Raw genomic sequence first — 69206 nt, 5'->3', positions numbered from 1 at the left:
TTGCCAAGATTTAAAGACCAGCTCAGGACAACAGCAGACGCTGTGGCACGCGCGTCGGTGCTAAACGCGCCACACAGACAAACCGGTAGAGCAGAGAGACACACTTAGGGCTGAACACAGCGGTTCAGCACAAATATCGGGATAAGCTGTGGGCACACCAGTTCTCCCGGGGACATCTAAGGCTCAGGCTCTGGCCAGTCAGTGCTTAGCAGTGGATCCGACCGCAGAGAGTCCGGGCTTTCGGTCCCGACCTCACTGCCTGCACACAGCAACCTTTGTCACGGGCTACAGTTCTCAAGATGTCTTTAGTTTGTGTGAGAGAAAAATAATTCATATTGGCTTTAACAAAGCAGGGATATATTCTGATTGACATACACCGGAAGTCTAGGTGTAGGTGGCCTACAGGCATGGCCTGATCCAGGGACTCCCAGCATCCATGTCTTTAGGACTCTATCTCTCTATCTCTTTGCTTTTGCTTTGCCCTTACTTTTTTTTTTTTTTTTAAGATTTATTTTACTGACTTGAAAGGCAGAGTTACAGAGAGAGAGGAAGAGAGATACAGATCTTCAATCTGCTAGTTCACTCCCCAAATGGCCACAATGGCCAGGGCAGGGCCAAGCCAAAGCCAGAAACTATAAACATCTTCTGGGTCTCCCACGTTGGTGCAGGGGCCCAAGAACTTGGGCCATCTTCCACTGCTTTCCCAGGAGCATTAGCAGGGAGCTGGTTCAGAAGTGGAGCAGCTGGGATTAGAACCAGCATCCATATGGGATACTGGAGTCACAGGCAACAGTTTTACCCTCTACAGGATAACATCAGCCCCTTTGCTCTTAAGCAGGTTCTTTCCTAGTGATGGACCATGGCTGTTTCAGACTTTACAGTCTCAGGATTAAGATTAAATGAGGGGCCGGCGCTGCGGCTCAATAGGCTAATCCTCCGCCTTGCGGCGCCGGCACACCGGGTTCTAGTCCTGGTCAGGGCACTGGATTCTGTCCCAGTTGCCCCTCTTCCAGGCCAGCTCTCTGCTGTGGCCAGGGAGTGCAGTGGAGGATGGCCCAAATGCTTGGGCCCTGCACCCCATGGGAGACCAGGAGAAGTACCTGGCTCCTGGCTTTGAATCCGATGCGCTGGCCGCAGCACGCCAGCTGCAGCTGCCATTGGAGGGTGAACCAATGGCAAAAGGAAGACCTTTCTCTCTGTCTCTCTCTCACTGTCCACTCTGCCTGTCAAAAAATAAAAATAAAAAAATGATTAAATGAGGGGCTGGTTCTGTGACATGGTAGGTGAAGCCACCACCTGCGGTGCCAGCATCCCATGTGGGCGCTGCTTCAAGTCCTGGCTGCTCCACTTCCGATCCAGCTCTCTGTTCTAGCCTGGGATAGCAGTAGAGAATGGCCCAAATCTTTGGGCCCCTGCACCCATGTGGGAGACCCTGAGCAAGCTCCTGGCTCCTGGCTTCAGATCAGCTCAGCTCCACCTGTTGCGGCCGTCCAGGGAGTGAACTAGCGGATGCAAGATCTCTCTATCTCTCTCTATCTGCCTCTGCCTGTCTGTAACTCTGCCTTTCAAATAAATAAATATTTTTTTAAAAAATTAAATGAAAGAAAGTCTTTCTTCCTAAATTATTCTGGAAAGAGCACTAAGAGTTGTTCTGATTAACTTGGCTTGCGCATCACTTTTTTTTTTTAATTTCTTTATTTGAAAGTCAGAGTTACACAGAGAGGCAGAAAGAGAGAGAGAGAGAGAGAGAGAGAGAGAGAGATCGGTCTTCCATCCGCTGGTTCACTCCCCAATTGGCTGCAATGGCCAGAGCTGCGGCGATCCGAAGCCAGGAGCCAGGTGCTTCTTCCTGGTCTCCCATGCGGGTGCAGGGGCCCAAGGACTTGGGCCATCCTTCACTGCTTTCCCAGGCCATAGCAGAGAGCTGGATCGGGCTCTCTGCTATGGGCAGAGATGGGCAGAGATCGGGCTGGATGGGCTCAAACTGGCGCCCATATGGGATGCCAGCGCTTCAGGCCATAGCGTTGACCCACTACGCTACAGTGCCAGCCCCATAATTTACTTTTTTTTTATTTGAGACACAAAGCTATAGAGAGAGACAGAGAAAGAGTCAGAGAGAGAGAGAGAGAGAGAGAGAGAGAGAGAGAGAGAGAGATTTCCTGATTTCTATCTACTGATTCACTCTCCAAATGCCCACAACTGCCAGGGCTGGGCCAGGCCAAAGCCAGCAGCCCACAACTCCATCCAGGTCTTCCATGGGGGTGTCAGGGACTCAGTTACTTGAGCCATCATCCACAGCTTTCCCCAAGTCCAGATGGATCAGAAGCAGAGCTGGATCAGAATCGGAGGAGCTGGCACTTGCACTGACACTCCCGTGTGGGTTGTGGGCACCCCAGGCAGCAGCCTAACCTGCTGCACCTGACCCCACAATACCGACTCCTGAGCACCACTCTCAAACCGGCCAGGATCTGATATGAAGCCCTGGATCTGCCCGGTACACGTGTTCCACACACTCACCCATACGTATTGTCCAAGATCACAGATGTCCAAAGCCGTCAGCTTCCACGGCTGCTGAGAGCCCATCCCTTATGGATGACACCTTGTACTGGAAGGAGAAAATGTCCTCCCAATAAAACCCTTTTAAAAGGGCACTGATCCCATTAATAAGTCACTTCCCCAAAGGCCCACCTCCTTACGCCATCACCATGGGGTTGATTTCAACGAATGAATTTTGGAGGGACCAGGGCATTGCAATCATGGCTGTGCTATACCCTGTAGAAGACCCTGAGTGCATGGGTCTGGATTCCCCTCAAATCGCTCAGTCCCTGTGGCCTTGGCCGCTCAGAAAGGAGCTGAGGAGATGTGTTCACAAGAGTTAGAGGGTCATTTCCACCCTCCAGCCCGCCTGAAGGAGCAAGAGTACCCACCTGACCCACTTGGAAAAACAGCCTGCCACGGGGACCACCAGGGAGAACTGGTGGCTGGACCGGGGCTGGGCAGGACAGAGAGAGTGAGTGTCTTTAACCCATGTGGCCCAGAATTCAAGGTGTGGGTCATCATTAGAGAAAATCACCTGTGCTGGTTTGGGTAAACTGGCGTACACATTAGGAATGCTTTCAGCAGCAAGTAACAAAACCTAAACACCAGGAACTACTTTTCTGACTTCCCAGTAAGTGAGTGATGCTCTCTAGACTTAGCTGCTCAATGGGCCATGGGATTTCTATGACTCTTTGAAGCCTTCATGATGCCCAGACGGTTGCTGTAGCTCCAGGCACTGTGCTCACATTCTAAGCAGGAGGCAAAGGGAAAGGAGTGGTGCCCACCACAGCTGGGTCCTTTACTTTTGGATAAAGCCAAGGCTGTCCTGAACACCTCAAGCAGCCCCCTGCTCCCATCCTATTGACCACAACGAGGATTTATCAACCCCCCCCCCCGCCCCCAGCTGCAGCAGAGGCTGGGAAAGGAAACCTTGAGCTGTTCTAGAATGACCAATGGCATCAGCCTCAGGCGTTTGCAATAGGGAGCAAGGGTTTCCACAAGAAAATGTATGGTGAATATGGGAATAGTTCAAAAGGCTTAGGGAAAATGGAATTAAAAGAGAGCTCTGTTTTGGTAGAAAAAAAAAACACCTTTGAAATCCACACCTACAACAGGCCCCCAAAAAGTTCATGGAAAGTCACATCATGCTGGGATTTCAAAAAAATTCTACTTACGTTTTAATCTTGTTTCCCACAAACTTCTTGAAGGATCTGCTTATGGTGGGATACTATTTTTAAAGACATCAATTTCCCCTCTTTTCAAAAAGATGTATTTTACTTATTTGGAAAGCATATTGACAGAGAGAGGGAGCAACAGAGACAGAAAGAGATCTCCCATCTACTGGTCTCGGTGGTTGGGACTGGGCCAGGCTGAAGCCGGGAGCCAGGAACTCCATCCGGGTCTCCCACGCGGGTGCAAGGGCCCAAGGACTTGAGCCATCTTCTGCTGCTTTCCCAGGCCACAGCAGAGAACTGGATCAGAAGAGAAGCAGCTGGGATTTGAATCAGAGCCCACATGTGATGCCAGTGTCACAGGCATCCAGCTGTTCTACAATACCAGCCCCAATTCCCTGATATTTTGTTTCATTTTTTTCTTAGTATTGCTAAGCCAAAACCTGTCCTTGTCAGCACAGGAGGAGATGCAAGAGGGTAGGAAGAAGAAAGACACCGAGGACCCAAGACAGGGCTTGCTACCCGGCACTCAGGAGCATCCCCCGGGGTAAGGCGGTGGGAGGCGGAGGGAGGCATGAAAAAAGGAGAGCGGGAACAACCCAGAAGGCTGCTTCTTTTTATGATTTATTTTATTTATTTGAAATATAGATTTGGAGAGAGAGAGAGAGAGAGAGAAAATATTCCATCCTCTGGTTCACTCCCTAAATGGCCACAATAGCCAGGGCTGAGCCAGGCCAAAGTCAAGAGCACAGAACTCCATCCAGGTCTTCCCTGTGGGTAGCAGGGGGGAGACTTAAGCCATCAGCTCCTGCCTTCCCAGGTGCATTAGCAGAGAGCTAGATCAGAAGTGGAGCACCTGGGACGGGAACTCGGGCTCAGATATGGGATGCTGGTGTTGTTGCTTAACCCATCGTGCCACAATGCCAGCTCCTGACTTACGAGTGATACTGAGTAATCAGAAGAAACCATACTTTGAATTATGAATGTGGGCCTTGTCCCGGGCTAGTGACATGCAGGACAACCCTCTCTCTTGCTGCTGGGCAGTGGCAATAGCCACAGCTCCCAGCCAGCCCCAAGTTCACCAGGAGAAACCACTGACACTCAGTGCAGCGTGGGGCTGAGCCAGGATGTTGACTGGGCAAGGGGTATTCCGTGCATTTTCAAGTTGCAATGTTTTTCAACTTACGACACATTTCTCAGGACATAACCCTATCCTAAGTCAAGGAGCAGGAGCTGGTGTGGCACAGTGATGTGAGCCATCACCTTTGACACCAATGTCTCTCATATCACAGCACCACTGCAAGTCCCCGCTGCTCTGCTTCCGATCCAGCTCCCTGCTAATGCGCTTGGGAAAGCAGCGGAAGATGGTCCATGTGCTTGGGCCCCTGCACCCATGTGGGAGACCCAGAGAGAGTTCCAGGATCCTGACTTCAGCCTGGCCCAACCCCAGCTATTGGGGTCATTTGGGAAGATGGAAGATCTCCTTCTCTCTCTCTGTGAATCTCCCTCTCTCTTTGTCACTCTTTCAAATAAGTAAATTAAAAAAAAAAAAGCTGTGGAGTATCTACCTACCCTTCCTTGTAGCTGGGTGCATTTCCCTGCCTCCCTTGCAGCTAGCTGTCATCATGTGACTAAGCACTGGCCAAGATGATGTCAGGACCTGCAGGAATCTCCTTCAAAGAGAGGGATGTAGGATCAGGGTTGTGGCATAGCAGGTAGAGCCAGCATCCCATGAGAGCGCTGGTTTGAGTCCTGGATGTTCCATTTCCGATCCAACTCCCTGCTAGTGTGCCTTACCATGCACAGAAATCGGGACAAGTGCTTCACCTTTGGTTAAGACACTCTCATCACTCAACTGAGTGCCTGGGTTTCATAGCCAGCTCTGCCTCCTGACCTGAGGAAGCAGTGGTGATGGCCCCAAGGACAGGTTCCCACTACCCTGTGGGAGAACTGGACACAGTTCCCAGCTCAACCCAGTCCAGCTCTTGCAGACATTTGAAGGCTGAACCAACAAGTGGGAATTCTCTCTCTTATCTCTATCTCTCTGCCTATCCATCTATATAAATGTATAATACATTATAGAGGCTTTTGTTATTTTACAGCAGCAAAATATTGCATTTCATGCATGTCCCATAACTTATCCTTTTTTAAGCATCTTCTTTTCAAAAGATTTACTTTCATTTATTTGAAAGGCAGAGTTACAGAAAGGGAGAGACAGAGAGATCTTCCATCGACTGGCTCACTCCCCAAATGGTTACAATGGCCAGGACTGTGCCAGGCCAAAGGCAGGAGGCCAGAGCTTCTTCTGAGTCTCCCACATGGGTGCTGGGGCCCAAGCACTTGAGCCATCTTCTGCTGCCTTCCCAGATGCATTAGCAGGGAGCTGGATCAGAAGTGGAGCAGCTGGGACTCGAACCATCACCCATATGGGATGCCAGCATTGGGGGGGGTGGCTTAACTCGCTGCACCACAGCGCCGGCCCCCTCCCCTACCTGACTGACAGCCTCTTAAGCTATTTCCAGTCTTGTAGGAAGAAAGTCAACATCATACACACACACACACACACACACACACACACCTCCCTCCGTGATGGATAGTTGTACAGCATAAATTCCCAGAAGTGAGCCTGCTGAGTCAAAGGGTGAATGCATTTGCCATCCTGCTAGAGGATGCCAGGTTGTCAATCACAGGAATTGCGCCAATTTGCTCACGCCCATCAGAAACGCACCCAAGAGCCTGCTGTGTCAGCCTCCTCTCACCACAGCCTCAGAAAAAACTAGACACTGGGGAGAAATCTTTGTAACTCACAGCACATGGGGGTGAGGGGCCCCCCTGCCTAACACACCGAGTTCCAGAAAGTGATAATAAGATCAATGACCCAATAGAAGAATGGGCAAAAACATCGAAAAAGCAGTCTCGAAAGAAAAATTTGCCCCGGACCCATGAAAAGATCCCAAGTTCATTTATAACAGGAAAAAAATTCATATCAAACCTCTACCAAGAGGCTATTTTTCAAAGAGTGGCAAAAAAAGTCCAAAAGTGGGCCAATTCATCAATATGTATGCATTACATTTCAAAGTTCTCCCCCCTGCTGCAGAAATCATACATTAACTCTCCTGTCCCAGATCAGAGCCAACCTTTTTTTTTTTTTCCCTCTTCCCCACAAGCAAACTTCTAGAGAAAACTACCCATCACAGCCTCCATTTTTCACACCACCCCCAGGGCACACTGCCAAGGCAGGGCTTCTCAGCTAGAGTTGCCCTTGCTCTCCAGGGGACATTAGGTGACACCTGGGAACAATTTTGGTTGTCCCGTCCTGGGAGCAGGATGCTCCTGGTAGGTGGTGATGACAGGCCATAGATGTTGCCCAGTGCACAAGGAGCAGGAGCCATCCCCACAACACAGCGATGCAGCCAACCTGGGAAGATGTCCACAGAGCCAACCTGGGAAGCCCTATGTTCAGGTCACCTCTGATGTCCAAGTTAAATCCAGAGGCAGGCGTTCAGCATAACAGTTAGGACGCCAGATGGGAGGTCCACATCCCATCCCGACTGCCTGGCTTTGAGCCCCAGTTCTCCCAATTCCAGCTTCTAGCTAACGCACACCCTGGGAGGCAGCACGTGTTGGTGCAAGTACTTGGGTCTCTGCCCCTCTCCTAGGCTACCCACAGAGAGTTCCTGGTTCCTGGCTTCAACCTGGTCCAGCTCTGGTTATTGTAGGCATCTGGGGAGTGAACCAGCAGATGGGAAATCTTTGTGTCTCTCTGCCTTTCAGATAAATAAAATAAATAAACATTTTTAAATAACTAGATAAAGATAGGTTGCTACTGAGGCTGGCACTGTGGCGTAGCAGGTTAAACCACTGCCTTCCATGCCAGCATCCTATATGGGCACGGCTTTGAGTCCCAGCTGCTCCACTTCCGATCCAGCTCCCTGCTAGTGGCCTGGGAAAGCAGGAGAAGATGGCCCAAGTGCTTGGACCCCTGAACCCATGTGAGAGACCTGGAAGAAAATCCTGGCTCCTGGCTTGGAATGAATCAGCCCAACTCCAGCCATTTCAGCCATTTGGGAAATGAACCAGCAGATGGAAGATTCATTCTCTCTCTCTCTCTCTCTCTCCCCTCTCCCCTCTCCCCCTCCCCTCTCTCCTCTCCCCTCTCCCCGACCCTATCTTTCAAATAAATAAATAAATCTTAAAAAAATAAATAAATAAATTTCAAACGTACTCTGTGCAAGCTGAGGCTACCCTGGGCAGCCACCTTCCCGCGGGACCAGCAGCTCCGAGCCTCTAGGCGGCGCTAGACTCCACCGCATGCTTGGGGGAGTGAGAAAGACAGAGGCACTCTTCCTGCTCCAGTGACCTGAGCAATACGAGGCTAAGAGTGGCTTGGGGAGGGCTGGGGGGCTTTAGCCTTCCCACACTTCCTCAGTTGCCCCCTCCCGAAGTCACCCCAGATGAACACATCCCACGTTGAACGCCCTCTTGCCTTTCAAGGCTGTTTCGGAACAAACCCTCCTCCTCCCTTCCTCCTCCAGGAGAGCTGCTGACCCAGAGATGTCTCGAGAGAGACTCGGCACTGATCTTCCTGGCTCCGGAAGAGCTCTGCGAGCCTCTCCCAGCTCCAAGACTCGTGGTGAAGTAGGTTAAGCCTCCAACTGCCTGTGGCGCCAGTATCCCATATGGGCGCTGGTTGGAGTTCTGGCTGCTCCACTTCGATCCAGCTCTCTGCTATGGCCTGGGAAAGCAGTGGAAGATGGCACAAGTCCTTGGGTCCCTGCACCTGCGCGGGAGACCTGGAAGAAACTCCTGGCTCCTGGCTTCAAATGAATCAGCCCAGCTTCAGCCATTAGGGCCATTTGGGGAGTGAACCAGCAAATGAAAGACCTCTGTCTGTCTGTCTCTCTCTCTCTCTCTGTAACTCCGCCTCTCAGATAAATAAATAAATCTTAAAATTAAAAAAAAAAAAAACTGCAAAGCTTTGACTCCATTCCTCTTCTTTCCTCTGCTTCTCTGCTTCCGTTAGCACTGGCTGTCAGATGTTTACAAACTCCCCTTGTTTAGGCTCTGCGCTCATCACTAGAACATGAGCTGCCGCAGGTCAGGGACTTGTAGGTGTTTTGCTCCTATGTCTAGACTGTGAGTGCATGCAGTAGGCACTGTAAGTGTCATTCTCATCCACATCTCACAGAAATTAAAGTCACTGATGTTAGCGGCAGCCTTGGCCTCCCAAATCCCAGCCTTTGTCTGCCCTTAACCCTACACTCCGCTGCGGTTACGAAATGCTTATTGCAGCATTGTGTGCAACAGAGGAAGGCTGGAAAGAACCTGATTTCCCATCACTCGGAGTAGTTAAATAAATTGCAATACTAGGCGTTCTGCAATGGCCGATAAAGCAGCCCATAAATGAATTAAGCAGATCCATATGCACTCCTATGGAACCATCTCCAGATATTATTGAGTCAAAATAACAAGTGCACCGCAAGTGCTCTTGTCTGTAAAAAGTAAACAGGCTGGCCGTGCTCACAGAGGCTGGATGTGCAAAGAAGGCTTCCAGAAAGACACCCTAGCAGCTGTTGACAAGGCACAGGGGAGGTCGAGGGTCTGGCAGGAGGCGGCTTCTGTGTTCCATTTTATATTGTTGGATTTGAAATCAACTGCATGATTTGCTCTCCCCACCCCAACTTCAGCAACATAGATTAGAACTCAAAGCTGCAGGACCTCTACCAAAAATTAGCACCCTCTCCCCCACCACTCTGGACTCCAGCTCTCCTCCTCTTGAAAGCAACTAATTCTCTTTTAACCACTAATCTTGTTCTACTAGTACAGGTTCTGACTCAGCAGGTCTGCATTCCAAGATTCTGCATTTCTAATATGCTCCAAGGTGATGCTGAGGCTGCTGTTCCATAGGCCATTCTTAGAGCAACGTGATTCTAAATGATTTTCCTGTCTTTGATGTTGCTGCCTACCACAGAAAATGAAAGTTTAGTCCTTACAGCCTCGCTCCTCTCTCCCGCACACACACGTATCCTCTCCTTGTCCTTCTAACCATGGTTATGTACCCTCTCTGGTTAAAATAATTTTTAGTATTCCCATAAGACCATTGTAGATAATGTTTGCAATTCACCTACATAGTATACTACCGTTACCTGTCCTTTCTTCTACAACTTTTTGTTTTCTCTGGAGTTTGTATTGCTTTATGCTTTCTATTTTACCTTCATTAATGCATTCACAAACCTTCTTGACAAACTGAAAATCCCTTCTTAGTAGATTTTTTAAAATCCCATAATTTACATCTCATATCCTCTGTCATCGTGGTCCAAAATACACTGGTTGCTCCATATCTGTGAGTACTACAAACAGCCCATGGAAAATCAAATGGAAAGGTAAAGTTTTTTGGTGCAAAAAACTTTTGAAACCATGCATAGTTCTTTTTCACAAAATGCATTTTCCATGAACTTTCTGAAGACCCTGTCTATTTCTTCCATGTAAAAGTTTGTAAGTAGACCATGGCAGGAAACTGAAAGGGGGTTCAGAGACTCCGCTGTGAATCTGTCCTTCATGTCTGATACTTGTGTCCTATTTTCTCTTCCTTCTTTCATTCAATTCCACCTCTACCTCAGCATCCTAGTTGCATACCAAGTGCCCGCCCTGGTGCCGGAGTTCTTGAAAAAATACTGAAGTCGAGCCAAAGCCAGGAGCCAGGAGTTTTTTCCAGGTCTCCCACATGGGTGCAGGGGCCCAAGGACTTGGACCATTATCTACTACTTCCCCAGGCCATAGCAGAGAGCTGGATAGGAAGTGGAGCAGCCGGGTCTCGAACCAGCGCCCATATGGGATGCCGGCACTGCAGGCAACAGCTTCACCCACTCCTCCCCCTCCCCCTCCCTCTCTCCCTTCCTCTCCTCCCCCTCCCCCTCTCTCTCCTTCTCCCCCTCCCTCTCCGCTCCCCCTCCACTCCCCCTTCCTCTCCCTCTCTCCCTCCCTCTCCTTCCCCTCCCTTTCTCCCTCCCTCTCCTCCCCCTCTCTCTCCTCCCCCTCCCTCTCCTCCCCATCCCTCTCCCCTTCCTCTCCCCCTCCCCCTCCCTCTCTCTCTCTCAGTAAATCTTTCAAATAAAATAATAAACATTAAGAGAAAAAAGAGCGACTGTCTCAAGTACTGGCTCCACTGCTTCTGATCCAACTTCCTGCTAATGTGCAGCGTGGGAGTCAGCCGTTGATGGCTCAGGTACCTGGGCCCCTACCATTCATGTGGGAGAGCCAGATAGAGCTCTGAGCTCCTGGTTTCAGCCTGGCCCAGCCCTGGCTGCTGTAGGCATCTGGGTAATGAACGAGCAGGTGGAAGATCTCCCTCTCCCTCTCTCTCTGACTTTCAAAATAAAACAAAACTGAAAAAGATATTTTTTTTTTCCTTCTGAAAGAAAGCGGCAAGCAAGCCCATGGTGGGAAGCAGCTAAGAGATGGAATGGGCTCCTACCTGGGCAGTCACCGTGCGCCAAGCACCCTCCTAAGTATTCTGTATGCTCTGGCTCATATCATTCTCCCAAGGAGCCACACAAGGTAGGTATCAGGAGGAAACTCAGTCACTTTGTATGTGCAGCATCCGCAGGGGTAAAGGGAATAAAGACATTAGGTGGTGACGAGGATGGGGCCACAGATGGATCAATAATAACACTCTGAGGCCAGCCTTGTGTTAAGCCGACCATTCCAGTCCCAGCTGCTCTGTTTCCAATCCGGCTCCCTGCTCATGCACCTGGGAAGGCAGAAGACCATGGTGCAGGTACTTGAGCCCTTGCACCCACATGGGAGACCCAGAAGAAGCTTCCTGGCTCCTGGCTTCAGATGAGCCCAGACTCAGCTGTCAGGGCCATTTGGGGAGTGAACCAGAGGATGGAAGAGTTATCGCTCTAACTCGCTCTCTCTCCTGCTCTTGCTCTGCCTTACAAATAAATAAATCTTTCACAAGAAAAGTAAAAGTCAAAAAGAATAACACTCCATCCCGAGTGGGAGGGAAGGCTGGACACAATCTTCTGCACACCTGAGACCAATATGGAAAGCCAAGGGGTGTGGGGGAGCTGAGACCGCAAAGTGTCACTCAAGCCAGGCCTGCCCCCTGTGAAACCCGTACCCCCACCTCTCCTTGTCTAACCTGGGTGGGGAGTGAGTAGGGAGGACAGCAGGTTGGGGCCTGGGTGGACAGGAGGGTGAGGCCTGCCGGGCACAGCTGTCCGGGTCCTAGTCCAAGTCCAGGTCCACAGTGGTGCCAGGCCCTGGTCCCAGCTGACAGCCCTCTGGATGGTCAAGGATTTCCAGGCAACCCAAGGTGGGCCCCAAGTCCATCTGGAGAGGCCTGGGTGCATCGGGGAGCAGGGGAAAGCAGCCGGAGCTTCTCTCCAAGATGGAGATATCTCAGGCCTCTCCCTTTCGGGCGTTTTGTTGGGTGTTGGAAGCACCAGGAAAGAGCCAGCACAGCGTTAGGAAGCGTGTGGTGTCTGCGTGCGGATGACTAGTGAACGCTTTAACGCAGATGCCTCGGGGGACCAAGCGGCGGCTGGGCAAGAGGAGGCGGCGTCCTTACCGCTGTCTGGTGAACACCCAGGCTCTCCGTCCCTCTGTGGGGATCGTCACACCTGCATGTGCAGCTGTGACAGTCGTGGGAAGCAGAGGCCCAGGTCAAATTCAAGGCCAATCTTGAGCCGGACTTGAGCTCGGGAGGGTGACCAGGGCTGACCCCAAGGAGCCATCCCAGGCCTGAAAACCTCAGGGACAGAGGCCTCAGCTCCCGACTCCAGCCCCGAGTAGCTGCATCCTTAGATGCGGAGCAGGTGCTCAGGAAAAGAGCAGCCAGCCGCCATCCATCCTGGAGGGTGGGAGGAGGCTGAGATTGAAGGGCCCAGCCCCTCCAAGAGACTTGGGGCAGTCTGGAGGCCCCTGGTCTCTCTCTCCCTCCCAGGGCTGGAGGCCCAAGAGGTAGCCGAAAGGGATCGGGGGTGGGGGGAATCTCAGGGTCTTGTGAACTGGGCCTGAGCCTCTACTCCCCACTCCCAGCCAAAGAGCCAGGCCAAGCCACCCAAACAGGAGACAGACAAGTTCAGAGCCACTAAGAATTAAAACTTATTGATTTTCCCCATTAGCTGGAGACCTCCATCAGAGTGCATTAAAACCAAGCAAAGCGGCTGCACTATGAATAATTAACATCTGCAAATGACAACCCCATGGGGCCCGGTGGGGGGAGGGGCACCCAGAGGCCCTGGCCACCTGACCCCTCCTGACCCCACCCCACCCCAAGGAGCCATCACCTGGGGCTGCCCTCCCCTCCCACCCTCTTCCACTTGTCCCCTCCCCTCAAAGAGACAGCGGAGCTGTGGCCAAGCAGAGAGGGTGGAGCCCTGAGACAGGAGCCAGTGGGGCCAGCTCTGCTGTGTGACCACAGGGGAACTGCTGCCCTGTCTGTGCTCATTCTCTCCTCAGCCGACCTCTCGCTAACTCTGTGAGCCACAGTGACTTAGTCCAAAGTCAGACAGTAGGGGGCAGTATCTCAACACAGCAGGTGTGCCATACAGGAGCACCAGTTCAAGTCCCACCTGCTCCACTTCTGACCCAGCTCCCTGCTAATGCGCCTGGGAAAGTAGTGGAAGATGGCCCAAGTGCTTGGGCCCCTGCCAGCCACATGAGAGACCTGGGTGGAGTTCCGGGGTCCTGGCTTTGAACTTAGCCCAGCTCAAGCCATTGCAGGCATTTGGGGAATGAATCAGCAGATGAAAGATCTCTTTCTCTCTCTGTCTATCCCTCTCTTTCTCTCTGCCAGTCTGCCTTTCAAACCAATCAATCTTAAAAAAAATAAATACATAAATTAGTTAAAGTCATGGAGCAAATCGGTAGCAGAGCCATGCTCGAACCCAGGACCCCCCAGATTACCTCCCTCCAACCCAGTCTGTGGGACCTCCCTTTTTAAAATTATTAATTTACTTGAAAGGCAGAGAGAGAGAGAGAGAAACAGAGCTCTTCTATCCTTTGTTTGCTCCCCAAATGCCCACAATGGCTTGAGCTAGGCCAGGCCAAAGCTAGGAGCCAGGAACTCCATCAGGGTCTTACGTGGAGGTGGCGGGGACTCCAGTAACTGAGCTGTTACCTGCTGTATCCCAGGATGCACTTCAGCAGGAAGCTGGACTTGGGAGCAGAGCCCCAATTCAAACACAGGCATCCCAAGCAGCATCTTAACGGCTGTGCCAAAGGCCCATGTGGGGCCCCTTTATGCCAGTCAGGAAATAAAATAAATAAATACCTTTTGGGTAGACCAGTTGGATGAAAGCAGGCCCTTAGACAGACCGATTAGACAAATGGACCTCCAAGGGGGCACTAATTAGCCCACCTCACCAATAAGAAAAAGACACACTTTGGAGGAGACCCCTTAGAAAAAAGGCAGCACTTCCTGCAGCCATCGTTCAAAACCGCAAGGCTTGGGTATCGGCCCCATCCAGAGCTGGCGGCTAGGCGTCCTTGTGCAGTGTGCACAGCATAAACAACTGGACGTGGCGGCCCTGTTCCCAGTCCACATCTTTTCTCGGCCGAGGGGACCCAGATGGAGTCTCTGAGCTGGTAGAATTCAGTCCAGTATCCACGGCCCTCCACCCCCCACCCCACCGTCCACAGCCCCAGCCCTGAGCTGACCGAGGCCCCGCTGCCTCCCTGCCCATCTGCCCTCCTCCGGGATGATACCGCCTGGCCTCTGTCTTCTCCCTGCCTTGCCCCCTCCACTGCTCCCAGACCTCAGCCTTTGCCACTCTGTTCTCTGTGCTGGTACTGCGTCTTTGCTGGAGCTCCCTGGACAAATTCTACTCGCTCTTCAAGGCTCAGCCTAGAGACTTTCTCCTCTGCTTCTCACCCTTCCTCAATGGCCAGCTTGTTCTTTTTTCTTTTCTTTTTTGGTAAAGATTTATTTATTTACTTGCAAGTCAGAGTTACACAGAGAGAGAAGGAGAGGAGGAGAAGCAGAGAGAGAGAGAGGTCTTCCATCCGCTGGTTCACTCCCCAGGTGGCCGCAACAGCTGGAGTTGTGCCAATCTGAAGCCAGGAGCCAAGAGCTTCTTCCGGGTCTCCCATGCAGGTGCAAGGGCCCAAGGACCTGGGCCATCTTCCACTGCTTTCCCAGGCCACAGCAGAGAGCTACATTGGAAGTGGAGCAGCAGGGACTCGAACCGGCAGTCATATGGGATGCCAGCACTTGCAGGCGGCGGCTTTACCCACTATGCCACAGTGCCGGCCCCCAGCTCATTCTTGCATCTTGGCTTTTGCACCTGCTGGCCCCTCCTCCTCCTCCTTTTCCTCCTCCTCCTCTCCAGTGTCCCCTCCTTGGCTTTTCCCTGAACACCCATTTCTCCACCCACCTCTCACACCCCTCCCCCATTTATTGCTTTTCATAATTTGCATTCACTCTTCCTTTGTTCACTTCCAGGCATCTTGGGCCCCTGTGAATGGCTGTGCCGAACGCCAGCCAGCGCTGCTGCTGCCTGGGTTGCACCTGCCGGGGAGGAGAGCATCTTTCCCTGAGTCACTCAGTACCACAGAGACCAGCCACAGTCCCACCAGCCTCCCACAAGGACACACAAACCCACCCCGGACACTGGCATCTGCTATGTGCCCATGCCCTGCCCAGTGCCTGGCACCCATGTAGCGGGCACTCAGCAAATGCAGCAAGCAAACTCTACTCTGACGCCCCGCCCCATCCTCGCTGGAACCGCCCCCCCACCCCAGGCCCTGGGTCTGCTTTGTCTTGGGGTCCACCCAAGGCAGCTACAGAACTGGGTCCAGGGTTGACTGCTCAAGGGACGTTGTGGGAGGGGGACGGGGAGGAGCAGATTGTGACTTGGGGAGCCCTGGAGACACTCCCTAAGGCTCAGAGCCCTGCCCACCCCACCCCACCCCCGGGACTACCCTGAGCTCCCACTCCCACCCAGCTTCCTGGAGGGAAGCTTCGCGTGGAGGGACCCTGTGCTCAGCACTGCCCAGAGGCTCGTGGGCAGGAGGTGACCCCCAGGGTCTCGCTGAGGCAGCCACACTCCCTCAGGCAGGGCCCGTGGTGAGGCTCCGCCCTTCTCTTGGCTCCCGGGGGCCGGCACGCCCCGCTTCTGCCAGAGGCCTCCCCAGCTCCGGCAGGGAAGGAGTTAACCTGCAGGCTTCTCAGCGTGAGTGTGGAGCTATTAATACCCACAGCCCAGCCGGGGCTGCCGGAGCAGCCACTGAGAACGAGCGGAGGGAGCGAGCCTTCAGTCCACGCCGAGTGACCACCCGACTCCAGGGCCCAGAACTTCGCCCGGGGCCAGCGGGGGCGCCGTGCCAGCCTCACCTGGCCCCCGCCCACCTTTCAGCTTCGAGTCCCGATCCCACGTCCTGGAAGCCACCCGGGCCACCCACCCCTGCAGAGAGAAACTTTGTTGAAGGAAGCCACCTCTGTTGCACCATGCTGGCTGGGTAGGGAGGAACAGGCGGCCGGACAGACAGATGGACAGAAGGACAGGTCGTCTGCCAGCCTGTGCTCCCGGCCCCCTCTCTGAGAGACAGCGGCCTCACCTCTGCCCATCAGCCAGCCTCCTGTGAGGCCAGGAGGCGGGAAGTGCTGCGGCTGGCTCCCCACTGGGGATTGGGACAGAAGTCCCCCGGGAGACAGAGCCACAGGCTCTGCCAGCCACCGAGGCCACGGGGAACCTGAGTGAAAAGGCACAGGTGGCAGGCAGGCCGGCGCGGGGCCCCGAGGCGGCCAGGCTGCTGACCCTGGAGCAGGCTGGCTCGAGGACTCCTGCCCCGGCCAGGCAGGATGCTGCCGAGCTGGCCCCCAGCCACCCGTGCCCGGTCCTGGAGCTGCCTCCGGCCTGGCCCCTGGGCTGCGGGGCCGACGATGGGCCAGCCTTCTGCTTCGTCTGCTTCCACAGGGAGGAGGAGGAGGAGCTGCTGGAAGAGGTCCCACCACAGAGGTCAGTGGCCTGCTGGCCGGCGGGTGGGCAGGGCCGGGGCCTGGCGCGGCAGCTTCCATTCTGTCTGTCTGTCTGTCCCCAGCTGACCGCCCTCCTTGGACTCTCAGGTCCCTCACCTGTTTGTCCCCACAGCCTCCTCCCTTCTCCTCCAGCCCTGTCCTCTCCCACTGTGGTCATCTCCTCCCCCTGCTCAGAGCCCTCCATGGCTCCCCAGTTCCCAGAGGTGGTCAAGACCTGTGTACATCCACTGTCATCCCCTCCTATTCTCACTCTGCTCCCTGATGTTCACCTCCAGTGGACCTCTTTCCCAGACTCCCCCGTATGCAATGCAGGCCCAACTGCAATGCCTCCTCTTCCAGGAAGCCCTCCCAGAAGCTCCTGCTACCCACCCCCCTCCCCAGCCCCAACCTGAAAGCCACCCTTACTTGCATTGCACTAGCACCTAACAGATCTTCAGTCTGTGCTGAATGAACAAGGGAAAATGTTTTACTCGTGTGTGTGTGTGTGTGTGTGTGTGTGTAAAAGATGGAGGAAGAGAGTGAAGTGTTCTGTGGCTGTATGATTGGGCATTCGGAGTGAGTGTGTGTAACTCTGAGTGTGTAGGAGCAGGTGTGAGCTCCACGTACCCATGTAGGCAGAGGAGTGTGCACAGGGCTTGGGGAAGGTTCGGGCCCGAGGGACCTCTGTTCCTTCTGCCAGCTCTCCCACCCCCTCCTGCAGGAACACCCAGGCTGCAGCCAAGTGCATTCCCCAAGCCGTGACCACAGGCTCTGGGCATGCATGCACTCTGCAGGAGAGACAGGTCACCTCTGCCCCAGCCCGGCCCGGCCCGCCCACGCCTCCAGCACCACCTGAGTCAGCAAGGCCCTGGGTAGGGAGGAGGGCACTCTCTCTCTCTCTGCTGGACCCTGGGTGGACAGTGGCCCCTCCGAGGACCTTGGTCTTCCCATCCACAAAACAGGAGGATGCTCCTTGCCCTGGTTGTCTGTCTCACAATCAGCGCAGAGCCAGGGCCGGAGCTGGGGACTAGAGCCCTGGCCCCAGCCCTGGCAGGGTTGTCACAGCCTACTAGGAGGGGCAGAGTAGACCCATTTGGTACAGAGTGGCAGGCTGCGTGACGAGTGTGGGTGCCCAGCACCTGGGATGGGGGGACGGGAGGAAAGTTGGGCCGTCTCTGCCTGCAGGAGCTATGGGGACCCCACCAGGTCAGCCTGAGAGGGCCAGTGCTCTGCCCCTGGGGCCGGAGAGGACAGTGGGGCCGGATCGCAAAGGGGCAGGACTGATGAGCTGAGGCGGGGCACCGAAGGCCCAAGGGGAGCAGTGGGCGAGGGCTTGGAGCAGAACGGGGGTGACAGAGAAGATTCTGGAATTATGGGCGTGGGAAGTGCTCCTGGAACTCGGAAAGCAGTGAACGTGTCATAGCACAATGGCTTCCACAGGGGATGTCCACGTGCTTCTGGAAGGAGGGAAGGAAGCGAGGGAGAGAGACATGGAGAGAGAAGGCATCCGAATTGTCCCAGCTCCCGCCTCTGTTGTCCCAGCTGTGTCACCCTACCCAGGCCCCCTGCTGAACCAACTGAGCGTTTGAGAGACCCCAGAATGAGAGAGGAGCTGGCCCCTCCTCCCTTACTCCTCTGTCTCCCACCTCCAACTCCAGGGACCCCTCTGTGGGGGACCTCCCTCCACCTGCAGCCGTGGAGCGGGGTGGTCAAGTGGCCTCTATCTGCAGGAGCTGGTCTCCTCTCTAGCTGTTGGGTGCTGGCCCTTTAAGTCCTGGGGAGGGGACCCGGCCAGGCTGGGCAGAGACAGAGACCACAGGTGCCAGGTGGTGAAGCTAAAAATACTGAGTGAGGCACAGGCTGGGCTGGCTCAGGAGCGTGGGAGGGAGTGTTCTGAGGACGCAAGGCTGCAGGGGGAGGGGTGCGGGGCAGCAAGGCTGCCCAGGGTCACCTTGGGGGCCCAGAGGAGACCATGGCTCCACCCTGCATCCCCAACAACCCCTGCCTCACCCAGCCTTTCCCAGCCCCAGGAAGGCGCCAGGATCCAGCTCTGAGAATCCACCTGTTTAGCCACCCTGGGATGGGCTGATGCTTCCATGTGAACCTGGCCAAGTCGTTTCTCCTCTTCGGGTCTCCTTAAAATTAAAGAGTGGGGATCTCTCAGGCACTTTCAGAGACACGAGGGATGCAGGGGACAGGATGTTAAGGCTGCAGAGAGGCCGGCGCCGTGGCTCACTGGGCTAATCCTCCTCCTTGCGGCGCCGGCACACCGGGTTCTAGTCCCGGTCGGGGCGCCGGATTCTGTCCCGGTTGCCCCTCTTCCAGGCCAGCTCTCTGCTGTGGCCCGGGAGCGCAGTGGAGGATGGCCCAAGTACTTGGGCCCTGCACCCCATGGGAGACCAGGAGAAGCACCTGGCTCCTGCCATCGGATCGGCACGGTGCGCCGGCCGCGGCGGCCATTGGAGGGTGAACCAACGGCAAAGGAAGACCTTTCTCTCTGTCTCTCTCTCTCTCACTGTCCACTCTGCCTGTCCAAAAAAAAAAAAAAAAAAAAAAAAAGGCTGCAGAGATGAACGTGACCTGGGCACAGCCTCACACACACACACACACACACACACACACACACCCTGCCAGGAGCTCCCAGCCTAGTGAGGATGAAACAGCACCTGTGCGCACGGCCCCAGGTGCTGTGACAGAGGCGTGAACCCTCAGCTGCTGCTGCGAGAAACAGCCCCGCGGAGGCCCATCTGCACTCCCGTCCGCACAAGTGTCACGCCGGTGTCGTTCCCTGGCGCCGCCTGCACCTGCTGTTTGATGGATTAATTAAGGCAAGACAAGCAGTTGGAAAAAATCAGTCTGGGGCTCCCACCAGTGGGGCACAGCAGAGCCTATGGTCTTGCAGAATCAAGTCTGGGTGGGGGGTAGGAGAGACTCTGCTCCACACAGTGATTCAGGGACCCAGGCTCCTCCCATCCCAGGCGCAGCTGGTGGGTGAAGAAGAGAGACAGCTAGGTCACGTGGTCTCTTCTACTCCCCCCTGCCCCGCCCCGCCATGCTGGCCACAACCACTGCTTATAGGGGAGGCGGGGAAGCATCACCCCTAGTCTCAAGGCCCTCCAAGGGTTGGAAGCACACGCCTGGCACAGAGCTGGAGCCCAAAGCGCTTGTTCGTTCACTCACTCATTCATTCATTCCACAAAGTTCGCTGAGTACCGACGGGGGCGGGGCGGGGGCATCCTTAGGCCATGGGGCCCAAGGCTGGGGAGGGAGGTCGGGAAGGCACCAGTGAATGTGGTTATCAGGGTTCACACACACACACACACACACACACACACGGATAGGAAATGGACGGGGTGGGGGCGGGGCAGGAGAGCGGGGCGGGGGGGGGGGTAGGGGGACCCACTTGGTGCAAGGGAAGCAGGACTTGTGAGAGGCAAGAGCAGGCCGAGCCGTGTCACTGTCACTGGCCACCAAGAAGAGAATGGGTTTTGGCCGGTGCCGCGGCTCACTAGGCTAATTCTCCGCCTTGTGGCGCCAGCACCCCGGGTTCTAGTCCTGGTCGGGGCGCCGGATTCTGTCCCGGTTGCCCCTCTTCCAGGCCAGCTCTCTGCTGTGGCCAGGGAGTGCAGTGGAGGATGGCCCAAGTACTTGGGCCCTGCACCCCATGGGAGACCAAGAGAAGCACCTGGCTCCTGCCTTCGGATCAGCGCGGTGTGCCGGCCACAGCGTGCCAGCCGCGGTGGCCATTGGAGGGTGAACCAATGGCAAAGGAAGACCTTTCTCTCTGTCTCTCTCTCTCTCACTGTCCACTCTGCCTGTAAAAAAAAAAAAAAAAAGAATGGGTTTTGCCCTGCTGGGCTCGGGAAGCCTTTAGAAGCTCTCCAATGAGGGCTACGATGTAGTCTGATTCATGTAAGAGGCTCTTTGCCCTGGGCTTCTCCGGGGAGCATCCATGGCCATGGGGCCGGACTGGGCCTGAGACATGGCTGTGGTAACCATGGTGGCCAGGCAAGCAAGTGCCGGGGCGGGGACACTGGGGGACATGGATGCTTTCTAAGCAGGTGCAGGAGACAGAATCCACAGAGTTTGCTGATGGGCTGGAGGAAGAGGACATCGAGGATGACCCCAGGGGCTTGGAGCCAGACTCGAGGGAGGGAGGAGGGCTGGTGAGAAGCAGGCAGCAGGCTGGGGCCACTGGACGCCCGCATCCCGCACCAGAGTGCCTGGGATCCACTCCCACCCCTGATGCTGATCCCGCTTCTTGCTAACATGCCTGGGAGGCAGCTGGTGATGGCCTAGGTGCCTGAGTTCCTGCCACTCATGTAGGAGACCCGGATGGAGTTCTGGGCTCCTGGCTTCAGCATGGCCCAGCCCTGGCTGTTGCAGACATTTGAGTGATCCAGCAGATGGAAGATCGGTGTGTGTGTGTGCGTGTGTGTGTGTGTGTGTGTCCTCAGTGTGAGAAGCCCATCAGATGTCCAAGGGCAGAGGTCAAGTGTGGGCTTGGTCATGAGAGGCGGGGCTTGGAGGAGGAGTCTCTGGGTCACTGGGGCACTGAGGAACTGTGCAGTGCAGAGAATGCTGTAGAGAAGGCAGCAAGCTTGGCAGAGAGGCAGCAGCTGGGAAAGGAGGAAGACGGGGCCAGCGCTGTGGCCCGTGTGGGCGCTGGTTCGAGTCCTGGCTGCTCCTCTTCCGATCCAGCTCCCTGCTTGTGGCCTGGGAAGTCAGTGGGGGATGGGCCTAGTGCTTGGGCCCCTGTGCCTTCAAAAGGAAGCTCCTGGGCTCCAGGCTTCAGATAGGCTCAGCTCTGGCCATTGCGGCCATTTGGGGAGTGAACCAGCAGATGGAAGACCTTTCTCTCTGTCTCTCTCTGTGTGTCTATAACTACCTCTCAAGCAAATAAATAAAAATTTTTTTAAAAAAAAAGAATAATCCAGAATGAGCTGCCCATGTCAGCATCCTTAGGCTTCATCACACTGGCAAATGCCCTTTCCCACGGAGGGGACCATTCCCAGGCACGGAGGATGAGGACTTAGATGTGGGGTGGGAGCATTGTTGTGTCTGTACAGTAAAAGTCAGCAAGAACCGATCCACCAAACAAGGACACAAAAGCAGCGACATCTGGAATCTCGAAGGCAGGCGAGCCCCGACTTTGCCGAGTGATGACGTTGACCTCATAGGTGAACCCCCAAGCACAGGACAAGCCCAGGAGCACCGGAGTCTCCTCCGCCAACCCCCCACCCCTGGAAAGGCAGCTCATCCTGACTGAGGACCTGGGGTGAAAACGAGGACCATTGCTTTGAGAAGGCTTTTAATCCCCGAATATCCTTCCCCACGCGATACGGGTGGCACCTGCCCCTCCTCCACCTGACAAAGACCCAAGGGTTGTTCTCCCCAGAGAACAAAGCACAGGGTCTCTGAGCTGGGCGCCCAGGCGCTGATGAGGGGGTAGCTCTACCTCCAGCCCCGAATGGCCCTGATGCCCATGCACTTGGCCTTGGCCCCCAGATACACACACACACCATCTTGGCCCCAGACCTGGGAATGAGGTTGCTACCCTCCAGCAGGGGGCTCCAGGGTTGGCTCCCCTGGATCTCTTAATAAATGGGGGGGGGGGTTGCTTCAGAAAGCTCAGGGAGAGATTGGCGTTGTGTGGCATAGCAGGTAAAGTTGCTGCCTGCAGCGCCGCCGGCATCCCATAGGGATGCCAGGTCCAGTCCTGGCTGCTCCATTTCCAATGCAGTTCCCTGCTGGTGGCCTGGGAAAGTAGTGGAGGATGGCCCAGGTGCTTGGGCCCTGCACCCACGTGGGAGACCTGGAAGAAGCTCCTGGCTCCTGGCTTCAGATCGGTGCAGCTCTGGATGTTGTGGCCATCTGGGGAGTGACCCAGCGGGTAGAAGACCTCTCTCTCTCTGTGTCTCTCCTTCTCTCTCTGCCTCTCTTTCACTCTCTGTCTCTCTGTAACTCTGCCTTTCAAGTAAACAAATAAATATTTAAAGAAAAAAAAGGAAGCTGGATCAGAAAAGGAGGCAAGACTGGAAGCTGGGCGCTCCGATGTGGGAGGTGGGTGTCCCAAGCTGCTGAGCTGCTGCGGCGACAGCTCACCCCCCGCTTCCTCTTTGATTTAGTTCTCCTGCATCTCCCTGCAGAGTTTCTGCATCTCCCCGACTTTTCATTTGTTTGTTTTGTCCTGCCTTTTATCTCAGCATCTGACAAATTGAGAAAGGAACTTAAATATGTTGGCTTCAGGGAATCCCCAAGCAAACAACACAACCCAAACCCCCTATCCTGAACCCCTGAGTCAACCAGTCACCCCCACCCACTCCCCAGCCACACAGGACTCTCAGCTTGCTTTCCTGAATTGTGTCTTTAAAATCAAGGCATAGTTTCCTTACAGAAAATTGCAAAATCTTCTATGGTTGGTGCAACTTTTTTTTGGAAGATTTATTTGTTAATTTATCTGAAAGGCATAGAGAGAGATGGAGGTGGAGGTGGAGGTGGAGAGGGAGGGAGAGAGAGAGAGAGAGAGAGAGAGAGAGGGAGATTCCATTTGAGTTCACTCCCTAAATGCCTGCAATAGCCAGGGCTGGGCCAGGCAGAATCCAGGAACCAAGAGTTTCATCTGGGTCTCCCATATAGATGCAGGGGTCCAAGCACTTTCCCAGGCGCATTAGCAGGGAGCTGGATCAGAAGCAGAGCAGCCGAGACTCGAACTGGCGCCCTTATGGGGCACTGGCATTGCAGACCACGCTTAATCCACTACGCCACAGCTCTGGCACCAGTTAAATGAGTTCTAACTGATGTAAAACTTTGTAGCCCATGTCTCCATGAAGATGTAGAACAACTCTGTCTCCCTAGAAAGTTTCCTCAGACCCCAGTCAACACCTGCCCCACCCCACACAGAGGCAATCACCATGGTGCTTTCTATTGGCTTCCCAAATCCCTTAAAGGTGGGCAGACAACCAGGCATCAACATGAGAGCGAAACCTTTAGTGTAAGAGACAGAACCAAAAACAACTAGGAAAAGAGAATGTGGCGAAAACAGAACATACAAGGAAAAAAACCCAACAATAAAACTCTCAGGCATATCCAAATTACCAACCTTGCTACTCCTACACTTCGGGTCATTATTATGTACAATAGGGGTTACTCCGACCAGCGCTGCGATCCCACAACAGGGGTCAGGAAACAGACAACTGCTACATGACTAACAGGACGGTAGAACATACAGCGCAGAACCGCTGGGCAAAGAGATGATTCAGGTTCCGGGTAAGATGGTGCGAGATTTCATCACGCTTATTCAGGATGGTGGGTGTGCAACTCCAAACCTAGGAGTCCTTGATTTCTACCATCCTCCAGCTAATGTTTCTGGGCTACCACTGACTACAGGTAACAGAAAAAATTTGGAAAACAAACCACCTAAGGACCACTGGCCATTATGCTTGACTGGGGGTACCAGGTTGAACAGAGAAACTCGTCCTGTTGGTTTGAAATTCTATGCTCATGCGTGAGTAACTTACGTTGCTCTCCCCACAAGCTCTGGCAGCCAGAAAACCAAACTCTGTGAATTTGATCATTTGGATTTCGCATGAAAGTGGACTTACACAGCGTTCGTCTTTCTGGGCTCTTATTCACTTAGCATAGTGTCCTCCAAGTTTAGCCCCATTGGCCTACGTCACAGAACATCTCATTGTCTCATCAGGATTTCCTCCTTTTTAGTTATTTATTTTTTTAAAATATTTTACTTATTTATTTATTTGAGAGGTAGAATTGTAGACAATGAGAAGGAGAGACAGAGAGAAAGGTCTTCCTTCCGTTGGTTCACTCCCCAGCTGGTCACAATGGCCAGAGATGTGCCGATCTGAAGCCAGGAGCCAGGAGCTTTTTCCTGGTCTCCCACACGGGTGCAGGGGCCCAAGGACTTGGGCCATCCTCTACTGCTTTCCCAGGCCACAGCAGAGAGCTGGATGGGAAGAGCAGCAGCTGAGACTAGAACAGGTGCTCCTATGGCATGCCAGCACCACAGGTGGAAGGTTAACCTACTGCACCAAGGAGCCGCTCCCAAGATTTCCTTCTTTTTAAAGGTTTAATAGTTTTCCATCATGTGTACTTGTCTAGGCCGTATCTTCTTTATCCATTCTTTTTTTTTAAATTAATTTTTGAAAAGCAAAGTGACAGAGAAGGAGAGAGAGAGAAAGAGAGAGATCGTCCATCCACTGGTTCACTCCCCAAATGGCTGCATTGGCCAGTGAGCACCAGAACAAAACCAGGAGCCAGGAGCTTCATCCGGGTGTCCCATGTGGGTGGCAGGGACCCAAGGACTTGGGCCATCTTCTGCTGCTTTCCCAGGCACATTAGCAGGGAGCTGGATCAGAAACAGAACAGCCAGGACTCCAACCGGTGCTCTGATATGGCACAGCTGCTTAACCTGCCGCACCACGGCACCGGCCCCTCCACTTTTCTTCCAATAGACTCTTGGCTCGATCCTGTCTCTGGACTGAGGTGAGCGGTGTTGCAATGACTAGGAGAGTGCTGCTACCTCCTCAAGACCTGATGTCAGTTCTTTCGGGCAAATCCCTAGAAGTGGGATTGCTGTGGTGGTCACTTGAGGGACCTCTACAGCATTTGCCCTAACAGCTGTGCGGTAAGCTGGAAGCAGCCGCAGTATCTTCCGATAGACGGATCCAGCCCACAGAACGCCATTTCGTGATCAAAGAAAAGAGCTGTCAAGCCATGGAAAGACACAAAGCCTTACATGCAGGCTGACGTGGACAGCCGGTCCCCAACTTACGATGGCTCTGTTCTGCCACCTTTAGTCTAGATTTTGAATCTGGATCATTTCCCAGAGTTGGAACTGTGCGGGACGATTCTCTCTCCCGATGCTGGATGGTAGCCATGAGGGCAGCTCCCAGGCAGCCCCGTGATCACGAGAGGACACCACCCACACTCTGCAGTGTGCTTGTGGGCATTCTCCAAAAGCCAGTGTCGTAGAGACCTGATCCCAGACTCTTAAGCAGACGGAGGAAGGGGAGGAGCAGGATTCAATCGCAGTGTCTCGGAGGAGGGCCCACTGGGGGCGTGTTCTCCAAAGGCCCTGCCTCCCAGAGGGCGGGTTTAATAAGTGCTCCCTGTTGCTGTGCTTCCTCACTGGCCATGGGATTGTCCGTCTGTCATCTTCAGGCCTCACCAAATGCCTGAACCAGTGGGGCCCCTCCCCCTATCTTGGACTGTGAACCTCCAAACTGTGGGAGCCTCCTTCTTCCCTAAGGGCTCCCCCAAGACACTTTAGTTACAGCAATGAGAATCTAGCACAGCCGTCTGACGGGGTAACCGCATTTGCAGCTTACCGTGGGCTCCTCTGGGTGCAATCCCATTGGAAACGGAGGACCCATGGAACATTCTGGAAAAGTCACACCGTGGACAGTAAAAAGATCAGTGGTTGGCCGGCGCCACGGCTCACTAGGCTAATACTCCGCCTTGCGGCGCCGGCACACCAGGTTCTAGTCCTAGTCGGGGCACAGGATTCTGTCCCAGTTGCCCCTCTTCCAGGCCAGCTCTCTGCTGTGGCCCGGGAGTGCAGTGGAGGATGGCCCAGGTGCTTGGGCCCTGCACCCCATGGGAGACCAAGAGAAGCACCTGGCTCCTGCCTTCAGATCAGTGCGGTGCGCCGGCCGCAGCGTGCCAGCCGTGGTGGCCATTGGAGGGTGAACCAACGGCAAAGGAGGACCTTTCTCTCTGTCTCTCTCTCTCACTATCCACTCTGCCTGTCAAAAAAAAAAAAAAAAAAAAAAAAGATCAGTGGTTGCCTGGGACTGGGAGGAACAGAGGGAGGATGTTTTAGGCAGCGAGAAAGTTCTGTATGATATGATAACTCCACTTAGGCTTTTCACAAAGGCAATACAAATGCGGCAGAAACTGCACCCGTTCACCAAACCCACACCCCTACCCCAACAGGCTGTGTAGGAAGCCGGGTGCCAGTAAGACGTGGGGCGTGGCTACCGCGCTGCTGATTCGACCCCATGAGCACAATTAACACCAGCTGGAATTAAAGCCATCAGCAGGTGCACAGCGTAGCGCTTCCGGCACTGCTAGGGATACCTGCCTGCTTCCAGTGCTGGCTCTGTTTCCAGTTCCAGCTGCCGGCCCCCGGCCATCCTGGGAGGCAGTGGGCGAGGCCTCAAATATTTGGGCCCCTGTCACCCACGTGGGAGGCCCAGATGGAGCTCCAGGCTCCCAGCTTTGGCCTGGCTCAGGTCCAGCTGTAGCAGACATTTGGGGAGTGAACTAGAAGATGGAAGATTCTCTCTCTCTCTCTCTCTCTCTCTCTCTCTCATAAAATAAAAAATTAAAACTATATTACCAGATATATATATGTGAACAAGTTCATGGAGGGACCAGCATTGTAGTTTAGCCAGTAAAACCGTCACCTGCAGTGCGGCATTCCATATGAGCATCAGTTCTAGTCCTGGATGCTCCACTTCGGATCCGGCTCCCTGCTAATGCACCTGGGAAAGCAGTGGAGGATGGGCCAAGTCCTTGGGCCCCTGCACCCACGTGGGTGACCTGGAGGAAGCTCCTGGCTCCTGGCTCCTGGCCTCGGTCTGGCCCAAACCCATAGTTGCAGCCATCTGGGGAGTGAGCCAGTGAATCCAAGACCTCTCCCTCTTTTTCTCTCTGTAACTCTGCCTTTCAAATAAATACATGAATCTTAAAAAATTTCATGGAAAAACGAAATTAAAAGATATATGCATTGTGCTGCGAAAAAAAATGAAATCTACGCAGTTTTTTTCATCCTATGCATTTCCATAAAGTTTTAAAAGATTCTGCTATTTAAGCAGAAAATAGAGGCTCGGCTGCGGAGGGAAGGGATGCGGGTCCGAGAGGCGCGTGAGAGGGAGGAGACCCCGGGCACGCCACGCGGGGCGCCCCCGCCGCTCTTCCGGCGGCCTGGGGCCGCTGGCGCCTGGGCTGTGACCAAGCAGCCCGGGTCGGACCAAGAGAAGCGAGAAACCTAGGACTCGCCCTGGTCGTGGTTCCTCCGCCCGGAGAACCAGGGCCGGCAGCTCTGGCGCCCCCTGCGGGCTGCTTAGAGGAAGCGCCTCGGCCTCGTCCCGTGGAAGCCGGAGAGGGGAGGCACCTGTCAGGGAGAGCAGGGGACAGCAAGGGGCTCCCGGGGAGATCGTGGCCCCCGAAGGAGCAACGGGGCTGCCGGCCTGGCGGGGCGGGCCTGGCTGACTTGGGGCCGGCAGAGAGCAGGTGCGCAGCTGGCCTTGATCCGGGCAGCTGCCGAGCAAGAGAGGTGGGCACAGGGACGAGCAGACGCTCTGGGGACGGAGTGCGGGGGATCGGCAGCGGCAGGGGGTGCTGTGAAGGGGAGCACGGGGAGGAACAAGGAGAACAGAGCTCTCTGAGCGGGTGAAGATGGGGGTAGGGCGTCCAGGGCACCAGGTAGGGTTACAGAGATGTCCCAGATCTAGGAGGCCAGGCTGCAGGCTGCCCGGAGCCCCCTCCGCCCTTGCACCTCCATAAAGAAGACAGGGGAGGCTCTGGTTCATTTCCTGGACGTGAGACTTGGTGAAAGCCCTCCAGCGGTGGGCGGGCCTTGTGGTAGAACAGTTAAACCAGCGCCTGGGAGGCCTGCTGCCCGGATCTGAGTGCCTGCGTTCCCGTCCACTTCCTGTCCGGCTTTTTGCCAGTGCACAGACAGTGGGTGAAGGTTCAAGTGCTTGGGCCCCTGCCACCTACATGCAAGACCCAGATGAGTTCCTTGTTCTTGGCTTCCGGCTGACCCAGCCCTGGCTGTTTTAGGCATTATGGCGCTGAGCTTCAGCTGCGTGTTTCTGGGGGGTAAAGGGGACAGAAGAAGGAAATACGGTCTTCTCAAAGAACCAGATAGTACGTGTTTGTGTGTATGCGTGTGGGAGAAATTCTACCATCCTTAGTTTGTCCTGCACTGTGGCTGACTGGCCACTAGAGGGAGCGCCGTGCTCACACATGGGGCACTGGCCCCCAGGTAGCTGATTCTAGGTCCTGGGCCTGTTTTCCTGATTTCTGTGTTCCAAGTTTGCAAGTTCGGAGTCGCTGCGTGAACGTTTGGTGAATGAATGAATGAATAAGTGAATGAATGAATGAAAGAATGAATATGGGCAATGAGAGCCACAGCACCAAGTGTGCGGTGTGGCTGAGAGGAGTCGCTTGGATCGTGGGGGTCACACAGGGCCGGCCTCGTGGGCAGCCACAGCCCAGCAGCACGAGCTCCCCTGCACATTGAGTTTCACGCTCTGTGGCCTGTTTACTAGGAAAGCAGACAGCGAAATGGACAGAGAATGCTCATCCTCCCCCCCACCCCGGTTCACTCCCCAAATGCCCACACCAGCTGAGGCTGGGCCAGGCTAAAGCCAGGAGCCAGGAACTCCATCTGCGGGCTTCCCCCACGTGGGTGGCAGGGACCCAGGCATTTGAAGCATCGCCTGCTGCCTCCCAGGGTGCACATTAGCAGGAAGCTGGATCGGAAGTGGCGCTGGGACTGGAACCAGGAGCTCTGATACGGAGTGTGGACGCTTCAAGCAGCATTTTAACCTATGCCAATCGCCTGCCCCTTGATCGCTTTATCCCTGAGTTTGCAAGTGGCGCATGCGCCGTGCAACTGAAGGCCAGAGACAGTGGCGCATGCGCCGTGCACCCTGAGCCTGCACAGTCCCACTCCTGTCCTGGAACGTTCGGAGCCGCCCACCCTGCCCCCACCAGTCCGGCTGCTGCCCCTTGCCCCCCGCCAGTGGCCTGAGTGCGGGAAGGATTAATGCCTGGGCGACAGCGAGGCAGTCCCGGGCACCTGCGAGAATCGGCACTTGCCCCAGGGGGGGTGTCTGTTCCCAGCGGAGCGTGGCATCGGACAGGCTGGGAGAGAGCAGAAAGCTCTTTTCCCGGCTTCTGAACAAGAAGCCCCCCATTTTTATGACCCTGAGCCCCACCCTTTGTGGCTGGGCTAAGTAAGACCCCTCACAATAGACCACCCGTGCTGCGGCCGGCGCTGGGGCCGGCGCTGGGGCATAGCAGGTTAAGCTGTTGCCTGTGTCGCTGGCATCCCATACAGATGCCGGTTTGAGTCCTGGCTGCTCCACTTCCGATCCAGCTCCCTGCTGATGCGGGACCTCTGCCACCCACATTGGAAGCCTGGATGGAGGTGCAGCTCTGGCCCTCGTGGCCACGTGGGGAGTGAAACAGGGCATGGATCATCTCTCCTTTGCTCTGTGTCATTCTGGTGAGCTTTGATGGGCTCAGGGCCAGGCCTGGACGAGACCCTCCCCATGGCCCTGCATCCTGGGTCTGCCACGCCCCTTGTGGCCTGGGCCTCAGTTGTCACATCCGTGAGCTGGGACAACAGCCTGCAAGCATCCCCTCCCTGCAGCAGTGACAGTGGAGGGGGGAGTACGGAGCCCTCCCAAGATTGTCAGGCTCAGTTGCTGGGCCACGCCTGGCTGATGTCCATATCACCCATGGCCCTGGCTGGAGCTTCAGACCCAAATGGAAACCTCACGCTAGTCAGGCGGCCACAGCCCTGACTGAGAGCTGCTACAGGTCTTGGTGGCTGCAGACCCCAGAGGTGGCCTCCGAGACTCCCTGGTGAGTCTCATTTCCCCTCCCTCCACCCTAGCTAAGCCTTGTTCCACTTAATTAGCCAAGCTCGCTAACTCCCACGGGGCTTCTCCTCCCTCCTAATTAACTCACTTAATTAGGGCTTGCAGGCCGGGCTCCGCCCAGCCTCCTCCTGCTTTTACCCCTGCAGGCCTGGGGCTCAGCACAGCAGGCATAGGAGCAGGGTGTGGCCTGGCCCCTCCCCTCCCCTACTCGGGGCCCGCCCGCCAGCACCTGCCACCCCTCCCCCACCCAGTCCCAGGACGTCAGAGCGGAAACGGGGGCCAGGGAGGGGGATGGGCAGGGGGTGGAAACGGCTGGGGTGAAGCTCCTGGGAGGATGGCAGGGATGAGGACAGCCACGTGGCTCAGGTCCCAGCACACGTGGGGGGATCCCAGCAAGTGCCTGGAGCTCTCTGTGTCTCCGCGCACCACCCCAAAGGGTGCCGGCCTGGCACGAGCCTGCCTTATTCAATGTGAAAGGAGGGTGGGGAGACCCAGGGATGGGTTGGGACAGGAAATGCCTTGGGGCCTGCCACCAGGCCAGGGGCTGGGGGGACTTGGGGGTGTCCTTAGCCTGGGAGAGGGTAAAGGGCTAAGAAGGTGGCCGAGGGACTCCGGTCAGGCGTGCTGTTCCTGCACCAGGGATGAGAGAGGCTCCAGGAGTGGAAGGCCTGGGCAGTTCTGTGCCTCAGTTTCCCCAGTCTGTGGGAAGCCCTCACCTTGAGAAAGCCCCGAGCCAAGGAAGAGGGATCTGCAGACAGCAGGCCTGGCCAGGTGCAGGAGTGCAGGCCCTCAAGGGCCAGGAGGAGGACGTGTGGAGGAGCTGCTGGGGGGGGCTGTGGGACAGGACCCCGAGCTGGGCAAGAGCCTTGCAAGGCCCACCGAGTGCCTGCTCATCACTTCCTCCTGGAAGCCCTCCAAGGTTGCCTCTCCATGCATAGGCGTGATTAGTGTAGCGGCTCTCCCAGTGGACTAGGGGCTCCTGAGGACCGGCACTGTGTGCTATGTGACCAGGCCTCCACAGGGTGGGTGCCCGCTAACACGTTGGAATGAATGAATGAGTAAATGCTTTGGTCCAGAAGTTTTTAGAGCTGAGAGGCCCCATACGGCATCCCAAGCCATTCAGAGCTGGGTCAGTACCTCCTGGCAGGTGAGAAGCTGGTGGGGTGTAGGTGGGAGAGGCCCGGGCGCTGTGTGGTCATTGTGGCTTCTCCCTCCAGGCCTGCGTCTCATTCCTTCCCCCCAGCCAGCTGCCTGCATGCTCGGGTCAGTGGAACATGAGCTGTGACCCTCTCAGCAGGTGGGCTTTCCACATTGTATGCAAATGTGGGCCTCCCAAGCACATGAAGCCACAGGAGAGGTGGCATGGTGGCCAGGGACGGTGTCCACGTGCCGGATCGGAGTGCCAGTTCGAGTCCCGGCTTCTCCACTTCCAACCCAGCTCCCTGCTGATACACCTGGGAGAGCAGCAGAGGATGGCCCGAGTGTTTGGGCCCCTGCACCCATGTGGGAGACCTGGATGGAGTTCTGGGCTCCTGGCTTTGGCCTGGCTCAGCCCTGACTGTGATGGGCATTTGGGGAAAGAACCAGTGGATGGAAGATAGATTCTCTCTCTCTCTCTCTCTCTTTCTCTCTCTCTCCCCCTCCCTTCCCTCCCCACTCTGTCTTTCAAGTAGATGAAAATAAATAACTATTTTTACAAAAGAAGCAGTCACTGTGGCGGGGTGAGGTGGGGGCTGGGCTCCAAGACAGCCCCCGGCAACGAAGGTGAGCCTCATCATTAGAGCCCCCCGGAGCAGTGACAGGGACTGTGGCAGGGACTCTATCCCCAGAGGACAGGTCCAGAGGCTGGAAGGCAGGTCTGCTGCACCTGGGGTGGGGTGGGGGCTCCAGGCTGACCCCAGCACCGCTCTAGGTGCTGGGCACCCCTGTCAGCCCCTCCTCGCCCCTCCCCACCCCCCACCATCTCCCTGCTCCCCCTACCCAGCTCTGCCTTCCTGCCTGCTCCACCTCTGGGTTACTCTGCCCCGGAAGCTGTCAAGACAGGATGGAGGTAGGAAGACCCAGCCCCTGGGCCCCGGGCCAGGTCAGCTCCCCCATGGGGGTCACCTCCAGGTGCCCGCAGGGGTCACCTGCTTGGTGTTGTCCCCTTGTTGCTGCCTTGCCGTGTGGTTTGTCTACTCCCCGCCCTGCCCTGCCCGTCAGCAACCACAGAAGCTGCTCTCGAATCTTCATCTTACGGTGACGTCACTGCGGCCAGCCCCCCGGGGTGTGTGCTGTGATGCCTGCAGGTCCCAGGAGACCCGTCCCCATGGTGAGCTGGGCCGGAGCCAGCCTGGGAGTCCCTGCCTCCAAAGGAAGGGTTTGGAACCAGGCTTGGGATCAGGCTCCGTCAGACGTGCAGGCCACCAAGCAGCAGCCACGCCCCACCCCCAGGAGCACAGGCAGCCAGAACCATGGTGTTTTGTTTTGTTTCTAAGATTTTTAAAAAAAATTTATTTGGAAGGCAGAGTTACAGAGAAAGGAGGCTAGAGAGCGAAAGAAATCTTTTACCCACTGGTTCACTCCCCAGATGGCCACAACGGCCAGGGCTGGGCCAGGCCCAAGCCAGGAGCCAGGAGCTTCTTCCAGGTCTCCCACATGACTGGCAGGGGTCCAAGCACTTGGGCTATCCTCCACTGCTTTCCCAGGCGCATTAGCAGGGAGCTGGATCAGAAGTGGAGCAGCCAGGTCTTGAATCAGTGCCCATATTGGATGCTGGCACTGCAGACGGAGGCTTAACTTGCTACTCCACAACACTGGCCCCAGACCGTTGGCTTTTAATGATGTATTTTATTTATTTAAAAGGCAGAGAGAGAGGGAGAGATATCTTCCTTCCGCTGGTTTACTCCCCAAATGCCCACAACAGCCAGGGCACACACCAGGCCAAAGCCAGGAGCCTGGAACTCCATGTGAGTCTCCCATGTGGGTGCAGGGGCCCAAGCACTTGGACCATCTTCCACTGCCTTCCCAGGTGCATTAGCAGGGAGCTGGATGGGAAGTGGAACAGCTGGGACAAGAACTAGCACACTGATGAGGGATGCCGGCATAGGTGTTGTAGGCAGTGGCTTAACCTGCCGAACCACAAGCCTGACCCCTATCCAGAACCATGAGCTGTAGGTCTGGGTCCTGGAATCCAGAGGTACTGCCTGTTCCTAGTGTTTCTCCAAGTGGGACAGTTGAGGTCCTTCTAGGAAGTCCTTGGATGTGGCTTTAGGGGACACAGTCACGTGGTGAGCAGGTTCCTTCCCCACCCCACCCCCATACCTCCTCCTCCTCATCCCATTTAAAAACACTTCCATTAAACACTTGCTAATTATTTTGAAAAACACGAAAGCAGTTACAGCAAGCGTGTCACCCTGGGCGTGCCCACGGCTAAAACGGGTGCTAACGCTTGGTCAGATTTGTGTCAGGTCGTTTTCCTGGCAAAAGACAAAATACGAGGGCTGCCAGGGCCTCCCTACGCCACCCCCTTCGCAGGGCAACTTCCTGCATCCTCCCCACCCCACCCCCCAGGACAGCCATTCTCACGACTTCCGGCTCTCCTTCTCGCCTGGGGTTGGCACACAGTCAGCTGCACGGACCAGAAATCCCAACTCCAAGCCGCTCCAAGTACAGCTCGGCAGGGCTGCGCGGTGACAAAGGAGCAGGGCTTTCCCAGGGTACTGTCATCGCTCCGGCTTCCTGGCATCAGAGGCGTCCTGCTGGTCCCAAGGCGGCCGTCCGTTGCTTCAGAACCTACTCTACAAAAAAGGCACTGAGAGACACACGGGGCCACCGCCTGCGGCACGCGCAGCCAGGGACGCCGCGCCGGCTCCTCTGTGATCCACCTCGGGTTTCCCTTATCAGCTGCAACTTGAACTTGTCATCGGCTGAGTCTGGATGCCCCTGCTGCCAGCTGTCTGGGGATGCTGTAGCCCTCCAAGGCCACCAGGGCTCCTGACCAATCGCGCCATGACGCACCATTCATCAGCAGCACCGACGTCCTGGGAATGATGATGGCCATCCAGGAGCACAGGATCCAACAAGACCCTTGTCTCTGTCTCGACTGGGGACACAAGCAGTGAGGAGCATCACAGAACACTCTGGGGAAATCCCTACATACTGTACTCCCCGCCCCAGCACGGAGACTGACATTTGAGAGTGCCACGGCCAAGTCATTAGGTCACCACCGAGGGACTGTCCATGTGGCCAGTACAGCAGCCTAACACCCAGTGCCACAAGCAGAGGGACCCAAATTCATGTAGTCTGAAATGTCGTCATGCAGAGAGAGAGAGAGAGAGAGAGAGAGACTGTTCATCTGATGCTGCCTCATTCCTCAAATGTCTGTAACAGCCAGGGCTGGGCCACGCTGAAGCAGGAACCAGGAATTCCATCCGGGTCTCCCACGTGGGTGCAGGGACCCAAGCACTTGGGTCATCTTCTACTGCTTTCCCAGGTTCCTTAGCAGAGAGTTAGGTCGGAAATGGAGCAGCCGGGACTCAATCCCGCAGTCTGTACCGGATGCTTGCACAATGATGACACCTGGTTTTTCCATGTTGCTATGGAAATCATGGCCAAGGTTAATCTTTGTGTTCTGCTACCCAAATTGCAACCATCAGAATCTTCCCTGAGAAGGCAGCCTTGCCTTGGGCACACACCTCTCAGCCGGCTGGAGTGGTTCACCCCCCAGGGGGTCAGGGACTGAGGGCTGCTGTGGTTCCTCAATTCAGAGGGGTCGTGTGGGGTCAGTTCTCAGAGAAGCCAAGATGGGTCAGAGGCACAAGGGACTTGCTGGAGGAAACACTTGGAGGGAGGGAGGGAGGAGGCTCGAGCATCCTGAGGCAGCAAGAGATTTAGCCCTGGAAGACAGACAAGACAGGAAGAGTGGCAGGAAGGCTCTCAGGCTGTAGGCAGTACAGAGAAAGTCCCAGCAAAGCCAAGGCCAAGTCCTTCATCCAAATCTGCCCTGATGGAGTCCTGTGTCTCCAGGTACAAATCCGGGCCCCTTTGTGGATCATAGAAGGTTCTCTCTCACTCTCATTCTTTATTTTTGGAAGGCAGCAGACCCAGGGGGCAAGGCTGAAAAGAGAGAGATCTTCCATCAGCTGGTTTACTTCCTCAATGGCCACAACAGCAGAGGCTGGGCCAGGCAGCAGCCTGAAGCCTGGATCTCCACCCAGGTCTCCCCTGTGGGTGGCAGGAGCCCCTAGTGCTGCCTTCTCAGGATCAGAAGCAGAGCCGGGACTCAAATACGGGATGCAGGTGTCACAGCTGGCAGCTTCGCAAATGCAGTGACAAATGCCTGCCCGCGCGGCTTAACATTTATCAGGACCCTTGCTGTGTCCCCTGGCAAAAGTGTGCCCTCTGTGGGGACCAGCACTTCCCACCGGAGCTGAGAATGGCTGAGCGGGAAGAAGGAGTGGGAATCTGATTACCCACAATGCATTTCGGCAACCTTTACTAACTGCGTTGTGGGTAATCAAGGCCCCAGGTGAGGAAGCCCTCAGTTACCAGGACCTGGAGCCCCATCTCTGGACCTCAGCTTCCAGTTCTGGATACAGAGGGAAGAGCTTTAGGTCTGGGAGTCAGCCGTCAGCAGCTAGGAAGACATTCCCTCCCTGGGCCCTTCCCCTGCGGGGCCCCTCTGCTCTGTGCCCTCTGACTCGAACCCAGGGCCACAGCTCCTTTGATTAAGGCCTTGCCCGGAGAAGATGAGACAAAGTCAGGCGGAATCTGAGGTTCCCTGACGGACGGACGTGGCCAGGACGCACAGGGGCGGGAGAGGCAGGGCCAGCAGAGAGGCAAGTCTGGGAGGACTTGCTGGAAGACGGAGGAGAGGAGACAGATCTTTCCAGACGCAGGAAACTGGATGTAGGAAGGCACCGGGCGCGAGACAGCAGCTGTTCCGGAACAGCGTGCTGAGGTCAGGGCTGGTGGAGGAGAGGCAGCCCCAAGTAGGGCAGCGGCGGGTGAGCCTGCTCCCAGCACTCAGGGCTCCGAAGGCCAGGAGAACACTACACGGCACCCTGGAGTCGCCGGGAGCCCTTAGTGATTTTATAGTTTGTATTTTGCAGAGCTGATGGTCACCAAGGACTTGGATTCAAGAAAGGAAGGAAGGAAGGAAGGAAGGAAGGAAGGAAGGAAGGAAGGAAGGAAGGAAGGAAGGAAGGAAGGAAGGAAGGAAGGGAAAAAAGAAAGAAAGAAAGAAAGAAAGAAAGAAAGAAAGAAAGAAAGGAAAGAAAGAAAGAAAGAAAGAAAGAAAGAAAGAAAGAAAGAAAGAAAGAAAGAAAGAAAGAAAGAAAGAAAGAAAAGCCTAGACAGCAGCAGGAGGGAACCAGGCCCCTAATCTCGCTAGCAGACGTTGCAAAGTGGGGCCCGCTGGCCAGATCTGCTCCCAAAGCGTGTCCCATGTGGCCCATTCTGTATTTCTGAATTTTGGGAGATGGGTTGCCCATGTGTACAAGTTGGAAGATTTTTATGTTTAAAATTTGCGGCTCTCTGGAAATCTCAACCGCCCAGCTCCAGAACAGCCTGCCGGGTCACCTGCACGGCTCCCCGCTGGTCCCACACTGCACGTGCGGGAGGGTGCGACCCCCACTCTAGAAACCCTGGACGGAGAGAACCGACTGATGGAAGGCACACAGGCATGGGGAGGGGGCTGGGCGTGCTGCAGGGCTGAGGCTGGGGACCCGTGAGAGTACAGGCAGCCTCCCCTCGTCTCATCCCTGCCCCCCAACCACCCCGCTGGCATCCAGGCCCCCCGACTCCCCTTTGCGCCCTCCCGCCCGCCGGCGGCGGCACTATGTACCCGGGCTGCACCCTTTAACTTGGGCTTTCAGCAAAGGGAGCGAGGCCGCCCGAGCCGGAGGTGACCTCGAGGCCTCGGTGCCCCGCGTCTTCCCCGGTTTTGCAGGCTCTCTGGAAGGGAGAAAGGAAAGGTGACAGGATGGACAGACAGACAAAGGACAGGCGGGATGGATGGCTGCGCGACCGCATGTGGGGGGGGGGGTCACAGACAGGCTCCGCCTCACAGTCTGGGGCCGTCTGGTCCCTCGGGGGCCAGGCATCTGCGCCAGGTGACCCTCTCCAACCTCGTTCTCTCCCCCTCGAGGGCTCTGACCTAAAAAACACCGCGGTAGGAGGCGAGAGGGAGCGCGCCCGCGGGCGCTAGGACCCGGCGCGGCCGGAAGGCGGGGTGCGGGCGGCCGAGCGGAGAATCTGCGCCGGGCGGCGGGCGCGCGCGCGGGGCGGACAAAGGGGCGGGCGGCGGCGGCGCGCGAGCCGGAAGGCGGAGCCGCGAGCCGGGCGGGCAGGTGCGCGCGGGCCGGAGGGCGGAGCCGCCATGCCGCGATGGAGCGCAGCCCGGGCGGGCGCCGGGGCCGGGGCCCGAGCGCCGGGCGCAGCGCGAGCCGGAGCCGCAGCCACAGCCCGGGCCAGGCCGGGGTCCGGGAGCGCAGGGCCGGGCTGCTCGTAGCGGCGGCGACGGAGCCCCCCAGCGGCTGAGGGGCTTCCTCCCAGCTCCCGTTGGTGGCCGGGACGCAGCAAGCCCCCGCAGCCCCGGGGAGGTCGGGGACCCCCCCTCCTCCCGCCGCCACCACCTCCAGGATCCAGCGAACCCCAGGAAAGCGAGGGGCACCCCCCCGGATCGAGCACAGAGAGACTCCCCAGCGGGGAAGAGCGGAGGCTTCCCGTGTGTTCGGAAGACAGCGACCCCCCTACGGTACTGCAAAGACTCCCCATCTTCCAGCTGAGCCCCCCCAAGACCTGGAACGCAGTGTTCCCCCGGCCAGTGGTTGCGGGAACCCCCCACCCAAGAACCAGGTCATTACAACTCCACACCTCAAGACACGAAGACCCAGCTCAGAACGTCCCTAGGTCGGGGGACCCTGCCCCCCAACTCCGGCACACGGAGATCCCAGCCCTAGGGACAGCCAGAGACACCCCTCACCAGCAGGAAGCCTCGGACACCCCACCCCTCCGCAAAAGCCCCAGGACTGGGGTGCCCGAGCCCCTTGCGGCGGCCCTTCGAATCCCGGCCCGTGACCGTGGCGCCCTGAGCCCCCCCGGGCCGGGCTGACGAAGACCGAGACGGCGCCCAGACCCCCCGCCGCGGCGTCCCCGCGGCCCCAGCCCAGGTAAGCCGGGCCCAGGTGAGGGGCGGCAGGTGAGTGGCCACCGAGGTCCCTCCAGCCCTGCAGGTGGGGAAGGAAGTGTTGGGTGCGCGCCCCCCCCTAGCGTCGCCATGGAGCCGAGGCTGAAGGACGTCTCTTTGTGTCTCGCTTGGAGGAGCCGCCCCCTCCTCCTCTCCCTTCCCCCACCCCACCCCACCCCCGAGCGCTGAGGTTTAGGCACAGCTTCCCGACCCTAGGGCGGGGGAGGGGGGGCGCAGGGGGGGGAAGCCCCCTGTGCCAAAGGTGGGGGGAGTCGGTGCCGGGTCTCCCCCCCAACCCACCTAGAAAAAAACCTGGGCCTCCAGTGTTGGCCCTAGGTCCTGGTGGCGTGCCAGCCCCTCCCCCCATGGCCAGGCTGAGTTCCTCACCCAAGTCTCCCCACCCCAAGGAATTGTGGGGGTGTCCACAGGTGAGGGGGCCTGCAGTAGGTGGCCCGGGTGATGACTGGGGTTTTGTCTTGAGAGGGGTGGGAAGGGGTGTGTTTGGGAGAGCAAATGGGACTCCCTGGCTCCCAGGCCGTGGTGGGGGGAGCTCACTGGGCAGTACTTTGTGGTTCCTGCGGGACAGGGAGGGGCAGGCCCTCCCCAGAGTGAGGCACTAGTTTCGGGGGGAGGGGCCATGATCTAGATTAGGATCCTCTAGGGGTCAGGGCACCTTCCTTTCCCCAGATGGGGTAGGGACACCAAGCCCCACCATAAGCCTTCCCTCCTCCCCTCCCCCACTCCCGACTTGCAGAAGTCTCAGCACCAACCGTCAGGAGGGCTGGGTCCCAGGTGTCCTCCACGGCCCAGGGGCCCTGCCAGGCTCTCGCATCTGCTTTGCAAGCGGGATACAAAGCAGGACAGTGCAGCCGGCCTGCAGCTCCTAGGGCAGCTAAGAGGCCTGAGTGGTGTGGCGCCCTGGGATTCTAGAGCAGAGAAGGGCTGGACCCTGCTGAGGGTGCGCGCTCTGGGCTGCCGGGACGTCCTCCAGCTCTTCCCTCCCCAGCCTGCTGCGGGCGAGCCGTGGTGCTGGACCCCATCTGGTGGGGGAGCACACAGAAGCTCGGGGAGGCAGGCAGCCCCACCAGTGGTGACTTTGTGGGTTTAGGAAGCTCTCCGTGAGTGTCTGAAGAGCCACAGACTGCAGTCAGGGGTCCTGTTCCTCTGACCGACCCGCAGAGCCCTGGGCTGGCCTCAGTGTGCCCAGACTAACTGAGGAGGACCTGGTCAGGCCCAACTGACCAGTCCTCAACCCTCCACCCAAAGCCCCTGAGCCCCATCCTCCTGCAGACTGGGGTGGGGGTGGTGGTTGAGTGGGGTAGTGGGGCAGCTGATGCCTCTGCTCCTGGTTCCCCCAAGGCAGGGCCCCGCGCCCCCACCTGCTGCTGGCCTTGACCCAAGGGCAGGAGAGTGCAGGTGCAGCGGCAGGGTCAGGACAGTTGAGGCATCTGCCCTCGGCGCAGCCAGCCACCCTGAAGGCTGGGTGACCTTGGGCAGGCAGATGGTGGGAGCCACTTAACCCTGCGGCCGCTGGGGCAGAGGGAGATCAAAGCTAGACCCCAGAAGCACCCAGGAGTGTCGCCACCTGTCTGTGGAGGAGCTCATGACCCTTTCCCATCCCCCCATCCCCCCTGCCATGGGGGGCGATCCCAGGGGCTTGTCACCCACCCCACAGGCAAGGGAGCCGAACCATAGACTGAAGGACAGAGGTCTGAGTCCCTGTGCCCAGGGAAGCTGCAGAGAGCCAGCCCTCGCCTCCTCTCTAACCTGCACTGGCTGCCCATTGAGTCGCAGTGAAGTAGCTCAGCTGTCCCAGCCCACTGCAGTCTGGCGACGGCTGTCACCCTCTGTCCCCTGACCTGAGAAGCCCCTCCTGCCTCCCCTTCCCCTCTGGATCTGACCTGGGCTGGCGCCCGGTAGAAAGCTGAACTGGACTGCATCGGTGGCTTGGAGACAGTGGTGCGTGTCTCCGTGTGCTGCGACGGTCTGTCTCCACGTCGGGACCCTGAGCTCCAAAAAGCCAGGGCTGTCTCGTCCCCACACGGCCAAGACATTGTCCCACAGTCCGGCGCCTCGTCCAGCACATGGGACCAGCTGCAGCCCCGTCGCGGGTTCTGTTGGCCCAGTGTATTTGAAACGTTGGCCTTTGTCGGTGGTGCTAAAACAAGGTTAGGAGAGTTCATGTGCAGATACTGGTGTTCAGGAAAACAAGGTGATATGGCCATCCCAGGCCTTCCTCAAGGGGACACAGGCCTCCAGCTCGCCCCAGGCCCCACCAGGCCTGCCCACTCCTCAAGATGACCTGCCGGCCCCTCTGCTGGCCTCTGGTTTGCAGGCCCAGGACGGAGGCCAGGAAAAGTGTTTGCTTAGCGGGTGAACTTTGTCTGTGTGTGTTCTGCTTAGCGGGTGGCCAAGTTGGAACAGGCACAGGACAGGGTCCCTGGGGAGGGGGAGAGGGTGGGGGTAGGGCTCCTTCTGGCTGAGCGGCTGAGGGGGCCTGAACTTCGGCAGCCTGGCCCTGTGCTGGAGGCTCTCGACACGAACCGCTCTTTCCCACCAGGAGCGGACGTTCAAGATCCCAGGCCCAGGTCTTGCTGAGGTCTCTGGGCTTGGGTTACTCGTGGGCCCAGCAAAGAAGTGGATGAAAGCGTCTCTGGACTGCGAGCCGCCTCCTTAGGCTGACTTTCCAGGAGCCGGGCCAAGCTGCTCTGAGTTTTGTTCAGGCAGGAGAAGTGGGAGCCGGGATGCAGGAACCAGCGTTCCCTAAACACTCATGCAGCCGATGGGTGCTGCCAAGTCACTGGGCCAGGGACCATGGGCTGACGCTGTGGCCCAGCCACTGGCCGTGGCCCCATACAAGAGTCCACGGTAGCCAGAAGCGGCAGAGCACCGTGGTTGAGAGCTCAGGGTTCGATTCTCACTCGGCTGCTGTGTGACCTTCGGCAGGTCAGTTAACCTCTCTGGGCCTCAGGATGCTCATGTACAAGGCAGGAACCACCACTGCCTCCTGGGGTCATCCAGGCGATTCGGGGAAGGGGCCTAGGACAGAGCCTGCAGCATAAACGCCACTCGGTAACTGCTGGCCCTTGTCAGGCCAGGGTGGCATTGTTCTCCCTTAGGAGCCGGGCTAGGCTGGCACTGGGGGCTTTGGGTCCTGTCCCTAAGGTGGGGGAGGGGCTTGGAGGGAGAGCGGGTGTAGGGAGGGGACACAGGCAGGGCCTGTGTGAGGGCCCTTCCAGAGCTGTGTCCTCCTGTGCCAGACTGTAGGTAAGGCCCCCTTTGTTCTGGGCCCTGGCGGCCCTGGGGCGGCTGGCTGGGAGATTCCTCAGGGCTCTCTGGCCCCAGGCGCGTGGGCCCCAGGCCAGAGCTGGAGCCAAGTCTTCCTCAAGCCTCCCCTCCCCCAACTCCTCTCCCTTGCTTTCCCCTGTGCACAGCTGGGCCCCCAAAGACACGCTGGTCCAAGGGCGTCTCTCCCCTGGGCTGCCCCTAGAGAGGGGAACGCATCGAGTCTCCCAGCTTGGCCCCCACTCGCGAGCCGGGGTTGGAAGGCTGTGGCAGGCACTGTTTGCCGTGTCCAGCCCTCCCCTCCAGGACACGGGCAGTGTTTTCTCAGCTGGGATTGCAGCCGGGGTCTGAGGACCACTGAAGGGTGTGTGTGTGTGTGTGTGTGTGTGTGGCTTGAGCATCACCCTGCCCTCAGCCTGAGTCCCAGCACCGCATCCCCTGGCTGTGTGGTCTCCGACAAGTCCTCTGGGCCTCAGTCTCTTGTGCTATGGAATGGGCACTCACAGTGCCCGCTTGCTCAGGAGGTTGTGTTACAGGGAAGTGCATCAAGCTGTGCCTGCTGCTCCAGCCTCGCGCGCTCTGTGACTTCACACCATCCCCCTTCCCTGCGCCTTCCTCAGTCCTAGGAGAGGGCAATAGAATGGCCCTGAGTGGCAGGGGAACCGGACAGGGGCTAGGGCTAGATGGACAGAGCCTCGGCCTCCTCCTGGCCAGGCCCCAGAGAGGCTGCACAAACCCGGCCCCAGCTGCCTACCCCAGCATCCCTGCTCCCCGAGGGCCTCTGTCTCCCCTGCCCCTGAGAACTGGGCTTCAAGGCGAGCTCAGGTGGCCCGCAGTTAACACAGCTTAGCGATGAAAAGCAAAACCCTGAGCCCAGCCGTGTGACCTTGGGCAAGGTACTTAACCACTCTGCCCCGGCTCTGCCGTCCGTGAACGGGGGAGAGAGCAGCACCTGGCCTGTGGGGCCGGGGTGAGGACGAGGTGAATGCGTTTGTGAGATGCGTGAACGGCGCCGAGCACCTCCTAAGGGTTTGCTTCTCTGTTAGTCCTCAGAAGCCCGGAGCAGAGAGGGAGTGCCAGTCCCACTTCAGCGGCTGAGACACGTGTGGGCAAGGGGGAAGGGACTGACTCCAGGGAACATGTCTGGGTCTCCAGGCTAGGCTTGCCCACCTGTCTGCCATTCTCAGCAGTCTGAGAGGCGGGGCCAGGGCTTTGGACCAAGCAGGACCCAGCCTAGGCTCCAGCTTCCTTTTTCTTCTTCCTCTTCTTTTTTTTTTTTTTTTTAAAGATTTATTTATTTATTTGAAAGGCAGAGTTACAGAGAAGCAGAGAGAGAAGTCTTCCTTCAACTGGTTCACTCTCCAAATGGCCACAGTGGCTGGAGCTGGACCGATCCGAAGACAGGAGTCAGGAGGTCCAGGTCTCCCATGCAGGTGCAGAGGCCCAGGCACCTGCGCCATCTTCCACTGCTTCCCCAGGCCGTAGCAGAGAGCCAGATCGGAAGTGGAGCAGCCAGGACTTGAGCCAGTGCCAATATGGGATGCCGGCACTGCAGGCGGTTGCTTTACGTGCTACGCCACAGCTCAGGCTCCATCCAGCCTCCTTGACCATGTCCCGTGGCGTCCCACCCCACAGCTCTGCTCACGTCAGGCTGGGCAGGATCTGCAGCAGAGACTGTGCCCCCAGAAAACTCAAGGCCATCCCCATTCCTCAGGCCCACTCCAAGGACAGTGGGGAAATATGGGCAGGACCCACAGGCCCCTGGTGCAAGGCCCAGGTCGAGTTCATGTGTCTCTGTCCATCTCTCAGGGCCTGGTGCACTTGTCAGCTTTGGGGAGGGCTGGGGTCCCCCTCACAGTGAAAGCCAGGTCCCCACTGTGGCCTCCAAGGCCTTGTACAATGACAGCCACCCCCTCCTCGCCTCTACCCTCCTGTCCTGCCTCCTGTGCCCGTCCTGGCTACCAGGCTGTCCCCAGGCTAGTGGGCGCAGTCCCGGAGTTCACGGTGCTCTGTGCCAGGCGGGCTGTCCCACCAGCACATCCACTTGCCCACAGCCATCTCGGCGAGGCCCGTGCTGCCCAGTGCTGACAGCGGCCTTGTGTAAGAGGCTTGAAGGCTGGCTCACGCACACATGCACTCCCCATGCAACGGCTGTGCCGCGCACAGAGCAGGTGCTCAGCGAATCTTTGCTGAATGTTCTGGAGCCCGCTGGATCGTCACGAAGCACGGCTGTGTGACACTGCTGAACAGGCCGCCTCAGCTGCCCTTCCCCGAGTCTCGGTTTCCTGAGCCGTAAGGGACTTGATGGGAATAAAAAGAGGGGGCTCTTGCGCAGGGTGAGGTTTACGTGAGTTAGTGCATGGGAAGCCTCTGAACTTCAGTGGTTCATAAAAGTGGGCAGTGAGCAGTAACGCTGTGTGACCTGTGCCACACACAAAGCCTCTGGGAGCCCCAGGCCACCCCTCGTAGGGAAGGCAGGGAGGGGGATTGTCTTGGGCCTGGGCCTGGGCCTGGGGAGGTCCCAGCTCTTGCTCTCATTCATTTGTGTGGTTGCACAAACATTTGCGAAAGGCCTGCTGCACACCATTCGCTGGGTTAGCTGCTGCCAGCTGGCGCAGGGTCCCCGCCCCCAGTGGGTGGCACCATGATGACGTCATGCATTTGGCCTTGATGTGTCCTAGTAGGGGGGGTGATCACAGGTCAGCGCCCCGGCCACTGGAAGTGGTGGGGGGCAGTGCCAGCTGAGGAGGTGTCAGCTGAGCTGAACTTGGAAGACCCGAGCCACGTGGCCATCTCGGAAAAGACCCAGGCCCGGAGGGAGTGTGCTGAGGGGGCAGCAGGGAGCCCAGGGTATGCAGGGGGAGGTGACAAGCCAGGGGAGGGAGGCTCAAGTGCCCTGGGGGAGGCAGTGACGCAGGCTCTAGTACTTGGGTCCCTGCCACCCACATGGGAGACCTGTGTTGGGTTCCTGGCTCCTGGCTCCAGACTCGGCCAGTCCTGGCTCTTGTGGGCATTTGGGGAGTGAACCAGCAGATGTCAGATTCTCTTTCTGCCTTTCAAGTAAATAAAATTTTGAAAGAAGAGTCTGGGGGTGGGGAGGAGGACCACTGGGGGCGTCCCTGTGACAATTGAGTGGTGAGCAACTGGAGCAGGTGCTGAGAGTGGTCGGGTCCCATTATTATGTCTGCTATGGATTCTAGAGTTACGTGATGCAAACCCCAGCAAAGGAGAAGTCTCTTCTTAGTTCCCCCTCAAGGTAGCTCACCAAACATTGGGACCTTCTGGCCTCAGCCCAAAGTGACACGGGGCCCAGAGAGGGTGGGGGTGGGGCTGGCAGTATCCACCAGGAAGCAGCCTGGGGGAGGGGGCCAGTGGCACAGCCCTGGGGACTCAGGCACCCTACAGAAATCCCTGCTGGCCCGTCAGCCCAGCAGCACTGCTTCTGCAGTTGATAGGAACACTTGCACTCTGCACAATGACTTAGGGATGAGGCCACTCTCTGTTACAGAAGCAGCGGAAGGAAGGTTGGGCAAGACCCTCGTGTCGTGGTTTGGTTGGACAGATGGCAGTAAACCCACATGTAGCCGGTGCCTTTGCAGCTCTGGGGCCCGGGTTCCAGTTCTGCGTCGCCTCCTCTGGACCTGGTTCCCTGGCCTCCACTGGCCTCCCCGGCCCCCAGCCTTGCGCTTAGCGCTGGCCTGGGTGCTGTCCACGCCTGTGGTGCTGAAGCCAGTCAGGCTGTAGGCAGGCCTGGGGCTGTGGGCCAGAGACCAACAGAGAAGGGGAAGCAGAGCAGGAGGAGTTCTGGATTCAACCCCGGCTCAGGCCGTCCCGAGCTGAGTGGCCCTGGGGCAGTAGTTTGACCCCCGTGGGTGCTGGTGTAAAGGGGGTGCTGTGAAGGTGGGCAGGTAGCAGGCCCTGGGAACCTTAGCACACTGAGGCAAGTGTGGAGCTTCTTACAGTGTGATCTCAGAGGCCAGAAGTCGTGGGGGCTGAGCTTCGGGACAGCAGAGTGTTGGTGCCTGGATCTGGATCTTGGCTTTGCCATCAGATGATGTGACTGCTCCATGCCTCGGTTTCCTCATCTGTGGACTGGGGCTAACATCAGAGCTCGGGGACAGAGGATTAAGGGACTTCATTAACATGAGGCACTCGGCCCAGGACAGGGGTGCCCTGAGTGCTAGCTGCTTGTCATGGCTTTCCTGTCATTGTCACTGTCAGTCCCAGGACAGCACCTCCAGCCTCCCCATCCACAGTATCACCCACGCGGAGGCCGTCAAAGGGAGACGGCGCCTTCCTCGGCAGACACCCTGGCTTCCAGCCCAGCCCTGCCACTGGCTCTCTGTGTGGCCTTGAGCAAATTCCGGTTCCCTTCTGGCCATCAGTCTCTGAATCTGTACAATGGGCCCAAGGATACCTCTCCCCTGGAAAAGGAACTGTGTGCCCACGGGGTCCCAGTCCAAGGAGCCAAGATATAAAAAGGTACAACTTCCCCAACACGTAAAGAATTATTCACCCGGATTTGTCACACCCTGGCTTGGTGCTGGGAATAGCAAGATGATTAAGGCCTGGGCTTTGCTTTCAAGGAGCTGTTAGGTTCCCTGCTGCATTGTTCATCCGCTTCGAGCCCCGCTCAGGTGTCACTTCCAGAAAACCACGCCATCCCCATCGCCAGGGCCCTCCTTGGAAATGCCGGGGCACTGGCTGTTGCCTTCCTGGCCTCCTGGCGTGGAGGGTCTGTGTTTGCTCTGCCTCTGTCTAACGCACCGCTCTAACCTGCCCACCCCAGCGCCTGCGCCCCGCTAGGTACGCCTGCCTGGAATTGTGAAGCTGTGCAAGTTACATAAACCGAGCTCACACCGGCTTAACCAAGCCGAAAAGGAGAGGTATTGATTCGTGACACACGTGTTCCCGAGGCTCTCGGCCTTCCAGGCAGGCCTGGGCCTGGGGCTCAGACGTCATCAGATGTCGCCCCCTTTCCACTCACCTCCTGGGTGCTTGGTCCTTGGGAAGTTGTCCCCCCGACGGTGGGAGGGGGAGGGCCCGCCCCCAGCGGCTGCACGCTGCGTCCTCCGGCCTCCCGCTTGGCCGAAAGCTGCGGCAAACGTCCACGGGCACAGCCTCGGCAGTCGCCCTTGGTCACGGTGGCCTGGCTGATGGCGTGGATCCAGATAGAGACGACCCCACCAAGTGACAAGGGCAGAGCTGGGATGCCGTTATCCCCCGCCCAGGAAGGGACATAGAGGCTGAGCAGGAAAAAATAACGCATGCTCTTCCCAGAAACCACTGAAAATGAGCCAGGCAAGGATTGTGTCAAGTCTGGGCTAAGACCACTTATCTGACTGCATCTATAAGGAGGATCTGAGGGAGGGACCTGGATGTGGGGGAGGGGCGCTATGCAGGTGCGGAGAGCGGGCCTGTGACACAGGCCAGGGGAAGGCAGCCCCAGCCCCCTCACCCTCCAGAGAAGCAGCGCAAAGCCAGGGAGAGGTGAGAGTAGCCAGCTGTTTCCTCTGTGTCTGAAGTCCTGTCGCATCCCACAAGGACTTTTAAAAATGCGTTTGAGAGACCGATCTCCCATCCACTGGTTCATGCCCCGTGTGCCTGCAGCGGTCAGGGTGGAGGTCAAAGCCAGACGCTGCGGACTCAATCCCAGTCTCCCATGTGAGTGGTGGGACCCACACCGCTGCCTCCCAGGGGGCTGGGGTCAGGAGCCAGAGCCAGGTGCGAACCAGGTTCTCTGGTGATGGGACGCAGTAGGCTAAATGCCTGCCCGAGGTACAATGGCCAGAGGTGGGGGACCTGGGCACCGGGACAGAGAACTTTAGAATCCCAGAGTGAGGAGCTGGCATCACTTGGTCCAACCTCACCCCCCCACCCTCCTGAATCCCCAACAGATGGGTACCCAGCCTCTGCCTTTCCGCCTCCAGCGACAGGGAACGCGCTTCCTTCCTGCCGCATCTTATTGTGAGTTGGGTCTGCTTCCAGGAGTTTCACAGGACACAGAAGCTTCAGCCCGAGAGCTTGGGTTCAAATCCCAGCTCTGCTGATTGTTAGTCCTCGGGCAAGTGACAGCCCAGCTGTGTCAGGTCCTTTGCCAAGGAGCCCACTCGGCTATAGGCATCCGTCTATTAGTATTTGTCCATTCATTCTGGGGCCTGCTTACTATTCATCCATTCCTCATCAGGCAGCCTAATCAACTCTTAAAGGTCGCAGCTCTTAACAGGGTTACGAAGGCCACTGAGTCTCAGCGTGGCATCTGGAGGCGACACTGCCGCACAGCAGTCTCGCTGTAAGAGGCAGCCGGGTGACAGCACAGGGAAGTCATGAAGATTACAGGATGCAGCTCAGGGTGGTCAACGCGGCACCTGGCCCGTGAGAAGCGCTCAAGTGCTTCCACCATCACTCTCCTCCCACCAGACAAGCTGGTCCCTCCCCTGCTGTCGCTGGATTCTGGCCACTGGCTCTCCAGGGTTCGCGCTGCCCTGGTGAACTTCCTCTGGCCGTGTGCCAGGCAGTCGACACCCCGAGGTTCAAGTCCTTGCTCTTTGGCTTCCTTGCAACATAACCCACCCACCAGGGGCAGTGCGAGCTGCTGGGGCTCCGTATCCCAGCAGCGTGACACCTGCCAGCTCACAGAACAGCACGGAGGAGCTCATCCCCGTGTTTTAAGGTTTGGGGGCCCTCAGTGTCAGGCCGTGCACACAGGGTTAAGAGAACAGAGGAGCCTGTCCCAAATCTTCACAGCTACAGCCTGGCTGTGACGCATTGCACATCTGTTCATGTTCCAGTGGGGGGGGGGGGGTGAGCCACGTGGCCACGTTTCCTGCAAGGGAGGCGAGGATGCGTTTCCTGCCGGGCCACCACTCTGCATTGGAGAAGGGGAACCAGGGCATGGGTGGGATGCCTGCACAGCTGTGCCTATGCACCCAAGTCACATTTCAGTGAAGCTGTTTCTTAAAAATAGGGAGTACTTAGCCCCCTTAGAATTATCGGGAGGTCTCAGTGAGTGAAATTTTGCCAGGCCAGCAGTGCTGTGTGTGTGTGTGCACACATGTCTGTATGTGCACACGCGTGCACCTGTGTGGTGGGTTTGTAAGCAGGCTTGTGTTGGGCGCAGTCTCATCGGGGCAGCCCCCAGCTCAAGCCGCCCACCCACAGGAAGCAGTAGGCGGCCCGGTCCTGCTTCTTGCCCAGGAAACTCTCCCCCACCCCTCCCTGGCCCTCCTGGCAGGTGGCAGAGCTGTGACTGCTGCCATGGAGACCTGGGGGTCCCCACCCACACTCAGCAACACAGATGGGAGGTGGCGGGCCTCCCTTGGGGCCGGCAAGGACACACCCTTGAAGGGCAAGGGGGTCCTCCCTCCCCTGGGTGGAGAGCAGTCAGTCACATGTGGGTAGACATCTGCTCCTTCCAGTGGCGCAGCGGCGATGACGGCGATGATGATGAAATATTGGAGGATGGGGTTTGCACTGGCGCCGGACACCTGCCTCGTAACCCCTGCAGGTGGGTGTGTACCAATGCGAGCCCTGGGGATCAGGGAGACCCACACCAGCCTGATGGGTGCTGGGCACGCAAGAGGAGCAGAATGGAGAGGCTGTAGGTGTCCTGGGCTGAGACTGGGCCCTCTTCTGTGCCTCAGTTTCCCCATCTGGATACAGAGAGGTCTGGGTGAGAGATTTCCATCATTCTGGGGTGAGAAAAACAAAAACACAGTGGTTGGAAGTAACTTTGGAGGCAATCCCAGCACTAGCTGTGTGATCTCCGGCAAGTGTCTTAGTCTCTCTGGGCCTTATTCCCAGCCCCTTTCTCAGAGGTAATGCTAAGACCGTGCCCTTAGAGTCAGGGAACTCAGAGGCATCTGTCCTTGGTGTGCATTGGCAGGAAACCAGAGTCAGGATCCAGAGCCTGGACTTGAACCCAGGATGTGAGATGGAGGTACCTTGACCGCTAGGCATGCAGGAAGCAGTAAGGACCAGTGCTGTGATTACTACGGTTATTCTTCCTTGTGTAGATGAAGGCGCTGGAGCTCAGAGACACGGTGCAACTTACTCAAGGTCACCGCACCAAAAAGTGGCACACGCCGGGATCAAGGCCAGCCCGGCTAAGCCTCAAGGCCCGTGCTGTTTCCGTCGCTCCCGCTGTGCCGCTTAAGTCACGTGCATCGAAATTGGGTCAGAGGCAGGGTGTACCTGGGGATGGGCGTGTGTATTAGTTCCTCATCAGCTGCTGTCGCTTCGTGGTGAACAGGCCCAAAGGGAGAGGGAACAGGGAGGAGGAACTCCCTCCCCCAGAACCAGACTCTGCATATCAGGGAAAGGATGGGTTCTGACCCCGCCCCTGCACCTGGGGATCCCTGGGACTGTGGATGGGAGACACAGCTGAGACCATCCTCTGGTCTTGAACAGGGGCCCTGAGGGACAGACAGATCTGTCTCAACTCTGATGCTCAGCAGAGGTAGGAACCAGCACCCTCCAGGGAATCACGGAGGGCTTCCTGGAGGATCTGGCCCTGAAGGTTTGGAGATGCAGGGAGAGGTTAGAGGGGACTGGACAGAAGGTGCTAGGACTGCAGGGAGGCAGTGCAACGAAGTGGTCAATGCATGGGCTGGCCTGAGGTGAGGGGGCACTTGGGGCTCATGCCCAGATGATTGCAGGAGCAGCTGGGAGTGCCCCAAAACAGGAGGCTTGAATGCGTGTGTGCACACACAGGCCTGCCTGGCTCAGCAGCCCAGCCTCTCCCTGGCCGGCAAGTGGGGAAAGAGTTCAAGGCCAAGAGGGCTATGGACTGGTCAGAACCCGCAGACACCCGCATGCCCCCCAGGAAAGACCGAAGGACCAAGGACACACTGGCCTGAGCATGCCAGTCCAGAGCCAGCTTTCCCGCGCCTTCCTGCCGGCACCGAAGCAAACTGTTTTCCAAGTCAGGATCCCTGTCACTTAGAAAATGCGTGGGCATTTGCTGAGGGTTAGAAGAGATGACCCCTAAAAGCCCTGAGGCCAGGAAGAAGCTGTCACCCTGGTTCAGCCCAGCAGGTGGCTACGGCCAAGAGGGACCCCAGTGGTGCCCAGCCCAATGCTGGGACTGCGTAGAGACCTGGTGGCAGGTGCTGTGTCAGGGTTGTCTTTATCTTATTTGAGAGGCAGAGAGCTCCCAGCTGCTGGTTCACTCCCCAAGTAGCCACAGCTGGAACTCCATCCAGGTCTCACACATGGGTGACAGGGACCCAAGTGCCATTGCCACTGCCTCCCAATATGTGCATTGGCAGGAAGCCGGAGTCGGGATCCAGAGCCAGGATATGAGATGCAGGTACCTTGACCGCTAGGCCAAGCACCTGCCCTTGCCCCATGTCAGGGTTTGGGGGTAGAAAGGGGAGGAAGCAGGGCCGGGCTCCCGGAGGCCTGGCACCATCCCTCCCGCTCAGGGCCCTCTGAGGACAACCACGTGGCGTTTCACACAGTCCCTGGCACGCCTTCTGATGAGAGCCGACCAGAAAAGAAACGGCGATAGCTCCAAGTGGAAGGTTCTGCTGGGCCCAGGCTCGTGACCAGAGCTGGCTCATGAATGGAGGGGAGAGGGGCCGAGCAGGCAGTGAATGAGGAAGCAGACGGTGGGGGGCAGGCGAGGGAGGGAGGGAGGAGGGCTCCCCGCGCCCCAGGCAGCTGAGACAAGGTGCAGATGGAGCTCTGCTCTGTGCAGGGCTGGGTGGGAGGCCAGGAAGTTCCCTTGGTGGGAAGTGGGAGGCTGGGTCGTGCTGGGAGCGAAGGGGAGGGCAGAGCAGAAGACGCTTGGGGGCCTGGGAGGAGCCGCCTGGCCAGTGGGAGGAGCCAGGCCCCTGAGCAGCTCACCCTCTCCCCACCCCCAGCACTATGCAACAGCCCCTGCTCAGCAAGAGAGAAGGCAGCTGGTGGTTGCGGCTCACAGAGCACTGGCTGTGCACCAGGCAGAGAGACCTGCCGTCCGTGGGTTCACTCCTCAAATGCCCACAGAGAGCTAGGGCTAGGCCCGGACCCCTGCTGAGAGCAGGAGCCAGGGACCCAGTCAAGGGAGCTGTCGCCGCTGTCCCCCAGGGTGCACATGAGCCGGAAGCTGCAGTCAGGAGCCAGATCCGGGACTCGCCCCGGTGCAGTGTGATGTGGGACACGGCGTCTTTGCTGGGCCAAACAGCCACTCCTGTAGAACTCGTGGGATGAAGGCACTGTTTCCCCACCCTTTGCACACAGGCATTGCCCAAGCGAGGGTCGGGGTTCGAGGCCAGGCTGTCAGGCCTTCTCTCAGATGTGAGGGGTGGGGGTGCCAGGGTGACACACCTGGGACCAGCGGAAGTAGGGAGTAAGAGGAGGGCAGGGGGCGGGGCACACCAGGAGGCAGCTCCCAGGGCACAAGGCACCTGCACCGCTGCTCCTGGGAAAGGCTTGGCTCCCCAGGGCCACCCCTCCCCCCGCTGTACGGTGGAGAAAGGAAGGCCTGGGAGTGGTTGCCTAGAAACAGGGGTGATGAGGGACGGGCCTTCCACAAGGGCCAAAGGAACGGGGGAGTGATGGTGCCTGGGTGGTCTCCACAGTGACAGCTCCCTGAATGCAGGCACAGGGCAGCTCATCCCAGCGGCCGGGCATGGGTGCTGTTCCCCATCAGCGCAAGTACACCTCCACACGACGGGAAATGAAGTGGAACCCAAGTAAAACACGGGGGAGATGAGAGAAGGGGAGGGGGCTGGTGCTGTGATGCAAGCCCCAGCCTGCAGCGCTGGTCCTATGTGGGCGCCGGTTTGTTCCACTTCCGATCCAGCTCTCTGCTATGGCCTGGGAAAGTACTAGAAGATGGCCCAAGTCCTTGGGCTCCTGCCACCCATTGGGAGACCCAGAACAAGCTCCTGGCTCCTGGCTTCAGATCAGCTCAGCTCTGGCTGTTGTGGTCATCTGGGGAGTGAACCAGCCGATGGAAGACCTCTCAGGCTCTAGCTCTCTCTGTTAACTCTGTCTTTCAAATAAATACAATAAATCTTTAATAAAAGAGAGAAGGGAAGGCCTTGGGTGGGACAGTAGTCCCTTGCCTCCACTTGGAGCCTTCGAGAGGTGCGTCTTGACCCCCAGCCCTGGACTCCGCCCTCTGGGGTGCTTTGTTCTTCCCACCTCACAGGTGCAGTTGGAGACCATCAGCAGCTATGAGGGCCCTGTCCAGGAACACCATCCAGCTGTGTGCACACTGATTTTATTTAACAGGCAGTGGGATACTCTCCAAATGACTGAACTGCCAGGACGAGGTGAGGCTTGTGGGACTCCATCCAGGCCTCCCACGTGGGTGCAGGGGCCCAAGCAGTTGGGCTTTTCCCAGGCCTTTACCAGGGAGCTGGATTGGAGGCAGAACAGCTTGGACTGGAACTGGAAACTAGCACCCATATGGGATGCCGGCACCACAGGACACAGCCTAACCCACTGCACCCCAGCTGGGCTGTTATGGGACAGGTGCACCAGGGGCTGGGTGGGGCCCTGGGCTCACAGCTGTGTTGTGTGTGCGAAAGTGGGGTTGTGTTGTCCCCTTGGCCGTATGTGGCAGTGTTAGCGGTGACCACGTCTGTCTCAGACCTGCCCTTCGACAGTAACACACGTGTGGGATCACAGGGTTGGCCCATCTCCCCAGCGGGTTGGGGGGATGTGAGCCCCCTGAGAGCAGGCTCCTTTGTCCCCATCTCCCTAGGGTTTTGTAGAGCGCTTGGCAACAGCAGGGACTTCCTTAGAACCTGTGTATGGAAGCACTCAGTGTGTGTGCCCCCATCTGTGTGTGACACAAACACGCGTGCCTCTTCTGACACTGTGGACAGCGCGAGGGGTGGGTCTGGGACTGGCCCCCATTGCTTCCTAGAGGCCGATGTGACAAAGATGCTTGTCGCCCCCTGCTGGCCATCCTGGGTCTAGCATCTGGGCCCAGCCTCAGAGTTCCTGAGTGCTGGGAAGGCAGGAGGGAGCCCCTGGCCTGATGTCCTGGTCACGCCGTGTCTTCCACAACAGGGAGAAGATGAGCGTGGGCTGCCCAGAGCCCGAGCCACCCCGCTCCATGCCCTGCTGTGGGCCGGGGGCCGCCCCGGGGCCAGGGGCCGGGGTGCCCCTCCTCACGGAAGACATGCAGGCGCTGACGCTCCGCACGCTGGCCGCCAGCGACGTCACCAAGCACTACGAACTCGTGCGGGAGCTGGGCAAAGGCACCTACGGCAAGGTTGACCTGGTGGCCTACAAGGGCACAGGTGAGTGTCTGGGGACCCCTTGTCTGGGGCAGTCTGGTGCTCTGTGTGGGACAGGAGGTGAGGGAGGAGTCTAGGGGGAGGGTGCCAGACTGGGGCTGGCTGCTCTGGGGCCATCTGGGGTGACTTTGAACCTGGAGCGAGGGGCTGGCAGTTGGGTTTGGGGAAGCAGAATGGCCATTGTCTCCGTGATGGCTGACCCTGGGGAGAGGGACAAGGGGCTGAGGGCGGGTCCTCAGGCACCAGGCACCATGCTGCAAAGTAGGGGGTGCAGGAGCTGACCCTGGGAATTCAGCATCTCCAGGGCTCAGATGGGGACACAGACCCAGAAGCTTGAGTCACTTGGCCAAGATCCTGCAGCCACTGAGGCTGTGAACTCAGATGACCCCAGCCAGCCCCAGAGCCTTACCCTTACCTCTGAGCTGGTCCCTCTCCTCCCCCGACCCACCCGCCAAAACTGTGGACTCACAGCAGTGCCCACTCAGCCAAGCAGGGCCAGGGGCCATGTGAGCTGCACACATCTGGGGCTGGAGTTCTGTGCCAGCCGAGGGCAGCAGGGCGAGCCCGACATCTGGTCACCTGAGCTTCGCCACCTGCTTGCTGTGTGACCTGGGGCCAGTGACTAAACCCCCTCTGTGTGTGCCTCAGTTTCCTCTACATGAGTGCCCACTTCACGGGGTCCTGAAGTGTGAGTTGTGCGTGTGTGAGGTGCCCAAGGCAGTGCCTGGGGTCTGCGTAGGGGCTATATGGACGCACCCAGGGGGGTGTCCAGGCTCAGCTGGGGACCTGTGCCTTGCACTGTCGCAGTCTTTCTCATGCGCCCCTTGCTGAGGACTTGGGAGATGCACTCCAGCTTCAGGAGACCAGGAGACACAGAGGTTCAAGCTCCCTTGTCAGCCACAGGGGACTGGGTTCAGGACCCCCAGCAGTTACCAAGACCTGCAGATAGCATAGCATTTGCACACAACCTATATGGATCCTGCTGTATACTTCCCATCATCTCTAGGTTATTTGTACTGCCTGATACAATCACAATGCTATGCAGGTTGTTGCTATTCTGCATTGTTTAGGGAATAATGATGAAAAACAAGTCTGCGCATGCTCAGTATAGACCCCCCCCCCCCAAACATTTCCTACCCGCGGTTGGTTGAATCCCTGAGCCTGGAGCCAGAGCACACAGAGGGCCGGCTGCTCGAGGAGACTTCAAAAAGTTCACGAAAATGCAACAAAAAAATTGACATTGGTGCAAAAAAAATGTTTGCAGTCCATGCATCCTGTTTTCAAAATGCGCATTCTCCAGGAGTTTCTTGAGACCGAGGGTCTGGTTGGCAGAAAGCCTGGGAGTCGTGGAAGCCACAGGCCCTCAGGGTGGGGTGGGGGAGCTGCAGGTGGCAGGGAAGACCCATGGTGGTCCTGTGGCCTCAGGCCCCGCCCCGCGCCTCCTTGCTGGGGGGGGGGGGGGTCAGGTGCAGGAGGGAGAGGGGCGGGCTTCCCCACTGGCTGTCTTCCCCTTCCCCATCCACTCCCACCCCCACCCCCAGGCACGAAAATGGCCCTGAAGTTTGTGAACAAGAGCAAGACGAAGCTGAAGAACTTCCTGCGGGAGGTGAGCGTCACCAACAGCCTGTCGGCCAGCCCTTTTATCATCAAGGTCTTCGACGTGGTTTTTGAGACGGAGGACTGCTACGTGTTCGCTCAGGAGTACGCGCCCGCTGGGGACCTGTTTGACATCATCCCTCCCCAGGTACCTGGGTTGGTGGCTCGGGGAGGGGAGATGGCCCTCAAGCCCCCAGAAAGGGGAGGGAGGGACGGATCACTTCCGGGTGCACCTGCTGGTGTACCTTAGGTCAGTGTCCAGGGGGCGGGGATGCGGTGAAGGGACTACACAGTCTCTCTGTGTCCTGGGTTTTGCCCGAGATGGAGGTTCCAGGTCCCCTTGGCACAGGGCCCTGTCGGGTCGGACATGGCCCTGGAGCCCGGAGAGTGGGGAAGGGTCACAGGCAAGTGCCCTACCCCGTGGGTCTCCCGCAGCTTCCACGCCCCTGTTCGGGAAGGGGCGCACGGCGGCTGCCACCTATTAGGGGAGTGATGAGACCTGGCTGTCGCCGTGCTGTGGCCGCGGTTCCTGGGCAATGGGTGCGGCGCGGAACCCCTACCTCCTCCCCTCCCCTGGCCTCTTCCCCCCAGCTCCGAGAGGGAGCTGGGCGGGCGCTGGGTTGGGTGGGCGGACGGGTAGTGCGCGGCGGCCTCTGAGCGCGCCTCTCCCCGCCGCCAGGTGGGGCTGCCCGAGGACACAGTGAAACGCTGCGTGCAGCAGCTCGGTCTGGCGCTGGACTTCATGCACGGGCGGCAGCTGGTGCACCGCGACATCAAGCCCGAGAACGTGCTGCTGTTCGACCGCGAGTGTCGCCGCGTGAAGCTGGCCGACTTTGGCATGACGCGCCGCGTGGGCTGCCGCGTGAAACGCGTGAGCGGCACCATCCCCTACACGGCGCCCGAGGTGTGCCAGGCCGGCCGCGCCGACGGCTTCGCCGTGGACACGGGTGTGGACGTGTGGGCCTTCGGCGTGCTCATCTTCTGTGTGCTCACAGGCAACTTCCCGTGGGAGGCGGCGTCGGGCGCCGATGCCTTCTTCGAGGAGTTCGTGCGCTGGCAGCGCGGCCGCCTGCCCGGGCTCCCGTCGCAGTGGCGCCGGTTCACCGAGCCCGCGCTGCGCATGTTCCAGCGCCTGCTGGCCCTGGAGCCGGAGCGCCGCGGCCCGGCCAAGGAGGTCTTCCGCTTCCTCAAGCACGAGCTCACGTCGGAGCTGCGGCGCCGGCCCTCGCACCGCGCGCGCAAGCCGCCCGGGGACCGCCTGCCGGCCGGGCCGCTGCGCCTCGAAGCGCCCGGGCCGCTCAAGCGGACGGTGCTGACCGAGAGCGGCAGCGGCTCGCGGTCCGCACCCCCCGCCGCTGCCCCTGCCGCTGCCGCCGCCGCCGCCGGGCCGGCGCCCGTGCCCGTGCCTGAGGCCGGCCTGGCGCCCCCCGGGCCCCCCGGCAGGACCGACGGCCGCCCGGACAAGAGCAGAGGGCAGGTGGTGCTGGCCACGGCCATCGAGATCTGCGTCTGAGCCGCCCCCGCCGCCCGCGGGCCAGGCGGGGGTTTCGGGAGCCGCCCCAGGCGCGCCCCGAGCCGGTGCGGGCAGCGGCGGGAGACGGAGTAGCCGGCGGGAGTAGCGGTAGCAAGGGCGGGATGGCCGCCGACAGACCTCCCGCGCCTCGTGGGGTGGGGGCTGGGCCCGGGGAGCCGAGCCCCCTCACACACGCACTCACACACACACGCACAACACATGCACACCGGGGAACGACGGAGCTTGCGGGCCGGACACCCCCAGCCCCGGAGCTGCCCCTGCCCCTTGGTGCCCCCTGGCGGATCGTCCCGCAATCCCACCCTCACCCAACCCCCCGCTTCCCAACGAACCCCGACCCGGGCCCTGGACAAAGAGAGGGACTGAACGTGGGCGGAGAAGGAGCTTCCGGGCCTTGGACACTGGCTGGAACGAGGACATGGAGCTGAGGGCTGCTGGGACCTGTCCCTTTCTTGGGAGGCTGCAGGTAGAGGCCCAGCCCTGGAAAATGTAGCAGATGTCTGCGTGCGTGTGCGTGTGCGTTTGTGTCTGTGTGTGTTGGGCACAGGCCCTAGGACACCTCGGCGCCCCTCTTCCTCGGATGAGGACCCTAGCCCCGCAGAGAGGGGCCCTGCCCTGGGCCACTGACTGGCAAAGCCCCTTAAGCCCTCCCCCTTCCACCCCTGCCGCAGGCCATGGCCGGCCCCGCAGTCCTGACAACTCCAGGGCGGGACCCAGCCCTCCTGCCTCCGCCGGCTGCAAGGTAACCTGCACCAGGATTTTCTGCTGGGTTTTTATTGAGTCGCCCTTGCCGTGTGCCTGCAGGTTGCTGGAGGGGGCCAGGAGCTGCGGCTGTGTGGGAGAACGGGTCGTGGAAGCACGAGGGGTGTGTGTGCACACAGGTGTGTGTGTAGCCTCAACGTTCCAACGACCACACATCCTGACGCCTCAGAAGGCCCCGCCCACCCCCATCAGAGGGTGCCCAGGCCTGGTTTCACCACACCCCTCAGGGAGGCACCTGCTGGTTGGTTCAGGCCCCTGGGCAGCAAAACAGACTAGAGGAACCCAGCTTTGCCCAGCGCCCCCTGGTGGTCACCCCCGGCCCTCTATGGAGGCCTGGGACCCCCGCAATAACCTCAACAGGGACCCGGCTGCCCCTCAGCCCGGCAGTGCCCTGTCCACCATACCGGGCCGCCCCTACCGGGGTCTCTTCTGGGTTCCGGGGCATTGATGGGCCAGGCTGGCTGTGAGGAGCTCCCAGGCACCCCCCTGGCCTGGAGCCCCCACCTCTCCGCTCACTCCTCATCTCCACCGTGCAAAGGGCTATGGGTCCCCCCGCCCTGCCTGGGTCCCGTTTACAAACTGCGCGGCTGCCCCAGGACTGGCCCTGCCCCCCACCGTGTGCCCGCTCCTCCCCATGGGCATGGGGCCCTCCACATGCCAGGTAAGTAGCAAACCCCTTTTCCTGCCAAGAGCCAGGTCTCAGAGAAGGCCCCTCCCCCATCACTGCCCCCTCCCCAGCTGGAGCCCATGGGGTCCACTTCTCCCAGCCGCGACTTCTTCTGCCTTAGGCCTCTCTCCACGTCTGGTGTCTCCTGCAATAACAAGGAAGCGAGATTCCGCAGTCCTCGTCTCTCTCTCTCTCTCCTCTCTCTCTCTCTCTGTTAAGATCCTGTGAGGGAGTCCTCTCCCGTGTCGTAGTATCTAGGGTGTTAGCGTGGGGAAGCGACTGTAGTGACGGAGCCCCGTCCCCCTCGGTTTGGGTGCCACCAGTCTGGCCCCAAGGCGGGACCGGCCCCAGGTCAGGGCACCCTGGCCACTGCCGCCGCCGCCGCTGTCTCTTGGTCAGATCAGGACCCTCTGCCCCTTTAGCAGACCTGTTGGTCACAGATGTTTACCTCAGTTTATGTCACTGTCGAAGAAACACAAAATAATAGCAAAAAATTAATGCCACCGTAGACATGAAGACTTACAAGACAAAAAAAAAAAAGACAAAAAAAATTTCCCCCTTGCAATTCTGTGAAGGTACTGTGTGCGTGCGTGTGTGTGTGTGTACACGTGTGTGTGTGTCTCTGTCCCACCCCAGGCAGGCTGGGGCCTCTGTCCCAGCCCCTGTGTCGCCATACTGCCCCCCCCCTTGGTGCTTCCAGAGACCCCTCTGAGCTGGCCTGTGGGGCGTGGGGAGCCCCCAGGGCGGGGGGCAGGGCCGCAGGTCAGCTGGAGGGTCTCCCATCGGGCCCACAGAGCAGAGCCCCCAGGGCTGCCTGAGGCACCCTGAGCCCATGCTGTGGCCGGTGGGACAGTCCCATTGGCTGGCAGCAGCGTCCGAGCCTGGCTCAGGGCCTGGGGCGGGGGGCCTGGGTGGAATTCCAGGCCTGGAGCCCCAGACTCATGTCTCGTACCCTGCCCCTGCCCCACGTATTTGTAAATATTCTTTGGCCCCAAAAAGCTTTTTAAATGTGTTATTTACTTCTCTAATCATGACACTTGCTATAAAATAAACAAAAGTTTAGAAAAACGACCACGGGGTGGCTGTGCTGTTAAAGATGGGAAGGGGTACACGGGGCCACTCAAACTTGACCTTGGGGGCCAGTGCTGTGGCATAGTGGGTTAGCCCTCTGCCTATGGCACCAGCATCCCACGTGAGTGTGGGTTCATGTCCTGGCTGCTCCTCTTCTGATCCAGCTCTCTGCTGTGGCCTGGGAAAGCAGTAGAAGATGGCCCAAGTCCTTGGGTCCCTGCACCCACGTGGGAGACCTGGAAGAAGCTCCTGGCTCCTGGCTTCATATCGGCACAGCTCCAGCCATTGCGGCTAATTGGGGGAGTGAACCAGTGGATGGAAGACCTCTCTCTCCCTCCCTCTCTCTCTCTCTCTCTCTCTCTCCCTCCCTTTCAAATAAATAAATCTTTAAAAAGAAAGATCCTCCAATAGATCCCAATTGCACCCAGAATCAAAGCTGAATTCCAGAGGTGGCCTCCAAGGTCGCACATGGCTTGACTCTATGTCCCTCCAGCACCATGGAGAGCTCTCCCCCCTCCAGGCCACCAGCCAACACCACAGCCCCTGCTTGTCCAAGGTCACCAAGCACGTGCTCACCTCAGGACCCTTGGACTGTCCCAGATCTGCCCCAGGGAGAGATCTCCCTGCTGTCCCTCAGGCCCCTGCTCTGACTTCAGAGGTTCCCAGGAGATTTCCCGAGTGACAGCTATGTGGAGCAGAAGCCCCTCGCCATGCCTCATTACACACGTGAGTAGCCGTCATCACCTGCAATGTGTGTGTGTGTGTGTGCACATGCGCCCTCTTCCCCACTGGAACACAGTTCCTGTCAGTGACCACGTCTGGCAAAGGTGCCCGCCCTCCCCAGCCCCTAAGGCCAAGTTCAAGGTCTAACAAGTGGTGGACGCGCCCTGACAATTTGTCAATGAACAGATGAGTGCTGGGGACTATACTGGGGACAAGGACACAGCAATCAACAAGACAGGCCGGCGCCGCGGCTCACTAGGCTAATCCTCTGCCTTGTGGCGCCGGCACACTGGGTTCTAGTCCCGGTTGCCCCTCTTCCAGGCCAGCTCTCTGCTGTGGCCTGGGAAGGCAGTGGAGGATGGCCCAAGTGCTTGGGCCCTGCACCCCATGGGAGACCAGGAGAAGCACCTGGCTCCTGCCTTCGCATCAGTGTGGTGCGCCGGCTGCAGCGCGCCGGCCGTGGCGGCCATTGGAGGGTGAACCAAAGGCAAAGGAAGACCTTTCTCTCTCTCTCTCTCTCACTGTCCACTCTGCCTGTAAAAAAAAAAAAAAAAAAAAAAAAAAAAAAAAAAAAAAAATCAACAAGACAATCTGCACTCAGTCTCCTGACACTTAAAGAGGCAACACAAACCTTAGATAGGTTCCATAATTGCTTATGAATATTTGGGGGGGGGGTGAAAAGGAAGAGGAAAAAAAAACCCACCCTAAGCAGATCAGAAGAAGAATGCCCAAGAATTTGATGGAGCATACGTTCAAGAAAATCTGTCATTTCAAGACACCTGCCACTCTCTGCTAGTGCCAACAGGGGCTACCCAAGGACAGCAGGCCCCCTGCTCTGACTGTTTGGGGTGGGGGGCTGGCCTGGTGGTGCACTGAGCTAAGCAGGCACCTGCAACACCCGCTTCCCATACTGGAGCATGGGTTTGAGTACCCAGTGCTCTGCTTCCAATCCAGCTGCCTGCCGATGCACCTGGCAAAGCTGCAGATAACAGACCAAGTACCTGGGCCTCTGCTACCTGGGTGCAGTTCCTGGCCCCTGGCTTTAGTTGGCCCAGCCCTGGCTGTTGCAGCCCTTTGGGAAAGGAATCAGCAGATGGAAGACTGTCTCTCCCTCTCCCTCTTCCTCTCCCTCTCCCTCTTCCTCTCCCCTCCCCACTCCTCATTCTCCCCCACCCTCCTCTCCCCCCAACCCCTCTCTTCTCCTTCTCCCCCCACATCCCCCTCTCTCTGCCTTTCAAATAAATAGATCTTTGTAAAAACAGCAGACTGTTAGCAAACACATACGTGGACAGTGGGGCAGGATCCCCAGTTGGTGAATTCTCCATGTCTGAATGCCAGGACTCACCACCAGGGGGCCTCAGCCTTCCACCACCGTGGCTTCTGTCTGCCACAGCTCTGTGTGACCACAGGGGCAGCCCCGTTTGTCGTTTGTCCTCTGGCCACACAGCCCTTGCCCTAGCCACCCCAGTCTCCTAACCAGAAAGGACTCCAGCCTCACCACACACTGCCCTGGAACCTACCTACCCACCCTTTGTAACCCCTAGGGTCCTTTAGCCTGTGTCGCCTCTTTTTGTTCATGGCAAACTCCTTGATGGCACTTAATTTCCTGCCCAGAGTCTTCAGGCTGGACTGAATCACCCATCACAAAGGTTCCAGGAACACTGAACTTCAGAAGGAGCTGGCTGTGGTCTGGATTGCCTCCATAAGCAAATTTTCCCAACTCCTCACCAATGACAGGCATGGTGTCCCAAGGCCAGGAGCTACCGCCAAGGTCCCATTATATCCTCACCCAGCGCAGTCTCTGCCTACTCAGCTTGCATTACTTCTCAGAGGGAGAGCTCTCAAACATTCTCTCTCTCTCTCTCTCTCTCTCTCTCTCTCTCTCTCAACAACGTCAAGCCCTCTGCAGCCACCCAGTGCCTGGTCTGGGATGGAAATGTGGGTGTAGGACAAGTGCCTTGGAGGTAGATACGGTCAGCTTTGGCAGGTGGAACTTTGGGCCAGGGGAGGAACTCGGGAGCTTCTGTCCTGAGCGAGCCAAGTGGAGAGAGAGGACAGTGGCTCCTCAGGTGGGGAGCACACAGCTTCAGCCAGGAGGCAGACCTCGGAGAGATCCCGGAGGGGGCTGGACGTTCCCTCTGGGGTGGTGGTGGTGAGGGGGCTCCAGTCACTAGATTTCAATGCTAAAGGCCGGCGAGGAGTGGCCGCGGAGGGTGGAGGGGAGGACCGCAGGTGCTGTGACACAGGGGGTAGCAGACGGCTGCCGTTCTGCGCCTGGTTAGCACCCACCCCCCTCGGCAGGGGGACAGCGCCCAAGTTTCCTTTGGGGTGCTGTGGACCTGTGTGGTTGAAGCGACGCTTACTGCACCACGTGACCATGGGGTGACCTCGTGACGTGGTGTGGCCAAAAAGCACGTCCCATCCCCTGACCCCACTGCCGTGGGAGAAAGGGCTCCTTTTTTGCTTTTCTTTTTACTAGAGTTGCTAAGCATTGCGGGATATAAGCCTGGGGCAATGTGGCGCGATTCTGGCCAAGCACGAAACCTACAAAGCGGATGAAGCAGGAGCAAGTGAGGAGGCGAGATGACATCTGATGACGTCACTGGAGTGGGATGATGTCCGCGGAGCACAAGGATGCATGCATGAAATCAAAGCTAAGCGGCTTTTTTTTTTTTTTTTTTTTTTGACAGGCAGAGTGGACAGTGAAGAGAGAAAGGTCTTCCTTTGCCGTTGGTTCACCCTCCAATGGCCGCCATGGCTGGCGCACTGCAGCCGGCGCACCGCGCTGATCCGAAGGCAGGAACCAGGTGCTTCTCCTGGTCTCCCATGGGGTGCAGGGCCCTAGCATTTGGGCCATCCTCCACTGCCTTCCCGGGCCACAGCAGAGAGCTGGCCTGGAAGAGGGGCAACCGGGACAGAATTTGGCGCCCCGACCAGGACTAGAACCCGGTGTGCCAGCGCCGCTAGGTGGAGGATTAGCCTGTTGAGCCGCGGCGCCGGCCGCTAAGTGGCTTTTCAGTGGCGTGAACCAATATAGTCTCACACGGCCGTTGAGTTTCATGGCTGTTGCTTGCACAGAATGTTCTGGTGGGTACCCAAAGAGTCATCTGTGGGACTCCTGCGTCACCGGAATGGGTCACCCACTGACCTGTGACCTGGGGGACCCCTGAGTCACTGGAACAGCTCACACCTGAGTGCCAGGCGTGCCCTTGATCAGCATGGCTCAGCCTCGGCCATTGCAGCCACAGATGGAGGCTGTCTCTCCCCCTCTCTCTGTAACTCTTTCAAATAAATTAAATTTAAAAAACAACAAAAAACAGGGCCGGCGCGGTGGCGCAGTGGGTAAAGCCACCGCCTGCAGTGCCGACATCCCATATGGGCTCCAGTTCGAGTCCCAGCTGCTCCTCTTCCCATCCAGCTCTCTGCTAAGGCCTGGCAAAGCAGTAGAAGATGGCCCGAGTCTCCTGCACCCACGTGGGAGACCTGGAAGAAGCTCCTGGCTCTTGGCTTCGGATTGGCTCAGCTCCGGCCGTTGCGGCCATCTGGGGAGTGAACCAGCGGATGGAAGACCTCTCTCTCTCTCTCTCTCTCTCTCTGTAACTCTGACTTTCAAATAAATAAATAAATACATATTTAAAAATAACAACTTGCACAGCGGGACCGTTTATCCACTCTGCAGCCTCCCCGGACTCCTCCTCTCTTTCTGGGTAGGATGGCTGCCAGCGGCCTCAACTCACATCCTGCTGGGTCCTCCTGGAGCGGGAGTCAGTGCGTCCCCCTCCCATCCCTCCTCACCTACCTGGGGTTTGCAGTTTGTTAGTTGGTTCTGATTGGGTCCCGTATGTCTGGCTGATCCAATCACCGTGCCCTGGGTAATGGTGTGCTTTGATTGGCTGAGGCCTTGGTCTCCTGTCCCGCCCCTGAGCAGGAGCCCCGCCCAAAGCGGTTGACTGGCAGGCAGCGCTCTCCAGCGGGCCCGCGAGCAAGGGCTACCAGAAAGGTGTTATGGGGCACATCTCTGGCTGCAGCTCCACACCCTGGCCGGGACCCGCGCCTTTTGCCGGGTAACTTTGCAGTGCCCCTCACCCATTTTCTCGCCTCTGGAATTAAACATGTGACTTGCAGGGGCTGGCGCGGTGGTGCGGCGGGTTAAGCTACAACTTGGGATGCGCACATCCCGTGGAGGAGTCCCGGCTCTTGCTAATCCACACCCTGGGAGGCCACAGATGATGACGTGAGTCCTGTGGTGCCTGACACCCACGTGGAGACCTGGGTGAAGTTCCTGGCTCTTGGCTTTGGCCTCGCTGAGTTCTGGCTGCTGTGGGCACTTGGGGAATGAACCAGTAAATGGAAGACCTCTCTCTTTCTCTGTCTCTTTCTCTTTCGTATTTGTTTATTTGACAGATAGAGTTAGGCACAGAGAGAGAGACAGAGAGGAAGGTCTTCCTTCCGTTGGTTCACCCCCCAATGGCCGCTACGGCCAGAGCTGCACTGATCCTAAGCCAGGAGCCAGGGGCTTCCTCCTGGTCTCCCATGCGGGTACAGGGGCCCAAGCACTGGGCCATCCTCCACTGCCTTCCCCGGCCACAGCAGAGAGCTGGACTGGAAGAGGAGCAACCGAGACTAGAACCTGGTGCCCATATGGGATGCCAGCGCCACAGGCGGAGGATTAACCAAGTGAACCACGGCGCAGGCCCCTCAAATATATTTTAAAAACAAAAAACCACGTGACTGGAGCTCGTGTTGTGATGTAGTGGGTAAAGCCACTGCTTGTGACAGTGGCCTCCCATATGTGAGTGCCAGTTCGAGTCCCGGCTGCGCAACTTCCGACCCAGCTCCAGGCTAGTGCGCCTGGGAAGGCAGCTGAAGATGGCCCAAGAGCTTGGGCCCCTGGCACCTCTATAGAGACCTGGATGGAGGTCCTGGCTCCTTCTCTTTGGCCTGGCCCCACCCTGGCTGTTGGGGCCAAGGGCGGGGGCGGAACCAGCAAATGGAAGATCTCTCTTTGTCTCTCTCTGGTGCTCTGCCTTTCAAATAAATCTTAAAAAACAAAAAACAAAAAAATCCTGTGACTTGCAGATGTTATGTACCGGGGGGCTGGACATGAGACGTGTGTGCTGTATCTGCTGGCCTCTTACCGTCTGCCCTGCCAGGAAGCCATGCCCGTGCCAGTCTGCAGCTTGGCAGCAACTCAGAGCAGAGCTGGTCAGCCTTGTCCATCCTCGCTGGAGCGGTGAGAGCAGACCTGCCAGACGCCCTCCAGACACGGACCCGGCACGTGAACCTTGCCGTGCGCAGCAGAGTGACCTAACCTGCTCCCAGCCAACTCCAGATGGCTGAGATCGGCACCCTGGTCAGCACAGTCCTCTCTAGCTTTGACTTTCAAATAAATAAATAAATAAATACATCTTTTTAAAAAATATTGCTATCTTATCTTTTAGAACAGGTTTTCTTTTAATTAATTAATTAACTAACTAACTAACTAATTAATTTGAAAGGCAGGGAAAGAAGCAAACAACGAGGGAAAGCCATCCCCTGGTTCACTCCCCAGCGGTAGGAGCTGGGCCCAGATGAAGTCAGGACCCAGGAATTAAATCAGGGAGTCAGGAGACAGAGCCGGGTATTGAACCCAGGCCCTCCGATAGGGGATGCAGGCACCTTAACCACTAGGCTACCCACCCAGCCCTTCTTCTTTTTCTTTCTTTTATTTTTTCTAAAGATTGATTTATTTATTTGAAAGCCAGAGTTACACAGAGAGAGAAGGAGAGGCAGAGAGAGAGACAGAGAGAAAGAGAGAGGTCTTCCATCCACTGGTTCACTCCCCCAATTGGCTGCAATGGCTGGAGCTGCGCCGATCCAAAGCCAGGAGCCAGGAACTTCTTCCTTGTCTCCCATGCGGGTGCAGGGGCCCAGGCACTTGGGCCATCTTCCACTGCTTTCCCAGGCCATAGCAGAGAGCAGGATCAGAAGAGGAGCAGCCAGGACTCAAATTGACACCCCTATAGGATGCTGGCACTGCAGGCAGCGGCTTTACCCACTGTGCCACAGTGCCGCCCCCCCCCCCTTTTTTTAATCTGACATATCTGATAGTACCTCGGAGACACTGTTTTGGTTTTAAAGGAAATGGCTTTGTGATTTAGAATAATATTTGCTGTTAGGTTTTGGCAGAGATGGAGTGTCCTAGTGAAGCAGTTTTTATTCCCTTTTCTTAGTGTTTGTATTCTTGTCAAATGAGCTGTTGAGTTTCCCAAGTCAACATCAGCTGATAAGATCACCGTACTGGTCTCTTTCAGCGAGCGCTTACTTGATCACTCCCGAGATGAACTTGAGATTCGTTATTCCTCTGGCGTACAAATGTGTTAGGTTAGCAGTTTATTTAGAATGTGTGCCCTAAATCCTAGGGAGAGTGGGCTGTGATTTCCTCTTTATGGATTTTTTCCTTAAGATTTCTTAAGATTTTATGTATTTGAAAGGCAGAATGACAGAGAAAGAGATCTTGCATCCACTGGTTCACTCCCCAAGAGGCTGCCATGGCCAGGGCTGAGCCAGGCTGAAGCCAGGAGCTTCTTCCAGGTCTCCCACATGGATGCAGGCAGGGGCCCAAGGACTTGAGCCATCTTCTGCTGCTTTTCCCAAGGCATCTTAACAGGGAGCTGGGTTAGAAGTGGAGCAGCTGGGACTCGAACCAGCGCCCATAAGACATGCTGGCATTGCAGATGGCAGCTTTACCCACTATGCCACAACACCAGCCCCAATAGATACTTTAAAAAAAAGAAAGAAAGAAAAATCCCACCATATAGCATTAAAAAAAAATAGTGTTTAACCTAAAAGTAACTTAGGAAGGAAGGCACAAGGGCCACAGTCAGGTACCTTCGTGATGAACTCAGCCTCACTGGGGCTCAGCTCGGCTAAAAGCACCAGGAGAGTGGGAACCGCACCTCCCCCCACCACCGCACGGCCTTTTCTTAACAGCTGGTTTCGGCTGTCACCGCCTGCCCGCCCGGAGCTTGCAAGGAAGTGAGCCCCGCGGTGCAATTCACGGCGCTCTCTGCTCTCACCTCTCCCGTTTTCGTCTTTGTAGTAAAAACCTGCTGCTCGGTGGTGGTGGTGGTGGTGGAAGGTGGAAGGGCAGAGGAGGGTGTGCAGTCCCACGCTGTGCCTGGTGCACGGCCCTGGGTGACAGCCGCTGTTCTCCGCGGAGAACAGGTTTGTGAGGGGGAAACAGACCTGCAGACGCTCGCCCTGCTTCTAGCGGCGCCGCGGGGAGCCCATGCAGGTTTTCGAGGTTTGGAGATCTGATAGCACTCCAGGAAGGCCTTAGCCTCCGGAAATGGCTTTACCTGGGATGCAGGCACCGGACGGACCTGATGTTCTAGATGGGAAAAGTGAGGCACAGAGAGGGCCAGGTCTGTGCCCGGGATCCACACAGCTGCAATAGAACTGTTGAACCCAGGTCTTTCTGACTCCAGGGCTCCATGTCGCGGGGCGTCTTCTCTCCCCACCCTCGGAATCCGGGAGACGCCCATGCCCCGCCGGGACCCGCTGCACCGCCAGCTTCTGGGGTCCCCATACCTTCCACACCTGCCCCCGCATGAGTCACCCCCTCCCCGGGGTGTATTTTGGGTCCTGTCTTAGTCACTGCCTCCCCCGGGGATGGGGGCTGCTCCAAGAGCCCTTGGTCTTGATGAAGGCGTAGAGGCTCGGCTACCTCCGTCTCACAGATGAGGCCGCTGGGGCTCAGAGAGAGCAAGTGACTTGCCCAAGGTCACAGAGCCGGAAGAGGACCCTGACTCAGGCACTCTGAGCGCCAGCACCACACTGCCCCCTGGGTCTTGTCCTGTCCTCAGAACCCAGCCCAGAGTGCACTGCGCCCATCCTGGGAAAGCAGCAGGTGGCCCCTGGCCCTGCTCAACACAGGGAGCCCTGAGCCAGGCCCCGAACCAGTCCCCCCGCTACCTGCAGCTCCCCCACAGTGCCAGGCTGCTGTCTTCATAGGCAGCTGTCTCTGCACAGAACACCCACCCCCTTCTCTCCACTGGTCCAGTCCCTTTTGTGCAGCTCACGGGAAGTGTCACCTCCTCTGGGGAGCCCCCCAGCCCCAGGATGCACCCCCACAGAGCCTACACTTAGAGCCGCAGGGGCTCTCCCAAATTTGTTCACTCTTACCACAGGCCTCAGTTTACTCATCTGCACAATGGGGCCAACGACAGCTCAAGGCGGGGGGAGGGGGTAGTTTTGAAGATGAAGAGATAATCTGGGCCCAAGCATCGCATCCTGTATCTTTATTTGCCAAACCTGGCAACGCAGCTGTTGGGGCTGGATTTCTCAGTCAACACCCAAGCTAGCCAACTCCAGCTGACAGGGCCTGCCCCCTACCCTGCACATCTGGCTCCCTGCTGGGCAGGTAGGATGTTGGGGGGAAAAGGCTGCGGCTCACCAGGCACACCTGGGCATCCCCATGGCAACCGGGCCCTCCCTCACCCATGCTCAGGCTCGGGGAGGTGAGGGGAAGCTTCCTGAGTGTGTGACCTTGGGCAGGTGACAACCTCTTGGCTGTGCCCTTGTTGAACAGGTGGGGATAAGGAAAGGCCTGCCCACAGGGGCTGTTAGGAGTGGAAGCACTTGAGACAGCGCCGGCCCGCAGCCAAGGACTCCAGCGCCAGCAGCCCCTCTGTGTGGCAACCTTTGCCTCCACATCTGGGCAGCTCCCACCTCCTACCCCCGAGGACTCTGGGGTCTGGCTGACAGGTGCCTGCCTGCCCATGCCAGAGAGAGAGAGAGAGGGAGAGAAAGAGAGAGAGATTCCATCTGCTGGTTCACTTTCCAAATGCCCACAACAGCCAGG

At 57.8% G+C, this 69206-nt stretch overlaps 1 protein-coding gene across 3 annotated transcripts; it reads left to right on the top strand.

The window, feature by feature from the left end:
- The first annotated feature begins 15917 nt into the window (after nucleotides 1-15917).
- SBK1 (SH3 domain binding kinase 1) lies at nucleotides 15918-59638 on the top strand. 3 transcript variants are annotated; one of them, XM_070064908.2, is made up of 5 exons: nucleotides 37139-38470; nucleotides 52913-53036; nucleotides 53782-54014; nucleotides 55553-55755; nucleotides 56287-59638. In XM_070064908.2, the coding sequence occupies exons 3-5, from the start codon at nucleotides 53789-53791 to the stop codon at nucleotides 57118-57120; spliced, it is 1263 nt and encodes a 420-aa protein (XP_069921009.1). In that variant the 5' UTR covers nucleotides 37139-38470; nucleotides 52913-53036; nucleotides 53782-53788; the 3' UTR covers nucleotides 57121-59638. The 3 variants fall into 3 exon arrangements, with proteins under 3 accessions (XP_051703607.1, XP_069921009.1, XP_069921008.1); XM_051847647.3 differs by lacking the exons at nucleotides 37139-38470; nucleotides 52913-53036 and adding an exon at nucleotides 15918-16678; XM_070064907.2 differs by lacking the exon at nucleotides 52913-53036.
- The last annotated feature ends 9568 nt before the right edge of the window (nucleotides 59639-69206 follow it).

This window comes from Oryctolagus cuniculus, chromosome 19, assembly GCF_051225735.1.
Source record: "Oryctolagus cuniculus isolate XC-2025 breed Fujian yellow rabbit chromosome 19, ASM5122573v1, whole genome shotgun sequence".
In the NCBI taxonomy this organism is placed as follows: Eukaryota; Metazoa; Chordata; class Mammalia; order Lagomorpha; family Leporidae; genus Oryctolagus; species Oryctolagus cuniculus.
The sequence above is the reverse complement of the archived record's forward strand: the minus strand, read 5'-3'. Positions and strand labels throughout refer to the sequence as shown.

Bases quoted from the DNA above. Each gene is read 5' to 3' on its own strand.
- SBK1 (XM_051847647.3), top strand. From the start codon at position 53,789: ATGAGCGTGGGCTGCCCAGAGCCCGAGCCACCCCGCTCCATGCCCTGC. The intron at 54,015-55,552 runs GTGAGTGTCTGG...CCCCACCCCCAG, and splicing joins GGTGGCCTACAAGGGCACAG to GCACGAAAATGGCCCTGAAG. The intron at 55,756-56,286 runs GTACCTGGGTTG...CCCCGCCGCCAG, and splicing joins TTGACATCATCCCTCCCCAG to GTGGGGCTGCCCGAGGACAC.